Source organism: Musa acuminata, chromosome BXJ2-1 (genome assembly GCF_036884655.1).
Source record: "Musa acuminata AAA Group cultivar baxijiao chromosome BXJ2-1, Cavendish_Baxijiao_AAA, whole genome shotgun sequence".
NCBI classification, from domain to species: Eukaryota; Viridiplantae; Streptophyta; class Magnoliopsida; order Zingiberales; family Musaceae; genus Musa; species Musa acuminata.
Genome location: NC_088338.1, coordinates 28,597,874 through 28,669,962, shown reverse-complemented (window position 1 = coordinate 28,669,962; position 72,089 = coordinate 28,597,874). Strand labels below are relative to the sequence as shown.

The window sequence follows — 72,089 nt, the reverse complement described above, 5'->3', positions numbered from 1 at the left end:
GCGCATTGTAGCTAGAGCAGAAGATTGAAGACTCAGCAAAGGCGAGGAGTTACAGTGTCGATAAAGGCTTCAACGAGGACGTTGAAGGAATAAGTGGGGGAGAATGTCACGGACAAACTTTTAAACAAGGTGTTTGATGTAATGCTTATGTATGTCTGTGTCTTTTGGCATGTTCATGCCTTGTACAACATGTAGAGGGGCGACCGAAGGCTCAATAGTCTTATTTTAGTTGGGTTGGTGGCCTCTTTAGGCTTGTAAATAAAGGTTGTGTCATGTGGACACGTGTGAGAGACCTTCGGTCTATAATGGACCATTTTACCCTTTGTTGTGCCACTATTCAGAGCTTGTAAAGTCTGTTTGTAATTTGCATTGTCTATGAAGTGTTTTTCGGAAATGTTTGCTTGTGGATCCCGATTGAGGCGTTCTCTCTAACCCGTTCTTTCTTTTGGTGGTCCTAAGGGACAATGGGAGGCTTCGGGGAGGCTGACCTTTGCGGACGGACACGCAAGGGTGCCGCATGACTTAGGGGAGGCTGACCTTAGCAAGGGTACCAGCTAAGTCCGTGACAGTTAGGTATCATTAACCATCTAGCATTCCGTAAGGGGCTCAATCAGTAAACTCATTCTTCAATGAGCACCTGCATTATATCCCTAGTGTCCCTACACGAGCAGTTATGAGACCAACTACCTCCATCATATAGACGTGTATATAATACACCAGTCTATTCGTTTATCTCGATATCCCTCTAAAGTAACCTATAATCGAGATTATTTAGGGTCTATGTTTAAATGTCAATTGGTCTCATTATCGTGATCTCATCACTATCTAATTCTCATTACACAGATCCACGAACATCACAATATATGTATGCAATAAGAAATATAATGTGAAAATATATCATAATAATAATAAGCAAAAAGACTATGTGTCATGTCATACGTGTCATTATATTGAATCTCATATTTTGATGATGAAACTAATTAATAATTGTGTTTATGTTTTAATCTATGTTTTGAGTGATGTAGGATGCTTCGATCAGGATGAGACAATTAAAGCAGGAAAAATCATGTTGTGCCGGAGGAACATGTCAAACGATTGGACGTCGGGCCGGTGGATCGGTCGACGTATCGATAGAAGGCTTCGGGCCGTGGACTCGGGCATCGGGTCAAGAAGAGTGGGTATTGTGCTAAGGATATCGGGGTTACGGAGTCAACTGGCCGATTGGGCAATAGGATGCAAGAGAGGACAATGCGCCGAGTAATCGAACGAAGCGTCGAGGGACCAATGACATGTCGGACAACTTGGTTAATTGCTTAGGATTAATTATCTCGATCGAAGTTTTGTTTTACATATGCAGGATTAACTACGATGAAAGTAAGACATGCAGTAGGAGTTGCACCAGAGTCAAGACTATGATCACATTGGGAGTTCGAGAGTTCGACGGAAGTCCTAACGGTCGTCGGAGGTTCTGCGGCAACAAATCCGAGAAGTCTAGGAGCTTACCAAAGAAGCTTGTCGGAACACGCCAAGTGGATCGTCGCAAGTCCAGGAGTTTGCTAGAAGTCCGCCGGAGCATCGTCGATGGTTCGTCGGAAGTTCGCCGGAAGCTCGCCGGAAGAAGCGATTGACGCACCAGAGCAAGTTGCAGTAAATGTCTTAAGAAATATCATAGTTAGCATGTAGATTAAGTTAGGAATGGGAGGTGATCCCATTGATCCCATTAACTTAATATGGGGGCAATTGGGCCCTTGATAGACCCAAATTGGGTCGAATGGATCAACCCATTCGGACCAAAATTCCTGCCAGGCGGTGGCACCGCCCAGGAGATGGTATCCCAGGAAAGCTGGGCGGTGCAACCGCCTAGGTCAAGCGGTGGCACCGCTTGGGCTCAATCTCCGAGCGAGACCAGGCGGTGCACTCGCCCCAATCCGACGGTGGCACCGTCTAGGCTTAGTCTCCGAGCGAGACTAGGCGGTGCAACCACCCCTGTTAGGCGATGGCACCGCCCAAAGACTAAGTCTCTGAGCTGCTAGGCTGTTGTATTGCCCCAGTCAGGAGGTAGTACTGTAAGGACCCCGGAAATCCAGGACATGACATTTTTTAGCCCCAAATTCAAACCAGTCTAGGGCCTATATATACCCCACCCTTTCCTGCATAAAAGGGCACTAAAAGCTTGATCTTACTTTGTGATTTTTGTTAGGATCGGAGCGGCACTAAGAGGGGGGGGGTGAATTAGTGCAGCGATAAAGTATGATAAACTTTTGACGATTTAAACACTTTCGGAAACTTCATATGATAAAAGCAATGTTTCATTTGAAACCGTTTCGATTGCGTTTTAATTTGAAGGGATACGTAAGAAGGAGACAAAGAAGTAGAGCATCAAAGTGAAGATGGTTTGCAGTAATATAAATGACAATATGATAAACGCAAACCGATTTATAGTGGTTCGGTCATGCGACCTACATCCACTTGCGAAGCCTTCTTCGATGAGGCTCCCAACTTCCACTAGCAAATCACTTTGAAGGGGAAGGACAAATACCCCTCTTACAACCTTTTACAAGTGGTTCACTCTCTTACAAATTTTCAAAGAGAAAGAAGGAGGTGAACACTCAAGCAATTGAAAACAAAAACTTGCTAAAGACTTTGCTAAGACTTTTATCTCAATCTCTTGCTTCTCAAAGGTTGTGTTCTCTGCTGAGAATTAAGGGGTATTTATAGGCCCCAAGAGGATTTAAATTTTGGCTCCAAATTTTGAATTCTCTTGGGTTCCCGAGGCTGGCAGTGCCACCGCCGGACCTCTCGGGTGCTGGGCGGTGCCACCGCTCAGTCCAGCGGTGCCACCGCTTGGTTCTCGGGTTCTAGGCGGTGCCACCGCCTAATCTGGCGGTGCCATCGCCTACACTATTTCAACTCACTAGTTGGGCTCCAAACTTGGCCCAAACTAGTCTGAACTCGGGCCCAATTGGCCCCTACTTGAGTTATAGGATTAACACCTAATCCTAACCCTAATTAATGTGCTAACTATGAATTTAAAGACATTTTCTAAGCTATTACAAAGTTCGCAAGTCAAGACTTTTTCCGGTGAGCTTCCGGTGAACTTCCGACGGTCTTCCGACGAACTCTCGGAAACCATTCTACGGACTCCCGGCAAGCTCCTAGACTTCACGATTTGATCTTGGCGAGTTCCAATGAGCTTCTTCGGCAAGCTCCGATCTTTCTCGGTGAGCTCCGTGAACTTCCAACGAACCTTCCGGCGAGCTTCCGAAAAACCTTCGGCAAGCTCCCTACTCATTCTTGTCTAGTTCCGGTAGCATTCCCGATGAACCTTCGGACTTCGTCGAACTCTCGAACTCACAACAAATCCTTTGCGCTTGACTCCGACACTTTGTTTCGCTTTATGTCTTTATCGTTATCGTAGTTAATCCTGCACACACAAGTCAAAACTCTACTCCGATCTAGACAATTATTACAAAGCGAATTGACATTCTGTTGCCCGGCACGTCATTGGTTGGCGCTTCGTCCGATTCTTCGGTGCATCGTCCTCTCTTGCGGCTTGTTGCCCAATTAGCGGTTGACCTCCGCAACCCCGATATCCTTAGTGTAATTCTGCTCTTGGCTTGATGCCCGACGTCCGATGCCTTCTGTCGTCCAATATCCTGACGTGATCTCCTCTAGCGCAACGTCAATTCCTCCTGCGTTAACTGTCTAATCCTGATCGAGTAGACCTGCATCACTCAAAATGCAGTTAAACATCTAAACACAATCAATTAGTTTCATCATCAAAATCCGAGATTCAACAATCTCCCCCTTTTTGATGATGACAACTAATTAATGACTAACAGAGTTAACATTAACTCCCCGGAGTTTAACCAAACTCCCCCTATCAATATGCCATTGATAGAACACTTGGATTATCCCAAATCCAAGTAACATTCATCACATGTTATGAAAAACATTTAAACCATCATGCAAATATAAAATATTCAATTCAATGCATGAAGTCATCAATTTACTTCTCCCCCTATGTCATCAACAAAAAGGAGAAGTAGCTCTAGCTATTTTAAAATATATTCAAGTTTTTATAACATGAAGCTAGATTTTCATCACAACATATAAGCATAAAAGCATACCAAAATTCTTAAGTTCAATCATGGCAATTCAACACTTGAATTTTTGTGCAAGATTGCACTTTGCTTTTCTTTGCAAGTAACAATATTTATGATGTTTGATATAGCAAATTTCTTCATTACAATTATCGAGCTAGCAAATTCTTCGTTCAAGTGTGCAAGCTAGCAATAACTTTCTCCCCCTTTGTCAATATCAAAAAGAAGGAGAGGAACCAATGATTTAGACTTTTACATCAACTTTGCATCAATCAATATTTCAATCATCACATGATGCATACAAGACAATAATGCAAAGAAATCATTTCATGAAGGATATCAATGTGAAAATTCACCAAGGATCACATGATACAATCGCAAATCATGATATCATTATGCGATACATCATGAGATTGATAATTTATCATATCAATGAAAGATATCAATTGTTAAACATGATATGATAATAGTCTCAAAATTTTCAATTTGCGATACATGTGATACATTGCAATAGACTAAAAAATTTAATGCGATGCTTTTAAGGATATCAACCTATTTTTGATACAAAGCATGGTAAGAGCAATTATATTACAAGTTTTCTAAGTTTTACATTTTTTGCTTCTTTTGAGATAGCAATTCTTTGCTTCTCTTTAGATTGCAGGATTTGCAATTCATTGGTAGTGTTTATGATAGCAAGTTTTTTCAATGAAATGATCGAGCTAACAAATTTTCCTTCCTTTGAAATATGCAGGCTAGTAAACTAACTCCCCCTTTATCATTATCAAAAAGAAGGGAGAAACCAATGGCTAAAAAATTTTAATCATTATACAAGCCATATTACAAAATCATGTCATGATATCAAGAAAATTCAAGAAGGACATGATTCATTCGATAAATCTTTTTAATAGAGAAAAAGAATTATACAACCAAGGATCATGATTAAAATATATCAATATCATAGATCAAGTCATGATTCATGATTAATCATAAAGCAAATTAATTTTCAATCATCACATAAGGCATTTAAAGAATTTTTGAAACATAGGAGAATGATTAATTTAAGCATGCAATGTTTCAATCAAATTCAAGTCATTAATACCAATACTTTCATATTGTGAGTATCAATTCATGAATACCAAAAGATATTATTTGTGATTCCAATTTTGCAAGATCAAGATTATGATTTAGATAAAACTCATTCAAATCAAATCGTTAACTTGAAATTCATAATCAAGTCATCAAAATCAATTTCGAGATTCACAAAATATCATGAAATCATTAATCTCGATCAAATGGGAAAAGCATTTTTTAAGTGATTCTTTTTCATCTAAGCATGCCTTAGTCATTATATGTCAAATCAAGATAAGCATGAAAGTTCAAGAAATAAAGGCAAAATCTTATAAAACAACTCATCAAGCAAGATTTTAAACATCTATTTTCAAGCTAGAGTAAGTCAAGGATTCAATTATCTCATGTCATGAATTCCAATAGGCATATCAAATTATCAACATCACATTAAAAAGATATTTCAAAAAGACATATCGATAAGTGATTCATTTGTATAATTTCATTTTCGGAAGATTCTCCTCTTTGGTAAATAAATCTAGAAGAACAAAATGAATTAAGGGAGATATAATATGATTGAAGCATTGAACATGATTCTTATTTAAAATGTGTCTCATGTCATAAGTATGAATCAAGCATTTGTGAAATCCGAAATCATCCTCAAAATCACATTCAATAAATTCATACATGACAAGCATAGATTTATTGAAAAGTTGATAAGATAGAGGATCATATTTCGTTTTTATAAATTTCTATTCATGTGATTTGCTTCTTATAAGCATGCCTTTACCTTTAATAAAACAAGTGTCAACATTTAAGACAGAAAGGTAAATTTCGTAAAACAAATCATCAAGCATGATTCCATGATAACATCCTTTTAATATCTTGATATTCATCATCAAGTATGATTTCAAAAAATATATTTAAGAGAAATCATTAAGACCAAATACATGATACACTCATTTATTTTCAAAATATTCATCATGTTTATTTTCATGAAATTCACAAGATTGGTAAAATAAATCAATAGGATAGAAAATTCATTTCCATTTCATACAATTGATTTCATGTGAGGGTATTCAAGTCTTTTGTGAAAACATGTATCATTTTAAAATCGAAATAAAAGTTTCGTCATGAAGCCGTCAAAACCAAACACATTATAATATCACATCTATCATCAAAAGACTATCAAGAAATTCATACATAGATGTACATGCACTATGTCATCTTAATATATCATAAGAATGTCATCTTAATTTATCATAAAAATGATTAGACCAAAAACATGTTAATCTAAAATGAAAGTTTCAAATCAACATTTACTTCAAAAACTCATGCATGACAAAAAATCATTAAGATACACATGCATAGATTAATCCTAAGCATTATCACATATCATATAATTATCATCCCTAATGTTGCATATATCATTCAACATTTCAAAACATAACATGCAAGAAACCTTAGCAATATACTTCTCATGATCAATTTTTTAATTTTTCAAAGATGCTAAAAAGAAAAACATGATATAATTTTTAAAAAATATTTTTTTATTTTCTATTCCTACTATCTAAATTAAGCGCTCATAAAAAACTTCAAGTAATTTCAAAATAATTCAAGAGAGTTGAGTTACTTACCTTGTAGTCGAGGCTCGTCAAAGCTCAATTCGTCGTTTCACCTTTGGAAGTTTTTGATTCATCCTTAGTTACCTTCCTCTTCTTTGGCCTCTTCCTCCGTTCAAGTTCATTGTTTATTTTAGATTTTGTTTAATAAACTTATTAAGATTTAGTGTTCGAAGTTCAAGTTCATCATTGTCCTCATCACTTGAGTCATTGCTCAAGTGGTATTCATTTATCCGGAGTTCCAAATTCTTCCTGTTCTTTGGAAGGTGATTTTGTTCATCATGTTCATCATGTGCATTGTGCACCATTTCATATGTCATCAATGAACCAATTAGTTCTTCAAGTGGAAAAATATTTAAATCTTTTGTTTCTTATATTGTGCTTGTTTTAGGATCCTACCTTTTTAGAAGGGATCTTAAGATCTTGCTTACGAGATCAAAATTCGAAAAAGATTTACCAAGTACTCTTAGATTATTGACGACATCCGTGAAACGGGTGTACATATCGCCTATAGTCTCGCTTGGTTGCATTCCAAAAAGCTCAAAATCATACAATAAAATGTTAACTTTTGAGTCTTTAACTCTACTAGTTCCCTCGTGCGTGATTTCAAGTGTTCGCCAAATATCAAAAGTCGTTTCGCACGAAGAAATCCGATTGAACTCATTTTTGTCAAAAGCGCAAAATAAAGCATTCATAGCCTTTGCGTTTAAAGAAAAATACTTCTTCTCCAAATCCGACCATTCATTCATCGGTTTAGAGGGAAGTTGAAAACCGTTTTCAACGATATTCCATAAATCCAAATTTATAGAAATCAAGAAAATCTCATTCGAGTTTTCCAATAAGTGTAGTCCAATCCGTTAAACAACGATGGACGAAAAATCGATAAGCCCTCTTGAAAGCCATGAAGAGCCATTTCTCTCAGGTGTAAATCCGAAATGAGAAATACCGGGCTCTGATACCAATTGTTAGAATCGGAGCGACACTAAGAGGGGGGGGGTGAATTAGTGCAGCAATAAAGTACGATAAACTTTTGACGATTTAAACACTTTCGGAAACTTCGTATGATAAAAGCAACGTTTCGTTTGAAACCGTTTCAATTGCGTTTTAATTTGAAGGGATATGTAAGAAGGAGACAAAGAAGTAGAGCATCAAAGTAAAGATGGTTTGCAGTAATATAAATGACAATAAGATAAACGCAAACCGATTTATAGTGGTTCGGTTATGCGACCTACATCCACTTGCGAAGCCTTCTTCAATGAGGCTCCCAACTTCCACTAGCAAATCACTTTGAAGGGGAAGGACAAATACCCCTCTTACAACCTTTTACAAGTGGTTCACTCTCTTACAAATTTTCAAAGAGAAAGAAAGAGGTGAATGTTAGGATCAAGAGCACTAAGAGGGGGGGGGGTTTGAATTAGTGCAGCGGAAAACCTTCTACGATAAAATCACGTTCGTTCGATAAAAGTGATTTCGGTAGGAAAGCCGATTCGTAAATCACTTTAACTTTTGAATAAGAAAGATGCAGCAAAGATATAAGTGCAGTTTGCAGTTATGGTTCAAATCAGATAGTAGGCACAAACAGAAATATGATATTCGTACGAAAAAATTGATTTACGTATAAATGCAGATTCGTAAATCACTTGATTAAGCGAGATGCAGTTAAAGCAAGGATATAAAGGTAGTTTGTAGTTATGATAGAAATCAAAATGTAAACGCAAACTGAAATATGATGATCGTACGATAAAACTGATTTATGTCTAAACACCGATTCAGAAAGTGCAAAGCTTGAAACCCGATCGTATATGCGCCGAAAGCAGTAAGCTTTTGAGGAGATTTACAGTAAGAATAAGATGCTCAAAGTAAATGCAAACAGAGATTTAGAGTGGTTCGGTCAATCTTGACCTACTCCACTTTTGGCTTCCTCCACCGACGAGGTCACTGACGTCAACTAGAGGCCATCCTTCAATAGGCGAAGGCCAACCACCCTTTTACAGTTTCACTCCTTTTGACGAGCTTAGGAGACAACCCTTACAGAATTTTCTCTCTTCTCTTTAAAGATCAGAACTTGGAAGAAAAGAGGGAGAAGAACTTTTGGCCTTTACAACAATTTTGAGCTCTAAGAATCACATAATAAGATCAGGATTTCGGTGTATGTATGTTGCCTTTCAGTGCTGAATGGGTGGGATATTTATAGGCCCCAACCCAGTTTAAATTTGGAGCTCAAAACTGTCAATTCCTGGAATTCCGAGATTTGGCGGTTGCACCGCCTGGCAGAGCTCGAAGACTAAGCCTTTGGGTGGTGCCACCTCCTGTCAGGGGCGGTTGCACCTCATGCCAGAGCTCAAAGACCGAGCTCAGGCGGTGCCACCGCCTGACTAAGGCGGTTGCACCGCCCAGTCTCGCTCGGAGACTGAGCCCAAGCGGTGCCACTGCTTGGCTTGGGTGGTTCAACCTCCCGGCAAAAATCAGGGTCCGAATGGGTTGATCCATGTAACATCCCCCCATTTTTAAAAATTTAATAAAAGGTTTGTTTGTAAAAATAAGGATTATTTAATAATTATTTTATATTAAATGATATTATATTAAAAGTTTATGGCTAGGGACCTAAGAGTAAATATTAGAAGTTAGATATAATTTATGAAAGATTCAGATTTAAGTTTAAAAAATAAATAAATAGTGGACAAGTGTCACTAGCTAACCTAAGGGTGCCACTTATGTTTACTCTAAAGATGACACCTAGCCCCTTTCATGCATGCATGACACCTTGCAACTTTTGCATTAGCCAAAACCCCAAAAAAAAAAAAAAGAACTAGAAGAAATGTTAAAGAAAACAAACCTGAAGAGTTGCAGCCAACGTGAGTTTGAGAAGAGAAGAAGAAGAAGAAGAAGAAGAAGAAGAAGAGCTTGAGGTTTTTCATCAATTTTCCCACATTTGGGATTCAAATAATTTTAAGACAAGTGTTCTAACCCCATCCCATAGTTACCTTAATCTCTGTTTCCATTTTTATTCTGCAAAAATTTGAAAGATTTCAACTGAGAACCAGACCTTCTTTCGTTTTGATATAAAGCTATGAATATGTAATTTTTCGGTAATCTGACCTCTATGCAATGTTTTGGTCATAACATTTTGTAATAAACTTTGATTTAGACAAGACCTATTCCATTTGAAAGTAGACAAAAAAAATCTTTATTTTGATACTAAGATCGAATGATTAGGATTTGAAATGCCTACTAAGACTTCTGTTTAAATTAACCCTACAGATTCTACAAAACAAGGACTGAAATTTCTGACCTCTTGTTGCTTAACTACTTATAACTTTCTGCTGTGAACTCAGATTCATACAAAGTATAATTTATTCGAAGCTAGACTCAAAATGCTTTCTGTGTATTCCTGATTTGAAATTTTTGGAGTAAAATTGCTAACTGAAACATCTGCTTTCATCGACCTTATGGATTCAGTAAAATAGAGCTAATATTTTTAGACCTTTCACTATGAAGTTATCTGTAACTCTCTGTTGTAAATTTCATTTCTTGTAAAACTTGATTTGTCTAAAACTAGATTTACAAATCTTTCTAATGACACTGATTTTGTATAAATTGGAGCATAATTGGTTATCGAAATAGTTCATACAATGTTCCTATCAAATTCTGCCAGAATCAACCTTTGGTCGATTTTGGCTTTCCTTGTTTCTTCTCTTTGGAAATCGATTTCGGCAAAAACTCTTACATCAGTTAAGCTTTACATTATTACCTTAAATTCCTGTATACTTTTGTCCTTTATTTATTTGTACATCTACAGCTATCATCTAAAGATCATGTTTGCATCGTAATGATTTGGCACATGCATCCCATTGTTCCGCATTTGCTTTCGATATGTGCCTCTTCCAGTTTCATTTCATTGGACATTGAATTCACCTAACTTTCTTATTTCAATTAAGCTATATGTGATTTCTTGAAATCCTTGTATGCTCTTGCTTTTGTTTTCTTTCAAACCTGAATACATTTATGAAAGATTATGTTTGCATCGTATTGACTCGAAAGGCATATGTACATTTTGTTGTTCCGTATGTGCTTCCGATATGTCCCAATTCATTATTCATAATACCCTTTTGTACTCTGGTGTTTGTGAGATTATTTGGACCTTTGCTAGAAATGGTAAAGGGTATGTGCTTAGAGCCCGCGATGCTCTAGATTATGTTTGGTGGTCATTCAGAAATGGATGGACCATATTATGTTTGGAATCCCACTTCACCTTCTATCTATTTGATATGAAATTCAGAGCTGACCTAGCACTTGGGTATTGTGAGAGGGCTCGAGTAGGAAAGAGCTACCCGTGGATGGAGTTGAGAACTCATCACGGCGTGGAGCCACCACTGCGTTAAACCTCACATGCACTATGCTAGAGTGTGACGTTTGAGCTTCTATTTCGTATTTGTTCTTTGATATATTCTGAAATGCTTCTTATGCTTCCAAAATATTTCCATATGCCATTGATACGTTCTGAAGCATTTCATTCACCATTGATATGTTCCGAACTGTTTCATATGCCATTGATATCCAAAATGCTCCTTACGTCTTTGTTATGCCTTGAAATTATCATATGTCATCGATATGCTCCTTATGCCAGTGATATGCTCCAATTACCTTTTCTCGATTGTATGAACAAGACGTGCTTCGAACGATATGACATTATAATTCGGGGGGGGGGACGTGACAGAGTGGTATCAGAGCATGGTTTGAGGATCACTGAAATATTTGATATGTTGACGTGCAAAATATATTGAGGTCTAGTGAACTATAGTGATTGGTAGAAATTTTCTTTGATGCATTTTGGGAATCTAGGATGACGAGGACATTTAGTCCTCCTACTTCATCTGCTTTTGATTAATTAAGTACGATAAAAGGGTTGATCGGGAATATTAAATCAGAGTGGCACAATAGAAGCATGGTGAACCTAATACATTGGTAGTAGAAAAATTGATGATGCGATTGGAGAAGATATTTGATGTATGAAATTGTTCTGATGATCAAAAGAATTTCTGGAGATCAAGGACAAGAATAGCAAGGACAAGTTTACCAAAAAAAAAAAATTCAATCCTGTTTAAGATGCGAGTTAAATTATGAAATAAGTTTGTATTGTAGGTGACTGGAGCCTATTTTGCTTGTGGAAATTTGGATCATATAATAAAAGACTACACTTTAAACAAAAAGAAAGAATCACTGCCTCATAAATCATCAGCCCATGTCAGAGTGTATGTTATCACGGAATATGATTATAAAGCTTCTAAATTAGTGGTCGAAGGTACTATTCAAATTTATGAAACAATGTAAATATTTGTTTGACCATGTGTCTCATCTATGATTTGTTTCGTAATATTTTGCTTATCACATGGGTATTCAACCTAAACCACTAGATTATATGCTATATGTAAATACGGCTATTAGAGATTATTTGATAACAAACTCGATTTGGTCATCTTGTTTGATTTCTATTGGAGAACGCAAACTTCTTGTTGATTTGGTTCTCCTAGATATTTAGAGTTTTGATATTATACTAAGTATGGATTGACTATCTTCCAATCATATTAGTATAGATTGTTATACAAAATGATCACATTTTGCATACTAGATCATCCCATCTTTTATTTTGAGAGTATTGGGCATAATTTACCTACTTGCCTGATGTATTTCCAAATGACTTGCCTAGTTTACCTTCAGATAGAAAGAGTGAATTTACTATTGATTTGGTCCCTAGGACAACACCAATATCTTAGCCTCCTTATAGAATGGCACCACTCCAGCTAGAGGAATTGAAAAAGCAACTACAAGAACTATTATATAAGGGTTTCATCCGACCTAGTGTTTCACCATGGGGTGATGATTGTGAGCAAAGTTTTCAAGAGTTAAAAAGGAGATTGACTAGTGCCCCTATTCTCACTATTCCAAGTGGTGATGAGGGATTTATGGTTTATACTGATGCCTCAAGAAAGGGCCTTGGATGTGTTTTGATGCAAGAAGGGAAAGTGATTGCTTATGCTTCTAGACAACTAAAGACTTATGAACTGAATTATCCAGCTCATGATTTAGAATTGGCAGCAATTATTTTTTTTCTCTAAAGATTTGAAGGCATTACTTGAATGGGTGAACATTTGAAATCTATAATGATCACAAGAGTTTAAAGTATGTTTTTACTTAAAAAGAGTTAAACATGAGACAGCGGAGATGGATAGAACTTCTAAAGGATTATGATTGTACCATTCGTTATCACCTGGGTAAAGCTAATGTTGTAGCAGATGCCCTTAGTAGAAAATCTACAAGTTTTATGGCGACTTTGGTTGTGAAGCAATGGAAGTTATTAGAAGAGAATTATGATTCGAATGTTATGAGAAAAGGGCAAGACTCAATGATATTAATGGCCTCCATCCAAGTGCAATCTAATCTCATTCAACAAATTAAAGGAGGACAACTATGAGATTGACGCTTGATCTGCTTAAGGAATGAAGTAAAAAAGGGATTGAAAGTGAACTTTCGAGTTTCAGAGGATGGTCTATTGAGATTTAGGGATAGAATATGTGTTCCAAATGACTCAGATATCAAAAATCCAATCTTGAGGGATGGTCATAATTCAAAGTACACCATGCATCCTAGTAGCACTAAGGTGTATAGAGATCTCCAAAGTCATTATTGGTGGGAAGGCATGAAGAAGGAGATTGCAATATATGTTTCAAAGTGTTTGACTTGTCAGCAAATCAAAGCAGAACACCAAAGACCTAGAGGTTTGTTACACCCTTTAGATATTCCTGAATGGAAATGGGAATGTATTACCATGGACTTTATTTCAGGACTACCCCGAACTTCTAGAAAGCATGATGCTATTTGGGTTATCATTGATAGGTTAACGAAATCTGCACATTTCCTACCAATCAATATGACTTATTCTCTTGATAGGCTTGCAGATTTATATATAAATGAAATAGTAAGACTTCATGGTGTTCCAAAGGAGATAATCTCGGACAGAGACTCCAGATTTCTATCTAGATTTTGGAGAAGCTTACAGGAATCTATTGGCACTAAAGTCAAGTTTAGCACTGCTTATCACCCTCAAACTGATGGTCAATCAAAAAGAACCATTCAAACACTTGAGGATTTGCTTCGAGCCTATGTTATGGATTAGAAAGGAAAGATATTTCTCTTATTGAGTTCATTTACAATAATAGTTATCATTCAAGTATTCAGATGGCTCCTTATGAAGCTTTATATAGGCGAAAGTGCAGGACAGCTATATGTTAGGAAGAAATTGGCGATAGAAAGTTATTAGCACCAGAAAATGCAACTAAGAAAAAAAGGTTAAAGACTGCTCAGAGTCGTCAAAGGAGTTATGCTGATAACAGAAGACGAAATATTGAGTTTCAAATTGGGGATTTTGTATTCCTGAAGGTCTACCCTTCTAAAGGCATTGTAAGATTTGGGAAGAAAGGAAAGTTAAGCCCAAGATTTATTGGACCTTTTGAGATTCTTTAGAAGGTTGGTTTTGTCGCTTACAGGATTGCCTTGCCACCATCAGATTGCCATATCCATGATATATTTCATGTTTCAATGATAAAAAAGTATATACCTGATCCCTCTCATATCATTAAGTATGAGCCGATGATGATTGATAAAGACTTGTCTTATATGGAAGAGCCCACTCAGATTGTTGATAAAAAAAGAAAAGATCATGAGGAATCGGGTTATCCGTCTAGTTAATGTGATCTGGAGATATCATTCTGGAGAGGAAACAACTTGGGAGCTTGAGGAAGAAATCATGAAAACTTATCCTCATCTTTTCGTCAAATGAGGTATGATAAATTTAGAGGACTAAATTTTCCTTTAAGGAGGGGAGAGTGTAACATCCCCCCATTTTTAAAAATTAAGTAAAAGGTTTGTTTGTAAAAATAAGGATTATTTAATAATTATTTTATATTAAATGATATTATATTAAAAATTTATGGCTAGGGACCTAAGAGTAAATATTAGAAGTTTGATAAAATTTATGAAAGATTCAGATTTAAGTTAAAAAAATAAATAAATAGTGGACAAGTGTCACTAGCTAACCTAAGGGTGCCACTTATGTTTACTCTAAAGATGACACCTAGCCCCTTTCATGCATGCATGACACCTTGCAACTTTTGCATTAGCCAAAACCCCAAAAAAAAAAAAAGAACTAGAAAAAATGTTAAAGAAAACAAACCTGAAGAGTTGCAGCCAACGTGAGTTTGAGAAGAGAAGAGAAGAAGAAGAAGGAGAAGAAGAAGAAGAAGAAGAAGAGCTTGAGGTTTTTCATCAATTTTCCTACATTTGGGATTCAAATAATTTTTAGGCAAGTGTTCTAACACCATCCCACAATAACCTTAATCTCTGTTTTCATTTTTATTCTGCAAAAATTTGAAAGATTTCAACTGAGAACCAGACCTTCTTTCGTTTTGATATAAAGCTATGAATCTGTAATTTTTCGGTAATCTGACCTCTATGCAATGTTTCGGTCATAACATTTTGTAATAAACTCTGATTTAGACAAGACCTATTTCATTTGAAAGTAGACAAAAAAAATCTTTATTTTGATACTAAAATCGAATGATTTGGATTTTAAATGCCTACTAAGACTTCTGTTTAAATTAACCCTACAGATTCTGCAAAACAAGGACTGAAATTTCTGACCTCTTGTTGCTTAACTACTTATAACTTTCTGCTGTGAACTCAGATTCATACAAAGTATAATTTATTCGAAGCTAGACTAAAAATGCTTTCTGTGTATTCCTGATTTGAAATTTTTGGATAAAATTGCTAACTGAAACATCTGCTTTCATCGACCTTATGGATTCAGTAAAATAGAGCTAATATTTTCAGACCTTTCACTATGAAGTTATCTGTAACTCTCTGTTGTAAATTCTATTTCTTGTAAACCTTGATTTTTCTAAAACTAGATTGACAAAGCTTTCTAATGACACCTATTTTGTATAAATTGGAGCATAATTGGTTATCGAAATAGTTCATACAATGTTCCTATCAAATTCTGCCAGAATCAAGCTTTGGTCGATTTCAGCTTTCCTTGTTTCTTCTCTTTGGAAATCAATTTCGGCAAAAACTCTTACTTCAGTTAAGCTTTACATTATTACCTTAAATTCCTGTATACTTTTATCCTTTATTTATTTGTACATCTACAGCTATCATCTAAAGATCATGTTTGCATCGTAATGATTTGGCACATGCATCCCATTGTTCCGCATTTGCTTTCGATATGTGCCTCTTCCAGTTTCATTTCGTTGGATATTGAATTCACCTAACTTTCTTATTTCAATTGAGCTATATGTGATTTCTTAAAATCCTTGTATGCTCTTGCTTTTGTTTTCTTTCAAACCTGAATACATTTATGAAAGATTATGTTTGCATCGTATTGACTCGAAAGGCATATGTACATTTCGTTGTTCCGTATGTACTTCCGATATGTCCCAATTCATTATTCACAATACCCGTTTGTACTCTAGTGTTTGTGAGATTATTTGGACCTTTGCTAGAAATGGTAAAGGGTATGTGCTTAGAGCCCGCGATGCTCTAGATTATGTTTGGTGGTCATTCAGAAATGGATGGACCATATTATGTTTGGAATCCCACTTCACCTTCTATCTGTTTGATATGAAATTCAGAGCCGACCTAGCACTTGGGTATGGTGAGAGGGCTTGAGTATGAAAGGGCTACCCGTGGATGGAGTCGAGAACTCATCACGGCGTGGAGCCACCACTACGTTAAACCTCACATACACTATGCTAGAGTATGACGTTTGAGCTTCTATTTCGTATTTGTTCTTTGATATGTTCTGAAATGCGTCTTATGCTTCCGAAATATTTCCATATGCCATTGATACGTTCTGAAGCATTTCATTCACCATTGATATGTTTCGAACTGTTTCATATGCCATTGATATCCAAAATGCTCCTTACGTCTTTGTTATGCCTTGAAATTACTATATGTCATCGATATGCTCCTTATGCCAATGATATGCTCCAATTACCTTTCCTTGATTGTATGAACAAAACGTGCTTCGAACGATATTACATTGTAATTCTGCATTCAAACAAAACATGCTACTGTTTCATCTTGTATCTCTGCTTTGTATTTTGATACCTTATTTGTTTGAAACCTGTCCTCTTTGCTATGGATATGTTAGTCATTTGCTGAGCTTTATATGCTCACCCCGTTGCTATATAAATTTTTCAGGATAGCTTATCGCTCACTATAATGTGTAAATTGGGTTGAGGCAGTGGAAGACTAGAAGATTTTGGGGCAAATATTTTGTACTTGATAGGTTGATGTTGTATAAGTTCTTTTGGGTGTAATGAAATATCAATGACAAATCTAGATTGATGTATCTTGTAAATATTTGAAAAGTACCTCTTACGTTAGGATATTAGAAATGTTAAGTTTAAAACTGTGTAATGATACAAACATGTGGTACATGTTGATTTTGTAATTGTATAAATTCTCATAACTATGGATTTATGATGTGGTTATGGTTTAATTAAGTTGCCTTTGGATTTTAAGAATCATCTAGTGACATGATGTATGATTATAAACTGCACAGGTTTTGTGAATTGTAGATTGTAGAGGTGAATGATTTGAATGTTTTTCTTAGTGATCTCAAATGTGTGATTGGATCCTGGATTGTTTGTTGAATTATAATATTATCAATTTTGAGTTAGGTTCACACCTCTTGAATGAAAATTTAATTCGGGGGGGGGGGGGGGGGGGGACGTGACAATCCATTCGGCCCAATTTGGGTTTTTTAGGGGCCCAATTGCCCCAAGATTAAGTTAATAGGATCACCTCCCATTTTCAACTTAATCATTATACTAACTATGATATTTCCTAAGACATTTACTGCAACTTGCTCCGGTGCGTCAATCGCTTCTTCCGGCGAGCTTCCGGCGAACTTCCGTCGATCATCCGATGAACCCTCGGTGATGCTCCTGCGGACTTTCGGCAAACTCCTGGACTTGCGATGATCCACTTGGCGAGTTCCGACGAGCTTCTTTGGCAAGCTCATGGACTTCTCGGATTTGTTCCCACAGAACCTCCGACGACTGTCCGAACTTCCGTCGAACTCTCGAACTCCCAACGTGATCATTGTCTGCATGTCTTCCATCATAGTTAATCCTACACACTTAAAACAAAACTTCGATCAAGATAATTAATCCTAAGCAATTAACCAAGTTGTCTGGCATGTCATTGGTCCCTCGACGCTTCGTCTGATTCTTCGGCGCATTGTCCTCTCCTACAGCCTATTGCCCAATCGGCTAGTTGACTCTACAACTCTGATATCCTTGGCACAATACCCGCTCTTCTTGGCCCGATGCCTGAGTCCATGGCCCGAAGCCTTATGTCGATACGTCGACCGATCCACTGGTCCGTCGTCCAATCTTCTGACATGTTCCTCCGGCACAACATGATTTTCCTACTTTAATTGTCTCATCCTGATCGAAGCATCCTGCATTACTAAAAACACAGATTAAATCATAAACATATATCAAGTAGTTTCATCATCAAAATACAAGATTCAATAATCTCCCCCTTTTTGATGATGACAACCACTTGATGACGGAGTTAAACTTAACTCCCGGAGTTTAAACAAACTCCCCCTATCAATATGCCATATTGATAGAACCTTGAATTCAAACTGAATTCAAGTCATTGCAATATTCATCATGAATACTTGCAACACGTCATCATGAACTTATGCATAAACTTATGCATAACATCATACTTCTCCCCCTTTATCATCAACAAAAAGGAGAAGTCCAACTATTCTTGTGTTTGGAATATTAGTTTAACTTATCGCATGAAAAACATAATATCAAGTTTTATCATCATACAGTTTTGAAGCCAGAAAATTCAGCAAATGTTACATCATGCTTAGAACATTCAAGCTATCAAGTTTTAGATATGCAAGTTTTACAGCATACAAGATAGCGCTTTTAGAACATGCAAGCTAGCAATGTTACAACATTTTAGAACTTGCAAGCTAGCAATTTAGAGATGTTCAAGAAGGCAACTCTTGCTTCTTGAAATATGCAAGTTGCAAGCTAGCGAATTTTTGCTTCCTTTGCAATGTTTGAGCTCGCAATTTTACTTCCATTGCAAGGTGTAAGTTTAGCATGTTTAATTTTCTTGAGATAGCAACTATTTGCTTCTCTTTATACTACAAGCTAGCAATTTTTACGATATGCAAGTTTTACTACATACAAGCTAGCAAAAATTTCAAAAGTAAATGCAATATAGCTTTCTTGTGTAAACTTATGATTCTTGCTTCCTATTTTTTTTTTATAAGTAAAAGTAAATTGATTTTGTGTAAAGTTTCTACAAATAGCTTTGTCTATACAAGTTATAGACGAAACTAGGTAACTCATAGAGTACTCATGCGGTAGTTATGACTACACATGCTGTAGACTATAACTCTTAACTATGGCCAACAAATAAAATTTAAAGTCCATATATGCCCAGATTTCCTGTGGGTATAGCTTTTGACATCATGCCCAAGATCTTTAGCTAATAGCAAAATTAAATTTGATAAAAATATCTTATTCTCTCTGTGTAAGGTGCTCCATTTTGAGATCGTTCTCCATACATGATCTTGAGTCTCTAATAATCTCTGTCAAGAGCTGAGCATTGTTTATGTTTTGACACTCAAAGATTCTGCTAAATCTTTCCTTCCACATCCACCAAATAGCACATCTGAATATAACCTTTGTCAATTATGTAAGAGGCCCTTTTCTTGAAAAACATTGCATGAGGTCAGCTAATTCTTGATACAAGTTTGGTTGCGGCATTCTATTGAGTTCGAATCACTAGAGAATCTCCTTCCATATCCATTTAGTATAGTCACAAGCAAAATAGAGATGGTCAACAGTTTCTTCTTGTTGCATACAAAGGGAGCATCGGTTAACATGATGGATACCTCTTCTTTTCATATTGTCTATTGTAGGTAGTTTATTCAGAAGGGCCTGCCATGTACATAAGGAATGTCTCTGTGATCCCGGTCGATCCCATGTCTAACTGCTTGGGAGCCACTTGTTATTTCTTTGCCTAATTTTATTCCATGCGGATGTGGCACTAAATTTACCATTGTCATGAAGCCAAATAAGTACATATGAAGGGATGTTCCTAATTATAATAGCTGTGATAGTCGGCCAAAGTGATAACATTTCAGGAGAAATAGGAGTAGGGAGACACTAGGTACCATTAGCAATGAACTCGGAAACCTTCCAATCTTTGGGAGCTTCCGACGAACTTCGAGCTTCCGGCAAACTTCGGTCGATCATTCGATGAACCCTCGGTGATGCTCCTGTGGACTTCCGCAAACTCCTGGAGTTGCGACGATCCACTTGGCGAGTTCCGACGAGCTTCTTTGGCAAGCTCATGGACTTCTCGGATTTGTTCCCACAGAACCTCCGACGACTGTCCGAACTTCCGTCGAACTCTCGAACTCCCAACGTGATCATTGTCTTGACTCTTGCGCAACTCCTACTGCATGTCTTCCATCATAGTTAATCATGCACACTTAAAACAAAACTTTGATCGAGATAATTAATCCTAAGCAATTAACTAAGTTGTCTAGCATGTCATTGGTCCCTCGACGCTTCGTCCGATTCTTCGGCGCATCATCCTCTCCTGCAGCCTATTGCTCAATCAGCCAGTTGACTCCGCAACTCCGATATCCTTGGCACAATACCCGCTCTTCTTCGCCCGATGCCTGAGTCCACGACCCGAAGCCTTCTATCGATACGTCGACCGATCCACCGGCCCGTCGTCCAATTTTCTGACATGTTCCTCCGGCACAACATGATTTTTCTACTTTAATTGTCTCATCCTGATCGAAGTATCCTGCGTCACTCAAAATGCAGATTAAATCATAAACATATATCAAGTAGTTTCATCATCAAAATACGAGATTCAATAGTGAACACTCAAGCAATTGAAAACAAAAACTTGCTAAAGGCTTTCCTAAGACTTTTATCTCAATCTCTTTCTTCTCAAAGGTTGTATTCTCTGCTGAGAATTGTTGAATCTCGGATTTTGATGATATAATCAATTGGTGGGTTAATTGATCTAATCCATATTATTGAGTTAAGTGTGCAGGATTAACTACGATAACCAGAAAACATAAAGCAAGGATACTAGAGTCGAGCTCAATGGACGTTTAAGAGACCGAAGAATCATCGGAGATGCTGCCGGAACCATCCGAGAAGAAATCGGGAACGTGTCGGAAGTTCGCCGAAGAAATCGTCGGAGGCTCGCGGAGATCACCGAGAAGGCTCGGCTACTCGTTAAAGTCATCACAAAGATTAGGAGCTTGCAGGGAGTCCGTCGGAAGAAGTTCGTCGGAAAGCTCGCCGGAACAAGACTCGACGTTCGCGGTTGAAAATTTGCTTAGGATGTTTTTGTGTTATGTAGTTCACTTGTAATTAGGATTAGGATTAAGAGATAATCCTATATCCTGGTTAGGGGCCAACTGGGCCCAAAGTCAGATTTGGTTTGGGCTAAAATTAAGCCAAACCAATAAATCGGAGAGCCAGGTGGTGGCACCGCCTGGCTGGGCGGTGACACCTCCTTGGCTGGGCGGTTGCACCGTCCAGCACCCGAGTGCTGGGCGGTGGCATCGCCTGGCTGGGCGGTGGAACCTCCAGCACCGGGAACCCTAAGAGAATTCAAATTTTGAAACCCAAAATTTGAATCCTCTTGAGGCCTATAAATACCCCTCAAATCTCAGCTGAGGTTACAACTTTTGAGAAGCATTTTGATTGAGAGAAAAGTCTTAGAAAGTCTTAGCAAGTCTTGTTTTCAATTTGCTAGAGAGTTCTCCTCCTTCTTTCTTATTGAAAATTTGTAAGAGGTTGAGCTGCTTGTAAAAGGTTGTAAGAGGGGTGTTTACCCTTCCATTTCAAGAGACTTGCTAGTGGAAGGTGGGAGCCTCATCGAAGAGGGGCCTCGCAAGTGGAGTAGGTCATTTGACCGAACCACTCTAAAAATCGGCGTAATCTCTGGTTTTTGCTTTTTATTATTGTCATTTACATTACTGCAAATCTTCTTACTACTTTAGTTTGTATTACTCTTGCTGCGCAACTTTAAGAATACGCCTTCAAGTTAAATTTCTCAAGTTTCGTTCTTAACGTACGAAAGATTTTGATTAAAATCGAAGTTTTAATCCGCTGCACTAATTCACCCCCCCCTCTTAGTGCCGATCCGATCCTAACAAGTGGTATCAGAGCAAGGTTATCTCTCATATTTGGTTTAATACCCAAGAGAGATGGCTTACTCCGGTATGCAAGAGGGTCATTCTATTGCACGACCACTTTTGTTTAATGGGTCGGATTACACATATTGGAAGACTCGCATGAGAATCTTCCTCATTTCTATGGACTTTGAGCTTTGGTCTATTGTCGAGAATGGATTTCAAAAATCTTCTCTTCTGATGAGCGAATGGGATGAATCGGAGAAGAAGGTTTTTGCTTTAAATGCAAAGGCTATGAATGCCTTGTTTTGTGCACTAGACAAAAACGAATTTAATCGTGTTTCAATGTGTGATTCGGCTTTTGATATTTGGAGAACTCTTGAGGTCACTCATGAAGGCACTAGCCGAGTGAAAGAGTCCAAAATCAACATCCTTGTGCACTCTTACGAACTTTTCCGAATGAAACCAAGTGAGTCCATCGGAGACATGTACACCCGGTTTACGGATGTCATCAATGGACTCAAAGCTCTTGGTAAAGATTTTACTAACTTTGAACTAGTAACTAAAATCTTAAGATCCCTCCCTAAAAGTTGGGATCCAAAAGTTACGGCCATTCAAGAGGCCAAAGACCTTAAAGCATTCCCTCTTGAAGAACTCATTGGGTCTCTAATGACCTACGAAATGACATGTCAAGCTCATGACGAGCTCGAGAACCCCCTTCCAAAGAACAGGAAGGATATGGCACTCAAATCACAAGAAGACCACTTGAAAGGAACATCAAGTGATGAGGACAGTGACAATGACATTGCACTTTTGACTCAAAAATTTAAAAAATATTTAAGAAAGAACAGATTTAAAAATAATACAAAAAATAAATTTGAACAAAAGAAGGACCAAGTGATTTGCTATGAATGCAAAAAACCGGGACACTATAAGAACGATTGTCCTCAAGCCAAAAAGAGAACATCAAAGAAGAAGGCATTCAAGGCAACGTGGGATGATTCAAGCGCATCCAAAGAAGAGGAGTCCAACACCGAGCAAGTTGCTCATTACGCGCTAATGGCGTTAGGAGAAGAGGTATGTGATTTATTTAATGAAGATTTATCTTTTGAAGAACTATCTATCGCTTTTCATGAATTATTTGATGAATGTAGAACTGTTAGCAAGAAGTTAAGTATCTTAAAGAAAGAGCATGCTTTGCTACAAGATAAGTTTGATAGTCTTCAAACTCCTCCATGCTCTAAGTGTGAGCACTTAGAAGCAATAAAAAATGAAAATTTGCTTCTTAAGGAAACCTTAAACAAGTTTAAGGTTGGTAGCAAAGGATTAGATATGATCCTTGCACACAAGGGTCACATCGCAAATAGAAATAGAATTGGATTTGTAAAAGGATTACATCAAAATCCTACCACTTTCATAAAAGGACCTACATTACATGTTTCCTCTTATATGAAATGCAACTTTTGTTGCAAATCCGGACATATTGCCTACAAATGCCCATTTAGGAAAATTAGTTCACAAAAATTAATATGGGTTCCTAAAGGAACTATAAAGAATTCAATCATAAATAACAAAGTTAGTGGGTCAATTTTTGAGGCACCCAAAATCAAATGGGTACCTAAAAATCATCCTCTTTTGTAGACAAACCCACAAGCTAGGAGCAAGAGATGGTATCTCGATAGTGGATGCTCAAGACATATGACTGGAGATCCATCTCATTTCTCTATGCTCACTAGCAAAGAAGAAGGGTACGTTACCTTCGGAGACAACAACAAGGGCAAAATCATTGGCAATGGAACTATTTGTAACAAATTTAATTTTTCCATTGATGATGTCTTACTAGTTGATGGATTGAAACATAATCTCTTGAGTATTACTCAACTATGCGATAAAGGCTACATCGTTAGATTTGAATCAAATATGTGCATTATTGAAAAACCAAATCATAACATGACTATGATTGCTTTAAAACAAAATAATGTCTATACCATCAATCTTGATGAACTAAGTAATGAAATGTGCTTCTCCGTCGTAAATGATGATGCTTGGCTTTGGCATAGGAGATTAGGCCATGCAAGCATGAAAACAATATCTAAGATCTCATCTCAAGAATTAGTACGAGGAATTCCAAATATAAAGTTTATTAAGGACAAAGTATGCGATGCATGTCAACTAGGCAAACAAATAAAAACAAGCTTCAAACCAAAAAATCAAATTAGCACTACTAGACCATTACAATTGATCCATTTGGACCTATTTGGACCAATTGATACAACAAGTCTAGGTGGAAGCAAATATGCTTTTGTGATTGTGGATGACTACTCTAGATACACTTGGACCTATTTCTTAGCTCACAAAAGTGATTGCTTCAAGTGTTTCTCTAAATTTTGTAAACTCACTCAAAACGAAAAAGGCTTCATGATTTCATCAATTCGGAGTGATCACGGTGGTGAATTCCAAAACCGTGACTTTCAAAATTTTTGCGAAAGTAATGGGTACAATCACAACTTCTCAACTCCAAGAAATCCTCAACAAAATGGAGTAGTTGAAAGGAAAAATAGAAACCTACAAGAAATGGCAAGAACTATGTTGAATGAACATAGTTTACCTAAGTACTTTTGGGCCGAAGCCGTAAATACGGCTTGCTACATCATGAATAGAGTCCTAATAAGACCATCCTTATCCAAAACTCCCTATGAATTATGGAATAACAAAAAACCAAACATCTCCTATTTTAAAGTTTTTGGTTGTAAATGCTTTATTTTAAATGAAAGGGATGCTTTAGGAAAATTTGATGCTAAATCCGATGAAGGCATCTTTCTTGGTTACTCTTCCGTTTCTAAAGCTTTTCGGGTTTTTAATAAAAGAACTTTAGTAATTGAAGAGTCTATTCATGTAGTTTTTAATGAAATTTCTGATTTAAAGAAAAATAATTTTGATGATGATCTTGGTTTTGATAATTTGAATTTAAATGAACCCTCTCCTCAAAATAGCCATTTGAATGCATCTTCTTCCGAAATTTCTTTACCAAAAGAATGGAAGTATGTAGATGCTCATCCAAAAGAGCAAATTATAGGAGATACATCAAAAGGGGTTCAAACTGTTCTTCTTTCAAAAATTTCTATGCTAACGCCGCTTTCCTTTCTCGAATTGAACCTAAATGCATTGACGAAGCCTTAAAAGATGATTTTTGGATCATTGCAATGCAAGAAGAATTGAACCAATTTGAGAGGAATGAGGTATGGAAGCTTGTTCCTAGACCAAGTGACCACTTAGTCATAGGTACTAAGTGGGTCTTTAGAAACAAGCAAGATGAAAATGGTATCATGGTTAGAAACAAGGCTAGATTAGTGGCCAAAGGTTTCAACCAAGAAGAAGGTATCAATTACGAAGAAACCTTCGCTCCCGTGGCTCGATTAGAAGCCATAAGGATGCTCCTTGCCTATGCTAGTAGTAATAATTTTAAACTATTTCAAATGGATGTTAAAAGTGCTTTCTTGAATGGTTTTATTTCCGAAGAAGTATTTGTCGAACAACCTCCCGGATTTGAAAATTCTCTTCTTCCTAATCATGTATTCAAATTGACTAAAGCTCTCTATGGCTTAAAACAAGCTCCTAGAGCTTGGTATGAAAGGCTTAGTTCCTTTCTTATTTTAAATAATTTTACCAAAGGCAAGGTTGATACTACATTGTTTATTAAACATTTTGAAAATAATTTTCTTATTGTGCAAATTTATGTTGACGATATTGTGTTTGGCTCTTCGGATGAATCACTATGTGAATCATTTGCCAAATGTATGAGTCTTGAATTTGAAATGAGTTTAATGGGTGAATTAACTTTCTTTTTGGGATTACAAATCAAACAACTTAGTGATGGTATATTTCTTAACCAATCCAAATATACATTAGAATTGTTAAAACGATTTAACATGGATAATTCAAAAGCAATAAACACCCCTATTAGTACTGCGACTAAGTTAGATATGGATGAAAATGGTGAAACTTTCGATCAAAAAACATATAGGGGAATGATAGGTAGTCTACTCTACCTCACTGCGACTAGACAGGATATTATGTTTAGTGTAGGACTTTGCGCTAGGTTTCAATCTAATCCTAAATTATCTCATCTTAAGAGTGTTAAAAGAATATTTAGGTATCTTAAAGGAACTCCAAATTTAGGATTGTGGTATCCAAAATCTGAAAAATTCGATCTAATAGCTTATGCAGATGCCGATTTTGGCGGATGCAGGATAGATAGAAAAAGTACATCCGGAACATGCCAATTTTTAGGACATGCACTTGTTTCTTGGACTTCCAAGAAACAAAATTCAGTTGCACTATCTACGGCGGAAGCCGAATACATTGCTGCAAGTGCATGTTGTGCACAAGTAATTTGGATGAAAAATACATTAGAAGACTATAGAATTCACCTTGAAAATATTCCCATAAAATGCGATAATACTAGTGCCATATGCCTTACTAAAAATCCAATTCAGCATTCTAGAACTAAGCACATCGACGTTAGGCATCATTTCATACGCGATCATGTCCTTAACAATAATGTTGTTCTAGAATTCATTGACACAAAGCATCAATTAGCAGATATATTCACAAAAGCCTTGAATGAAGACCAATTTGAATTCATCCGAAGGGAATTAGGCATGCTAAATTGTCCCTAAAATGAACTTCACAAAAAAAAAAAGGACTCGTTCTTTTCCCTTCGTTTATAAATTTGAATTCTTCCTTCTTCTACAATTCAAAATGATCCATTAAAGTATAATTTATGATCTTGAGAGAAGAAACTAAACAAAAGGAAGAAAGAAATTTTTTTTCTTTCCTCCGCGTGATGCCAGCGGTGGCACCGCCAGATCCGGCGGTTGGACCGACTGGCGCTCGGGCGCCAGGCGGTGACACCGACCAGTTTGGCGGTGACACCGACCGAGTCACCCTTTTAACCCGAGGGGTTAGGGCCGGCGGTGACACCGCCCCCAACCCGAAGAAAGACCCCTCTAAAACCCTCTCCCATTCCCTCTAACCCTCATTCTACCTCTTAGAAACATTGGAGAAGGATTCTTGGTGGTCCAAGCTTTCCATCTCTCAACATAATCTCCACAAGGTAACACTTGAAATCCCTCATTTCTTTTCTCTTTCTCTTGCTTATTTTTCACAATTTCATCATCATCTTGTCTAGAAAATGGCACCAAAGAGATCAAAAGGAATAAGGATTGAAGGAGATTCATATAACCATGACCTTTTTAGATCAAAAGAGGTAGCCCTTAGCTTTCCAAAATTTGAAACACGATGTATCCATAAGGGAAAATACGTTGATTTGGATGAACTAGAGGACTTAGATCCCATTAAGTGGTTTGCTCAACTAGAAGCTCTACCTCTACTACAAATAGATGAACCAATCTATCCACGGTTAGTGAGATTGTTCTATGCCAACCTATATGAAGACAATGATAGCCTAAGCACTTACATTCTAGGAACACCCATTAGAATTTTTGACAGCACCATTTGTGAGCTAATTGGCATAACTGAAAAAGATAGGGGATGCTATTTTAAAGGTAAATGGGACGTCAAAAAAATAGGAGCAACCTATTCCGAAGCCGTGAAAACAATTTTTGCAAATCCAAACCTTGACTTCCTACCCAAGAGCTGTGAACACTTAATGCCTTTCAACTCTAAAATTCTTCATCACATTATCACAAGCATCATATTCCCGAAACAATTTCATCTTGACGAAGTAAGTCAATTAGAGATAGGAACCATGTATTGGATTATGACCAGTCAGCATAATTGTTTTGGGTACTTGATTCGCCAACACATGCAGGAAATTATGACTAAAGATACTATATTGCCATATGGGAGGTTAATCACTAGAATTCTTCATGCCTATGACATTTGCATACCACCCGATGAAGAATCTATTCAAAATGATCGATATAACATAATAAATAAAAACCTGCTAAAAAAACTTAGGTGCACTCTTAGCAATGGCATATGGGTTAGGCAGCCTAGAAGGACGGATCCAATTCCTACACCAATAGAACAACCCGAAACACCAATTCTTATAGGAAATGAATCTCCTCCTCCTAGTCCCTTTGGAGCAGCACCTTCAGCTCCTGTTTCCTCCTCTGAAGATATCATTATGGCGGAGCTATCTCAGATCAAATCACAGCAAGAACAAATTCAGAATCAACAAGTTGAAATTTTGAAGACACTACGACAGATGAATGAAAAAATAGATATCATGTATCAGCACTGTGGATTACCTCCTAAGGATTAAATTGATGTATCTTTTTATTCTGTTCTGTTTGCTTTTAAAAACAAAGTCATGGTTGTCATTGATTGTACGATAACTGATCTTTCCTTTAGATAACTACTGTCTTAATATGCATAGATGATGATGTCTTTTGGATAAACTATTTCTGGCAAATTTGAATGATGAACTTTGATAAATGCTAAACCTTTTTCTAAGATCATCAATTAGCTGGCTTGTCTCTTTTTGTTGATGACAAAGGGGGAGAAGTGATGACTTGCACCAGAACGATAGCATGACTAATATGAATTACAAAAACTTATGTGATATGAATGTCCTATATGACTTGCAAATCCTTGAAAATATCACAAGTTTGATATCATGAAATTTATATTGAAAATCTTTATCTTCTGTCGTAGCAAAATTTATATTGAAATTTATATTGTTTAATGAGGATACCGATAAAGTTCTACGATTAGAACTTATCGGGTTATGCTTGAATCCAATGGGATGGAATTCAAGTGTTTTTTATCTTCTCATAATATGGCATATAGATAGGGGGAGTTATGTTTAACTCCGTCATCAATTGATTGTCATCATCAAAAAGGGGGAGATTGTTGAATCTCGGATTTTGATGATATAATCAATTGGTGGGTTAATTGATCTAATCCATATTATTGAGTTAAGTGTGCAGGATTAACTACGATAACCAGAAAATATAAAGCAAGGATACCGGAGTCGAGCTCGATGGACGTTTAAGAGACCGAAGAATCATCGGAGATGCTGCCGAAACCATCCGAGAAGAAATCGGGAACGTGTCGGAAGTTCGCTGAAGAAATCGTCGGAGGCTCGCGGAGATCACCGAGAAGGCTCGGCTACTCGTTAAAGTCATCACAAAGATTGGGAGCTCGCAGGGAGTCCGTCGGAAGAAGTTCGTCGGAAAGCTCGCCGGAACAAGACTCGACGTTCGCGGTTGAAAATTTGCTTAGGATGTTTTTGTGTTATGTAGTTCACTTGTAATTAGGATTAGGATTAAGAGATAATCCTATATCCTGGTTAGGGGCCAACTGGGCCCAAAGTCAGATTTGGTTTGGGCTAAAATTAAGCCAAACCAATGAATCGGAGAGCCAGGCGGTGGCACCGCCTGGCTGGGCGGTGAAACCGCCCAGCACCCGAGAGCTGGGCGGTGACACCTCCTTGGCTGGGCGGTTGCACCGTCCAGCACCCGAGTGCTGGGTGGTTGCACCGTCCAGCACCCGAGTGCTGGGCGGTTGCACCGTCCAGCACCCGAGTGCTGGGCGGTGGCACCGCCTGGCTGGGCGGTGGAACCTCCAGCACCGGGAACCCTAAGAGAATTCAAATTTTGAAACCCAAAATTTGAATCCTCTTGAGGCCTATAAATACCCCTCAAATCTCAGCTGAGGTTACAACTTTTGAGAAGCATTTTGATTGAGAGAAAAGTCTTAGAAAGTCTTAGCAAGTCTTGTTTTCAATTTGCTAGAGAGTTCTCCTCCTTCTTTCTTATTGAAAATTTGTAAGAGGTTGAGCTGCTTGTAAAAGGTTGTAAGAGGGGTGTTTACCCTTCCATTTCAAGAGACTTGATTGTGGAAGGTGGGAGCCTCATCGAAGAGGGGCCTCGCAAGTGGAGTAGGTCATTTGACCGAACCACTCTAAAAATCGGCGTAATCTCTGGTTTGCTTTTTATTATTGTCATTTACATTACTGCAAATCTTCTTACTGCTTTAGTTTGTATTACTCTTGCTGCGCAACTTTAAGAATACGCCTTCAAGTTAAATTTCTCAAGTTTCGTTCTTAACGTACGAAAGATTTTGATTAAAATCGAAGTTTTAATCCGCTGCACTAATTCACCCCCCCCTCTTAGTGCCGCTCCGATCCTAACAAGAATTGAGGGGTATTTATAGGCCCCAAGAGGATTCAAATTTGGGCTCCAAATTTTGAATTCTCTTGGGTTCCCAAGGCTGGCGGTGCCATCGCCAGACCTCTCTATTGAATCTCGAATTTTGATGATGAAGTCAATTGTCATTTGTTATCTAATCCATATGTTGAGATAAGTGTGCAGGATTAACTATGATAAAAGTAAGACATGCAGCAGGAGTTGCGCCGGAGTCAAGACAATGATCATGTTGGGAGTTCGAGAGTTCGACGGAAGTTCGGACAGTCGACGGAAGTTCGACGGAACTCGCCAAGTGGATGGTCGCAAGTCCAGGAGTTTGCCGGAAGTCCATAGGAGCATCACCGAGGGTTCATCGGATGATCGACGGAAGTTCGCCGGAAGCTCGCTAGAAGAAGCGATTGACGCAACGGAGTAAGTTGCAGTAAATGTCTTAGGGAATGTCGTAGTTAGCATAATGATTAAGTTGGAAATGGGAGGTGATCCCATTAACTTAATCTTGGGGCAATTGGGCCCCTGAAAAACCCAAATTGGGCCGAATGGATCAACCCATTCGTACCCTGATTTCTGCCAAGCAGTTGAACCGCCCAAGGCAGGAGGTTGCACCGCCTGGGCTCAGTCTCCGAGCGAGACTGGGAGGTGCAACCGCTCCAGCCAGGCGGTGGCACCGCCTGGGCTCAGTCTCCGAGCGAGACTAGGCGGTGCAACCTCTCTTGAAAGGAGGTGGCACCACCTGGGCTCGGTCTCCGAGCATTGGCTGAGCGGTGCAACCGCCTCGGTCAGGAGGTTGCACCACCTGAGCTCGGTCTTCGAGCTCTAGCAGGAGGTGAAACCGCCCCTGATAGGAGGTGGCACCGCCCAGAGGCTCAGTCTTCGAGCTCTGCCAGGCGGTGCAACCGCTCCAGTCAGGAGGTGCAACCGCCTGATCTCGGAATTTCGGGAATTGACAGTTTTGAGCTCCAAATTTGAACTGGGTTGGGGCCTATAAATACCCCACCCATTCAGCACTGAAGGGATACAGAATACACTCCGAAATCTTGATCTTCTTTTGTGATTTTTAGAGCTCAAAATTGTTGTAAAGGCCAAAAGTCCTTCTCCCTCTTTTCTTCCAAGTTCTGAGCTGTAAAGAGAGGAGAGGAGAGAAAATTCTGTAAGGGTTATCTCCTAAGCCCGTCAAAAGGAGTGAAACTGTAAAAGGGTGGTTGGCCTTCGCCTATTGAAGGAAGGCCTCTAGTTGACGTCGGTGACCTCGTCGGTGGAGGAAGCTAAAAGTGGAGTAGGTCAAGATTGACCGAACCACTCTAAATCTTGGTTTGCATTTACTTTGAGCATTTTATCTTTATTGCAAACCTCCTCTAAAGCTTACTGCTTTCTGTGCATATACGATTGGGTTTCAGCTTTGCACTTTCCGAATCAACGTTTAGACGTAAATCTGTTTTTTTTCGTACGATCATCATATTTCAGTTTGCGTTTACGTTTTGATTTCTATCTTAACTGTAAACTGCCTTAATATCCTTGCTTAATCTACATCTCGCCTAATCAAGTGATTTACGAATCAGCATTTAGACATAAATCAATTTCTTCGTACGAACGTCATATTTCAGTTTACGCTCGTATACTGGTTTTCATCATAACTGCAAACTGCCTTCATAGATTGACTTTAACGTCATCTCGCTTGATCTTAAGTTAAAGTAATCTTAGAATCGGCTTTCACACCGAAATCGTTTTTATCGTTCGAACGTTTTTATCGTCGAAAGATTTTCGCTGCACTAATTCACCCCCCCCCCCCCTCTTAGTGCTCTTGATCCTAACAATTGGTATCAGAGCGGGGTTAACTCTCAAATGGATTAAAACCCAAGAGAGATGGCATACGTCGGAAACCAAGAGGGCCACTCTATTACATGTCCACCCATGTTCAATGGGACGGATTACACCTATTGGAAGACCCGAATGAGGATCTTTCTTATTTCTATGGATTTTGAACTTTGGAATCTTGTCGAAAATGGATTTTCGAAGTCTTCTCTTCTAATGATCGATTGGAATGAATTAGAGAAGAAGGCTTTCGCTCTTAATGCAAAGGCTATGAATGCCTTATTTTGTGCACTTGATAAAAACGAGTTCAACCGTGTTTCGGTTTGTGAAACCGCATTTGATATTTGGCACACACTCGAAGTGACTCACGAAGGCACAAGTAGAGTGAAAGAGTCAAAAATCAACCTTTTGTTACACTCTTTCGAACTTTTCCATATGAAACCGAGTGAGACTATTGGCGACATGTTTACCCGTTTCACGGATGTCGTCAACGGTCTAAAAGGACTCGAAAAAAGTTTTTCGGATTTTGAGCTCGTAAATATGATTCTAAGATCCCTTCCTAAGAGTTGGGATCCTAAAGTCATTGCTATTCAAGAGGTGAAAGATCTAAACAACTTCCCTCTTGAAGAACTAATCGGGTCATTAATGACCTATGAGATGACTTGCAAAGCTCATGAAGAGCAAGAAGACATCCTTCCAAAGAACAGGAAGGATATGTCCCTTAAAATTTCAGAAGACCACTTGAGAGAAAACTAAAGTGATGAGGACTGTGACGATGACTTGGCACTTCTAACAAGAAAATTTTAAAAATTCATTAAAAGAAACAAGTTTAAGAATGAAACAAAAAATAAATTTGAACCCAAGAAGGACCAAGTTATTTGCTATGAGTGCAAGAAGCTGGGACACTACAAGAGTGATTGTCCCCAAGTCAAGAAGAGAACATCAAAGAAGAAGGCGCTCAAAGCAACATGGGATGACTCGAGCGCGTCTGAAGAAGAGGAGTCCAACACCGAGCAAGTTGCTCATTATGCCTTAATGGCCATCGGAGAGGAGGTAACAAATTTAATAGATGCAGATTTATCATTTGATGAATTATTAAATGCCTTCCATGACTTATTTGATGAATGCAAGATTATTAGTAGAAAATATAAATTGCTAAAAAAGGAGCATGATAGTCTTACTTGTAATTTTGATAAGTTAAAAACTAAATATCATGATAATTTAAGTTCATGCACAAAATGCCATGATCTAGAAACTCTCCAAAAGAAAAACTTGCTACTTAAGGACATCTTGAAGAAATTCGAGGTTGGTAGCAAGTTATTGAACATGATCTTTGCAAACAAGGGTTACGTTCCCAAAATAAGTGGAATCAGATTTGTGAGAAGTCCTCACCAAAATCCAACCACCTTCATAAAAGGCCCCATCTTACATGTTCGACACCAAAGCAAATGCAACTTTTGTTGCAAACTTGGACACAAAACGCATAATTGTCCATTCAAGAAAATTAGTCCCAACAAATTAATTTGGGTTCCTAAAGGAACCATGATAAATTCTATGCAACATGATAAACAATGTAGATCTATTTTTGAGGCACCCAAAAGCAAATGGGTACCTAAAAATCATCCTTTCTTGTAGAAACCTATACCATCGCAAGCTAGGAGCAAGAGATGGTACCTTGATAGTGGATGCTCAAGGCATATGACCGGAGATCCATCTCAATTCTCTAAGCTTACTAGCACAAACGAAGGCTATGTCACCTTCGAAGACAATAACAAGGGTAAAATCATTGGCAAAGGAACCATAGGTAACAAATCCAACTTCTTTATCAAAGATGTTTTGTTAGTTGATGGTTTAAAACATAACCTCTTGAGCATTAGTCAATTATGTGATAAAGGATATATTGTCAGATTCGAGTCTAATGCTTGCATCATTGAAAAACCACACAAAAACACGTCCATGATTGCATTAAAACAAAATAAAGTATACACTATTGACATCAATGAGTTGTGTAACTAAATGTGTTTTTCGGTTTTGAATGAGGATGCTTTGCTATGGCATAGAAGATTAGGTCATGCTAGCATGAAACTAATCACTCAAATATCATCTAAAGAACTTGTAAGAGGTATTCCTCATATCAAGTTCAACAAAGATAATGTATGTGATGCTTGCTAATTAGGTAAACAAATTAAGGGCAGTTTCAAATCTAAGAATCAAATAAGCACCTCTAGGCCCTTACAATTGATCCATATGGACTTGTTCGGACCAATCTCTACATCAAGCCCAGGAGGTAGTAAATACGCCTTCGTCATTATGGATGACTATAGTAGATACACATGGACTTACTTCTTAAAATAGAAAAATGAATGCTTTAGATATTTTACCAAGTTTTGTAAACTGGTTCAGAATGAGAAGGGTTCTATGATTTCGTCAATTAGAAGTGATCACGGTGGTGAATTTCAAAACCATGATTTTCAAGAATTTTGTGAACTCAATGGATACAACCATAATTTCTCTACTTCTAGAAATCCTCAATAAAATGGAGTAGTAGAAAGAAAAAATCGAAATTTACAAGAAATGGCAAGAACCATGTTGAATGAACATAGCCTACCCAAATATTTTTGGGCCGAAGCCGTAAATACTGCATGCTATATTTTGAATAGAGTTCTAGTAAGACCCTTACTCACCAAAACTGCCTATGACTTATGGAACAACAAAAAACCCAATGTTTCTATTTTAAAGTCTTTGTGTGTAAGTGTTTTATCTTGAATGAAAAAGATAACTTAGGAAAATTTGATGCTAAATCCGATGAAGGAATCTTTCTTGGTTATTCTTCGGTTTCTAAAGCTTTTCGTATCTTCAATAAAAGAACTTTAATTATTGAAGAATCCATTCATGTTGTCTTCAATGAGATTTCCGAAATCAGGAAAAACGATTTTGATGATGATGTTAATTTTGATTCCTTGAATTTAAATAAAACCCCATCTCCAACTAGCAACTTGGATGCATCCACTTCCGAAACATCCTACCCAAGGATTGGAAGTATGTAGATGCTCATCCTAAGGAGCTAATCCTAGGAGACACATCAAAGGGGGTTCAAACACGTTCTTCTCTTAAAAATTTTTATTCCAACGCCGCTTTTCTCTCCCAAATTGAACCCAAATATATTGACGAAGCAATGAAAGATGATTCATGGTTTATCGCAATGCAAGATGAATTAAATCAATTTGAGAGGAATGAGGTGTGGAAGCTTGTTCCTAGACCAAATGACCATTTAGTTATTGGTACTAAATGGGTTTTTAGAAACAAGCAAGATGAATATGGTATCGTGGTTAGAAACAAGGCTAGATTAGTGGCCAAAGGTTTCAACCAAGAAGAAGGTATCGATTATGAAGAAACCTTCGCTCCTGTGGCTCGATTAGAAGCCATAAGGATGCTCCTTGCCTACGCTAGTAGTAATAATTTTAAGTTGTTTCAAATGGATGTTAAAAGCGCTTTTCTAAATGGTTTTATTTCCGAAGAAGTCTATGTTGAACAACCTCCTGGATTTGAAAATAATAGCCACCCTAATCATGTGTTTAGATTAACCAAAGCTCTCTATGGTTTAAAACAAGCTCCGAGGGCTTGGTATAAGAGACTTAGTTCTTTTCTTATTGAAAATAATTTCATAAAAGGCAAGGTTGATACTACATTGTTCATCAAGAATTTTGAAAATAATTTTCTCATTGTTCAGATTTATGTTGATGATATTATCTTTGGTTCTACGAATGAATCTCTTTGTGAATCTTTTGCTAAAACTATGAGTCTTGAATTTGAAATGAGTTTAATGGGAGAATTAACATTCTTCTTAGGTTTACAAATCAAACAACTAAGCAATGACATCTTTATCAGTCAAACTAAATATGCTATGAATTTACTGAAAAAGTTTAATATGAATAACTCAAAAGCTATTAACACTCCTATGAGCACCTCCACTAAGTTAGAAATTGATGAAAGTGGAGAAAGCTTCGATCAAAAAACTTATAGGGGTATGATAGGAAGTTTACTTTACCTCACTACAACTAGACCAGATATCATGTTCAGTGTAGGACTTTGTGCTAGATTTCAGTCAAACCCTAAGATATCTCATCTCAAAGTAGTTAAAAGAATACTTAGATATCTTAATGGTACCACAAATATAGGATTATGGTACCCAAAATCAAAGAATCTTGAGTTAATTGCTTATGCTGATGCAGACTTTGCTGGCTGTAGACTAGATAGAAAAAGCACATCAGGAACATGTCAATTTTTAGGACATGCTCTTGTTTCCTGGTCATCTAAGAAACAAAACTCGGTTGCACTTTCAACAACCGAAGCTGAATATATTGCAGCAAGTGCATGCTGTGCACAAGTTGTATGGATGAAAAACACCTTAGAAGATTATAAAATTCATCTTAAAAATATTCCTATTAAATGTGATAACACAAGTGCAATATGCTTAACGAAAAATCCTATACAACACTCAAGAACAAAACATATTGATATTAGACATCACTTTATATGAGATCATGTTACTAATCATGATGTAATCATAGACTTCATTGATACTAAACATCAACTAGCTGATATTTTTACAAAACCTCTAAGTGAAGAACAATTTGATTTCATAAGAAGAGAGTTAGGAATGTTGATGTGTCCGAGTACATAAACTAGTTAAAATTATCTTTCGGACTTTATTGAATGATCAAATCACTTGACTACCATTACATGCCTAAATAACATATTGGAAATTATGTGTTGAATACAAAAATTTCCATAACATAAGCATGTTTTATCTTCGTGATTGTATTTGAAAATCTGTAGCATAGTCTTGTCCGAATGCATGAAAGTGTTCATTTCATGTGTGAATTCGCTTAACAATTGGTATCCTAAAAATCAGATTTTCTCATACACTTATATGTAAAAAATATTTTTCTGAAATGGATTTGATGAAATGATTCCTGCTTATGAATTCCATCTTGAAATATGAATGATAGTGCTTTTACTTGCAAAGATTTGCTTCACATACATATCTTGATACCTGAACCATGATTGGTTTTAACTTCACTTAGTGTAAACTCACAAATAGCTGGTATCACAAATGGCCTTCCTCCTTCATGCAAAAAGATTATAGCAAATAAAAAAGAAGAAGTATTCAATGTGATCTACATATCATGCTTGTATAATTGATTTCCTATCACTTACTATTGAAAAATAACATGAACCGAGTAAAGGCATGAACAATTATTACACTGAAGCTTAAAATTTGCTTATATTGTTCTCCTGGTATCACAATTACCATGCTTTTTGTTGATGACAAAGGGGGAGAAATATATGAGTATTAATGTCATGCTTGAATCACCAAGAGACGCCATGATTGCTATAATTTGCATTATGCCTTGTTTGCATCATGTCACGATATCAAACAAAAAACTTACATCGTAATTTTACGTATTGATATCTTACCATGTGATAATTGCTAAAACATCATTTGAAATGTGTGCATCATGTAATGATATCAAAATCTTACTTCGCAGTTTTACATGTTGATATCTTACAATATGATGAATTGCTACTATTACCATCATTCAAACTTGAAATGTAAAATTTGAAAATGAATGTCAAGCCTTGACATCATCTTCAGAGAGATACATCATGATGGGAATCATGATGGGAGTATTGATAGGTTTAAATAATTTTAACTTATCAATATGTCTCTTGAATTCAAAGGTTTTGAATTCAAGAAAGACTTATCTCAAGTATGGCATATAGACAGGGGGAGTTAAGGTTAACTCCATTATCAATTGATTATCATCATCAAAAAGCGGGAGATTATTGAATCTCGGATTTTGATGAGGAAGTCAATTGTCATTTGTTATATAATCCATATGTTGAGATAAGTGTGCAGGATTAACTACGATAGAAGTAAGACATGCAGCAGGAGTTGCGCCGGAGTCAAGACAATGATCACGTTGGGAGTTCAAGAGTTCGACAGAAGTTCGGACAGTCGTCAGAGGTTCTGCAGGAACAAATCCGAGAAGTCCATGAGCTTATCAAAGAAGCTCGTCGGAACTCGCCAAGTGGATCGTCGCAAGTCCAGGAGTTTGCCGGAAGTCCGCAGGAGCATCACCGAGGGTTCATCAGATGATCGACGGAAGTTCGCCGGAAGAAGCGATTGACGCACCGGAGCAAGTTGCAGTAAACGTCTTAGGGAATGTCGTACTTAGCACAATGATTAAGTTGGAAATGGGAGGTGATCCCATTAACTTAATCTTGGGGCAATTAGGCCCCTGAAAAACCAAAATTGGGTCGAATGGATCAACCCATTCGGACCCTGATTTCTGCCAGGCGATTGAACCGCCCAAGGCAGGAGGTTGCACCGCCTGGGCTCAGTCTCCGAGCGCGACTGGGAGGTGCAACCGCTCCAGCCAGGCGGTGGCACCGCTTGGGCTCAGTCTCCGAGTGAGACTGGGCGGTGCAACCTCCCCTGACAGGAGGTGGCACTACCTGGGCTCGATCTCCGAGCACTGGCTGAGCGGTGCAACCGCCTCAGTCAGGAGGTTGCACCGCCTGAGTTCGGTCTTTGAGCTTTGGTAGGAGGTGCAACCGCCCCTGATAGGAGGTGGCACCGCCCAGAGGCTCAGTCTTCGAGCTCTGCCAGGCGGTGCAACCGCTCCAGTCAGGAGGTGCAACTGCCTGATCCCGGAATTTCGGGAATTGACAATTTTGAGCTCCAAATTTGAACTGGGTTGGGGCCTATAAATACCCCACCCATTCAGCACTGAAGGGATACAGAATACACTCCGAAATCTTGATCTTGTTCTGTGATTTTTAGAGCTCAAAATTGTTGTAAAGGCCAAAAGTCCTTCTCCCTCTTTTCTTCCAAGTTCTGAGCTGTAAAGAGAGGAGAGGAGAGAAAATTCTGTAAGGGTTGTCTCCTAAGCCCGTCAAAAGGAGTGAAACTGTAAAAGGGTGGTTGGCCTTCGCCTATTGAAGGAAGGCCTCTAGTTGACGTCGGTGACCTCATTGGTGGAGGAAGCCAAAAGTGGAGTAAGTCAAGATTGACCGAACCACTCTAAATCTCGGTTTGCATTTACTTTGAGCATTTTATCTTTACTGCAAACCTCCTCTAAAGCTTAATGCTTTCTGCACATATACTATTGGGTTTCAACTTTGCACTATCCGAATCAACGTTTAGACGTAAATCTATTTTTTTTCGTACGATCATCATATTTCAGTTTACGTTTACGTTTTGATTTCTATCTTAACTGCAAACTGCCTTAATATCCTTGCTTAATCTGCATCTCGCCTAATCAAGTGATTTACGAATAAGCATTTAGACGTAAATCAGTTTCTTCGTACGAACGTCATATTTCAGTTTACGCTTGTATGCTGGTTTTCATCATAACTGCAAACTACCTTCATAGATTGACTTTAACGTCATCTCGCTTGATCTTAAGTTAAAGTAATCTTAGAATCGACTTTCACACCGAAATCATTTTTATCATTCGAACGTTTTTATCGTCGAAAGATTTCCGCTGCACTAATTCACCCCCCCCCCCTCTTAGTGCTCTTGATCCTAACACTCTCGGGTGCTGGGCAGTGCCACCGCTTGGTTCTCGGGTTCTAGGCGGTGCCACCGCCTAATCTAGCAGTGCCACCACCTAATATGGTGGTGCCACCACCTAACCTGGCGGTGCCACCACCTACACTATTTCAGCTCACTGGTTGGGCTCCAAACTTGGCTCAAACCAGTCCGAACTCGGGCTGGCCCCTACATGAGTTATAGGATTAACACCTAATCCTAACCCTTGCAGATTGGATATCAATAAGATAGGGGCTCTGTTAGAACCCTTGCATATTCTAAACTTGGGGTTGATCTCTTTAGGGGATCAGCCTCCTTGAAACTCTATAGGGGTTCCTCCCTCCAAGTTGCTGCTCAAAGGCTGCAGAAAAGTTTCATCTATTGCTTATGAAAAGAGGAGGAATACATGACTATTTATAAGGCTTCTAAACCCTAACTCCTAATAAGACTCCTACTCAAGACTCCTACTTCTAACCAACTCCTAATAGGACTCCTATTCCTTTACAACTCCTTATTCTTCTCTAAGAAACAACCTCCTAACCCTAGCCGGCCTCTTTACCTCTTTAATAGGGGTGGTCTTAAGTAGGTTTTACATGAATGTCCCTCTCAATTAGGGCTCTCCAAGCTAGAGTCCTAACAGACCCGCCCTCTTCAAATCAGCCTTGTCCTCGAATCTGATGATTCATGAATTCTGGGAATTTGATCTTCAAGTCATCATAGTTCTCCCAAGTGACATCTTCTATTGGTAGGTTCACCCACTGTATTAGCACTTCATTAGTGGGTCGTTGTCGTCGAGTCACGATCCGTCGATCAATAATGGCACTTGGCTGGGTCTGGAGTTCTCCTTGGGTAGTCTTATTTGGTGGGTGGCTTTGGGCTATCTCCAAACACCTATTTATAACTTTCGTCTGGACTGTTGAATCTCGTATTTTGATGATGAAACTACTTGATATATGTTTATGATTTAATCTGCGTTTTGAGTGACACAGGATGCCTCGATCAGGATGAGACAATTAAAGCAGGAAAATCATGTTGTGCCGGAGGGAGAGGTGAGAACCGGGTACGAGTGGCTCCCCGAGGTGAGAACCGGGTATGAGTGGCTCCCCGGGTACGAGCAGGAAAATCAACATGTCAGAAGATTGGACGTCGGGCCGGTGGATCGGTCGACGTATCGACAGAAGGCTTCGGGCAAAGAAGAGCGGCTATTGTGCCAAGGATATCGGAGTTGCGGAGCCAATTGGCCGATTGGGCAATAGGCCGCAGGAAAGGACGATGCGCCGAAGAATCGGACGAAGCGTCGAGGGACCAATGACATGCCGGACAACTTGGTTAATTGCTTAGGATTAATTGTCTCGATCGAAGTTTTGTTTACATGTGTAGGATTAACTACGATGGAAGAAAGACATGCAATAGGAGTTGCGCCGGAGTCAAGACAATGATCACGTTGGGAGTTCGAGAGTTCGACGAAAGTTCGGACAGTCGTCGGAGATTCTACGGGAACAAATCCGAGAAGTCCATAAGCTTGCCAAAGAAGCTCGTCGGAACTCGCCAAGTGGATCGTCGCAAGTCTAGAAGTTTGCCGGAAGTTCGCAAGAGCATCACCGAGGGTTCATCGGATGATCGACGGAAGTTCGCCGGAAACTCGCTAGAAGAAGCGATTGACGCACCGGAGCAAGCTGCAGAAATTATCTTAGGATTTATCGTAGTTAGCACAATGATTAAGTTGGAAATAGGAGGTGATCCCATTAGCTTAATCTTGGGGCAATTGGGCCCCTGAAAAACCCAAATTGGGCCGAATGGATCTACCCATTCGGACCCTGATTGCTGTGGGAGGTGCAACCGCCCAAGCCAGGAGGTAGCACCGCTTGGGCTAAGTCTCCCAGGGAGACTGGGCGGTGCAACCGCCCCAGCCAGGAGGTAGCACCGCCTGGGCTCAGTCTCCGAGCGAGACTAGGCGGTGCAACCTCTCCTGACAAGAGGTAGCACCGCCTGAGCTCAGTCTTCGAGCTCTGGCAGGCGGTGCAACCGCCCCAATCAGGAGGTGCAACCGCCTGATCCCGGAATTCCAAGAATTGACAGTTTTGAGCTCCAAATTTGAACTGGGTTGGGGCCTATAAATACCCCACCCATTCAGCACTGAAAGAGAACAACTTACACCGAAAACTTGATCTTTTTCTGTGATTCTTAGAGCTCAAAATTGTTGTAAAGGCCAAAAGTTCTCCTCCCTCTGTTCTTCAAAGTTTTGAGTTGTAAAGAGAGGAGAGAAAATCTCTGTAAGGGTTATCTCCTAAGCCCGTCAAAAGGAGTGAAACTATAAAAGGGTGGTTGGCCTTCGCCTATTGAAGGAAGGCCTCTAGTTGACGTCGGTGACCTCGTCGGTGGAGGAAGCCAAAAGTGGAGTAGGTCAAGATTGACCGAACCACTCTAAATCTTGGTTTGCATTTATTTTGAGCATTTTATCTTTACTGCAAACCTCCTAAATAGCTACTGCCTTCTGCGCTTTTACGAACGAGTTTCTAAGTTCAAAGCTTTCCGAATCTGCATTTAGATGTAAATCGGCTTTTTCGTACGATCATTACATTTCAGTTTACGTTTACGTTTTGATTTCAATCATAACTACAAACTGCCTTCTGCGCATTTATAAAACGTATCTCAAAGTTCAGTATCTTCAAAATTGGCATTTAGACGTAAACCGATTTTATCGTACGAACGTCGCATTTCAGTTTGCGCTTGCATTCTGATTTTCATCATAAACTGCAAACTGCCTTCGTAGATTTACTTTAACGTCATCTTGCTTAATCTTAAGTTAAAGTAATCTTAGAATCGGCTTTTACATCGAAATCATTTTTATCAAACGAACGCAGCTTTCGATTTTAATAGTGAAAGATTTCCGCTGCACTAATTCAGCCCCCCCCCCCCCCCCCCCCCTCTTAGTGCTCTTGATCCTAACATGGACATCGGTTTGTGGGTGATATGCCATACTCCTTTTCAATTTAATACCCTACATATGGAATAACTTTGTCCAAAATCTGCTTGTGAAGATGCAAGTAGAATTTGTCACAAGCATAATGCATCCCTTATAGTGTAATTCTTTTGAGTTCCAATTGTAATGAGCCACATGTTAGGATCGGAGCGGCACTAAGAGGGGGGGGTGAATTAGTGCAGCGGTAAAGTACGATAAACTTTTGACGATTTAAACACTTTCGGAAACTTCGTACGATAAAAGCAACGTTTCGTTTAAAACCGTTTCGATTGCATTTTAACTTGAAGGGATATGTAAGAAGGAGACAAAGAAGTAGAGCATCAAAGTGAAGATGGTTTGCAGTAATATAAATGACAATAAGATAAACGCAAACCGATTTATAGTGGTTCGGTCATGCGACCTACATCCACTTGCGAAGCCTTCTTCGGTGAGGCTCCCAACTTCCATTAGCAAATCACTTTGAAGGGGAAGGACAAATACCCCTCTTACAACCTTTTACAAGTGGTTCACTCTCTTACAAATTTTCAAAGAGAAAGAAGGAGGTGAACACTCAAGCAATTGAAAACAAAAACTTGCTAAAGACTTTGCTAAGACTTTTATCTCAATCTCTTGCTTCTCAAAGGTTGTATTCTCTGCTGAGAATTGAGGGGTATTTATAGGCCCCAAGAGGATTCAAATTTGGGCTCCAAATTTTGAATTCTCTTGGGTTCCCGAGGCTGGCGGTGCCACCGCTTGGTTCTTGGGTTCTAGGCGGTGCCACCGCCTAATCTAGTGGTGCCACCGCCTACACTATTTCAGCTCACTGGTTGAGCTCCAAACTTGGCCCAAACCAGTCCGAACTCGGGCCCAATTGGCCCCTACTTAAGTTATAGGATTAAAACCTAATCCTAACCCTAATTAACATACTAACTACGAATTTAAAGATATTTTCTAAGCTATTACAAAGTCCGCAAGTCAAGACTTTTTCCGGCGAGCTCCAATGAGCTTCTTCGGCAAGCTTCGATCTTTCTCGGCGAGCTCCGCGAACTTCCAACGAACCTTCCGGCGAGCTTCCAAAAAACCCTTCGGCAAGCTCCCTACTCATTCTCGGCTAGTTCCGGCAACATTCCCGATGAACCTTCGGACTTCCGTCGAACTCTCGAACTCGCAACAAATCCTTCGCGCTTGACTCCGACACTTTGTTTCGCTTGTCTTCATCGTTATCGTAGTTAATCCTGCACACACAAGTCAAAACTCTACTCCGATCTAGACAATTATTACAAAGCGAATTGACATTCTGTTGCCCGGCACGTCATTGGTTGGCGCTTCATCCGATTCTTCGGCGCATCGTCCCCTCTTGTGGCTTGTTGCCCAATTGGTGGTTGACCTTCGTAACCCCGATATCCTTGGCGCAATTCCACTCTTGGCCCGATGCCCGACCTCCGAAGCCTTCTGCCGTCCAATATCCTGACGTGATCTCCTCCAACGCAACGTCAATTCCTCTTGCATTAACTGTCTAATCCTAATCGAGTAGACCTACATCACTCAAAATGCAGTTAAACATCTAAACACAATCAATTAGTTTCATCATCAAAATCCGAGATTCAACAATTTTTAGAGCTCAAAAGTGTTGTAAAGGCTAGAAGTTCTCCTCCCTCTTTTCTTCCAAGTTTTGATCTTTCAAGAGATGAGAGAAATTCTGTAAGGGTTGTCTCCTAAGCCCGTCAAAAGGAGTGAAACTGTAAAAGGGTGGTTGGCCTTCGCCTATTGAAGGAAGGCCTCTAGTGGACGTCGGTGACCTCATCGGAGGAGGAAGCCAAAAGTGGATGTAGGTCAAGATTGACTGAACCACTCTAAATCTCAGTTTGCATTTACTTTATGTTCTCTATCTTAACTGCAAACTACCTCCATAGCTTTACTTTAACTGCAGTTCGCCTAATCTAAGTTAAAGCAATTTTTGAATCAGCTTTTATACCGAAATCGCTTTTATCGTACGAACATCGTTTTAAATCTTCGAAAGTTTTCCGCTGCACTAATTCACCCCCTCCCCCCCCCTCTTAGTGCTCTTGATCCTAACACATCACTCACGTGATTGGCTTGCAGGGCACCTATAACTAGTAGAGTAGTCTCTTGGTAGTCTAAGTTAGATAATTATATTACTATATCAACCATAGAAGCAAAATATATAGCAATTACTAAAGATTTCAAGGAAACTTTATGGATGAAAAAATTTCTATAAGAATTAGGTTTAAAATATGAAGGATTCATATTTAGTGTGACAATCAAAGTGTCATTTAGCTCTCGAAGAATTTAACATACATTTATATAAGATATCACTAGATTATAAAATAATTGTACTTAGAAAATGTGCATATTAATAAAATTGGATCAAACATGTTGATAAGGTCTTTGCCTAAGAAGAAACTTGAAGCATATAGGCGAATAGTGGGTTTAGTATAACCCATCATATAAGCTGGAGGGGGGAAATTATTGGGTCCAACCCATAGGTGGGCTTGGATTGAATGATTTAGGCATTGAGCCCAAATCTAATTTATTAAAAAATAAATGAGAGAAGTGGAGACATGCGTGGCATGAGGCATGCAAATGGTACTGTAGAAATAGTGGAGACATAGAAAAAGAACAGAGAGGAGAGAGAAAGTTAGGGTTTTAAAGCTTTTACTAGATGCTCAAGCGGTTAAACTTTATCGATTTTGATCCAAATTTTATGTGGAAAATCCTTGCAACAAGCTCTATAATCTTAACGATGTCAATCTATGATTTGTTCTCTCTAAAATACTTTTTTGATATACCTACTTGGTGAGACCTAAACTTTTCTTTTTATAAAATGATGATATATTATTATTGAATCAAAATCTATATTTTTGATGTTACTAAGATCCTTTAATTATTCTAAAGAAGATTTATTGTAAAACTATTATCATTATTCGTGATAGTAGAGGTTTGAAGTGGACTACAGTCCCATGATTTTTTTCGCATTGGGTCTTCCACATACAAATTTGGTATCTCATTTTATGATTGATTTATTGTTTTATTATTTTTACTACTTTGGGTAATATTTATTTCTTAGTAATAAGTTGATATTTTGATGAGAAACCCATTTTGATAAAAAAACAAACATTATTTCGCTATAATAATTTTTTCCAACACCTCGTTCATCTTTTTGAATGTTCACGTGGGACACAAAATCACATGCAAAATCACATCTGACTTGTGCTGATGGGAGGACCTGAAATTTTCCTTCTTACTCGCTATTTCTAATTCAAATGATTTCAGGAGTCTTTAGATATATAACACGTCTCATCGCAAGTATTGATTGATTGAATCCTCCAAACGAGCAAGGGCAATTGCTTCAGTTTTTGGCCTAAATGAATGCAGTTTTCAACTCTTGCAGTCTGAATAACAAGTCTAAAATAGTGTATCTTATTTCTGATACCTTGTTTAACATGAACACCATCAGTAACGAAGACCTGTTCCTATTTTATGTAGCAAAACAGAAGTTTCCTTCAACTATGATTTGTTCTTTTCGAGTTCATCATTCCTCCCTTCACAGTTCCAGCAGAAGTCAGATGTGATTTTGCGTCGCGTGTGAACCTCCAAAAAGATGGCACGAGGTCGAGACTTGGAATTCTATATTGCCCACCACATACAAAGATTTAGTCAAGTTTACATGTTTTCTTGTGATGATAAAGATGACCCAGTGAGCACGAATGAGCATTAAGTATTGTACACCTGTATGCAGCTACTAGTTCATTTTGTTATAGATCTATCTACCACAATTGAAACATTTATTCCCTAAGAATGATTGAATCTTTGTGGTCTAAAGTGATTTTTATTTGATTTTTTATTCTAATAAAACAATACTTTTCATCAAATTATATTCCTTATATTAAAGAAATTTCACGCACATGAGTTTTCTTTTGAAACATCAGATCCCATCCGGGAGAAGAGAAACCAGGAAAGAGCCATCTAATGGTTTGTCAACTCTTTATCTTTTGACCATTCAAAGAGCCGGTTGCTCATCATTGACATTTTCCCTCATCAATGCAGAAGACGATAAGCTCGACTCCGAACTCTTCACATTCTTTTTTTCTCAGTAGAGTAAACAACTTTAAGAGCAATAAACATAACAAGAGTGGTTGGGTGGAGTTATGAATGGATCAAAGAGGTGACACGGAAGAATAGCTTGTCAGGGCCCTCTACAACAACTCCACCACTGACCTCACAATAATATATAGCAACTCCTCTTGAGCAATTCAAAGAACATGAATTGTTCTTAGCTACTACGATGACCAAAGAGATGGTCAGAAGTCCAATTCCAATATTTATTGAGAATGTATTACCAACAAGAGCTTCTTGCATGATGTTAAGAGACTTAAATGGATCACAAAATAGTTTGGCGTTCAAGACAACTCCAAGATCTCGGCAGGCTACTTGCCATTGCAAACTTCCATCTTCGTGATTGATTCTTCAACCTTCGACTCCAAGTTCTGGGTTGACTCTGCTGGCCTTCTGATATGGAAATTGGGCTCTCGACGTTGTTGGTGATACTTACAGGTCTCCTTCATCTTGGTTCCGGCGACACAGATCCTAATGATGGTGAGTTCTTAACCTGCTGCAGCGTCTGCTGTCGTATGATCTGAAATGGCTTTCTGGTTATTGTTGGACATGGACAAGAACTAAAGGTTCTCCTTGATGGTAAGAATTATTGATTGTCTTAATGTGCAGCTGCTGTTCTGCGATCTATGCTGAATCAATGGGAAAATGCTCCACCAACCTGGGGGCAGTCGGATGATCCCTGTGGCACGCCATGGGAAGGAGTTTCTTGCGACAGCACCAGGGTGACCGCGCTGTGAGTCTGCCACAAATCTCTCCTCGGTCTTTATTTCTTTTCGATCTGCTCAACTTTGATGCTCTTTGCAGGAGACTGTCGACGATGGGCATCAAAGGTACATTAAACGGCGACGTAGGCCAGCTCACCCAATTGCAGTCTCTGTAAGCTGTCTTCTCCTTCAGCACTCGGAATATTTCTATTCTTTGGATGCCATTCATCTCTGTGACTTTAAGACCTAACTCAAAATTCAACACAGTCTAATCTGACGAAAATTATGTGCAGGGACTTGTCATACAACGGAGGTCTCAGCGGTCCACTCTCTGCAAGTATCGGAAATCTGAAGCAGCTTACCACTTTGTGAGTACAACTCTGGATTGCATACTTGCAGGAAGCTAAGTTTCTATTGACTCGTTCATCCAATTGGCTGAAAGTTTTATGTTCTTCTTATCATCAGCATCTTGGCTGGCTGTAGCTTCAGTGGCAGCATCCCACAGGAATTAGGCAATCTGAAGCTGCTCTCCTTCTTGTAAGCGCTTTTGTTGATTGGTAGTGCAAAGTTCCATCATTGTTCTTCAGATCATAAACAGAGAGTCGATCGAAATTTCCAGGGCTCTGAATTCGAACAAGTTTAGCGGTCGGATTCCTGCTTCGTTGGGTCTCCTATCTAACCTGTATTGGCTAGACCTAGCAGACAACCAGTTGACTGGATCTCTCCCTATATCAACGAACTCCACTCCGGGTCTGGACCTTCTTGTCGGCACGAAGCACTTGTAAGAAACTCGCTTTAAGCGAACCAAAAGAGAGTCATCAATCACACTTCTTGCTATATGTCATACAAGTTACTTTCTTCATGATTGCAGCCATTTCAACAAGAACCAGTTATCAGGAGAAATTCCAGAACAACTATTCAGCTCCCAGATGACGCTAATACACATGTGAGTAGGTTTACACAGTTTCTGCACTTCCCTTCATATCTCCTTCATATGATTGAAATCATGTTATCTGTCAGACTCTTCGACTCGAATCAATTTACTGGTTCAATTCCAACCTCGCTGGGACTGGTGAAATCGCTGGAGGTTCTGTAAGTAACATTTCAATTGGATGATTTATCTATCTTTTAGAGGGTTGACATTTCCTGTAACTTCAAGTTTCTTCTTGTGACAGTCGGCTCGACAATAACAATTTGGGAGGTCTAGTTCCATCCAATATCAACAATCTCACGAGCATCAACGAACTGTAAGTGAAGCAGATATCTTCGAAGCCAAAGCTGATTGCTGAAGAACTGATACCACTGTTTCGCTTTCTTACAGGAACTTGGCGAACAATGAGCTAACAGGATCGCTGCCGGATCTGACAGGAATGAACAACCTCAATTACGTGTAAATTACCATTTCTTAGCTCCACTTCTGACCAACGAAGCTTTCTCATCTTATTCCTAGCATGATGTGTGGCAATGTGGTGAAATGGAATGCAGGGATCTGAGCAACAACTCCTTCAGTCCTTCAGAAGCTCCAGGGTGGTTTACAACAATAGAATCGCTCACCGCCTTGTGAGTCTCCTTTGCACGTTCTTGATTTGCTGATGTGCTCTTGTTCAGTAGCAAGTCAACTGACCTAAAACAATGTTGGTTCATTTCCAGAGTCATTGAATCTGGGGGTCTTTTAGGCCAAATTCCAGAGGGGTTGTTCAGCTTGCCTCAATTGCAACAAGTGTGGGTATTCTAACTAGTCCTAGTGAGCATGATTCTTGCATCCACCTTTTATATTATGTATCTGATCACCTTATACATCTAACAGGTTACTAGATAATAATCAATTCAATGGTACACTGAACATGAGCAGCATCGTTGGCTCCCAACTACAGCTCGTAAGTTTCACCAACAACTCCATCACTGGTATCGTGTCAGCATCCAGTTACAGTAACACTCTGATGTGAGTTCATTTCGTCATGCAACCTTTCTTCATGGATTCATCTGCATGACTTACGTCTTCCTTCTGCTGCTTGGAAACGGCAGGCTTTATGGAAATCCGGTGTGCAATTCTTCACCTGTAAACACCGCAGTCTACTGCCTCCTCCAGCAACAGCAGAAAAAGCCATATACAACCAGTTTAGCCACATGCGGTTCTATTTCATGCCCCCAAGACCAGAAGCTTGACCCTCGGAGTTGTTCTTGTGCCCATCCATATGAAGGGTCGATGGTCTTTAGAGCGCCGTACTTCCGAGATCTCACGAATGCCACATTGTTCCAACAACTAGAGAAGAGTCTGTGGACTAATTTGAGCCTCGCTCCAAGTTCAGTATACATATCCGATCTCCACTTCAACAGTGATAATTATCTTGAGTTGAACTTGGCTCTGTTCCCGTCGAATGGAATGTACTTCAACAGATCAGAAGTTCTAAGAATTGGGTTTGATCTAAGCAACCAAACCTATAAACCTCCTACCATATTTGGACCATATTATTTCCTGGCACTCCCATACACCTTCTCAGGTATGGATCCATTTGTTTCAGGGTAAAGTTGAACGGGCTTTCCTGTAGATGACTGAACTGACGAAACTTCCTGATGAACATAGGTGGGACTAGTGGAAAGACAACCATAAGCACAGGCGTTATTGCTGGGATAGCTGCTGGTTGCATTGTTCTTGTAATTGGACTTGTTTGTGTTGGGATCTATGCTTTACTTCAAAAGAAAAAGGCTAATAGAGCTTCGATACAAAGCACACCTTTTGGTATGTTTCCCTGCACGAGATACGTTATCCTTCAAGAAACAGTAAAAGAATTTGAGTTTTTTTTTCTTGTCGTGAACAAGATGATGGTATGCACTACAACCCGTAATCCAACTCTGATGATTTCTGGACTTTGCAGCTACATGGGGATCCGGTGGCAAAGATGATGGCAGCGCACCTCAACTCAAGGGAACGAGATGGTTTCCTTTCGACGAGATCAAGAAGTGCACCAACAATTTCTCAGACGCTAATGAAATCGGCTCCGGAGGTTACGGAAAGGTACATCAGCTTGTAGTAATCTACCAGGATTCACTCCAGACCTACTGAAATGAAGAATGGAGGTGGAAAGAAGAACACATTGAAGCAAAGGAAAAGAAATCTAGCTTGTTGATGAACTTTGTGAATTCTCTATCTTCAGGTCTACAGAGGAATCCTTTCGAGTGGGCAGATGGTTGCAATCAAGAGAGCGCAGCAAGGATCCATGCAAGGAGCACTGGAGTTCAAGACAGAGATTGAGCTGCTTTCTAGGGTTCATCACAAAAATCTAGTTGACCTCGTAGGCTTTTGCTTTGAACAAGGAGAACAGATGCTGGTGTATGAATACATCCCTAATGGAACATTGAGGGAGAACTTGATAGGTCTGTGCAGTGGCCACATCTCATAGGAACCCTTCCTGACCAATAAATCTTTCTATCTCTAACATGCATGCTTTTGTTGTTGTTATGATGTGCAGGGAGAGGTGGGAGACAGTTGGACTGGAAGAAGAGACTCAAAATTGCTCTGGGCTCAGCTAGAGGGTTAGCTTATCTTCATGAATTGGCCAATCCCCCCATAATTCACAGAGATGTCAAGTCCACCAATATCCTTCTGGATGAAAGCCTCGATGCAAAGGTTGCAGATTTTGGCCTCTCAAAACTAGTATCAGACAGTAAAAAAGGACACGTTTCCACCCAAGTCAAGGGAACACTGGTGCGTTTCCATCTCTGAACGACTTCCCATTCTTCCAACAAATCGACTCTCAGATAATGGTGTTCAACGTTGCAGGGTTACCTGGATCCTGAGTATTACATGACTCAACAGCTCTCGGAGAAGAGTGATGCGTACAGCTTTGGTGTAGTCATGCTGGAGCTGATATCTGCAAGGCAACCAATAGAGAAGGGCAAGTACATAGTTCGCGAAGTTAGGATGGCGATCAACGACTACGACGAAGAGTGGTATGGCCTCAAGGAGATGGTGGATCCGGCGATGCGGAACACAGGAAATCTCAAAGGGTTTCGGAGGTTCGTGGAGTTAGCAATGAGATGTGTGGAAGAGTCAGCTGCCAACAGGCCGACGATGAACGAGGCGGTGAAGGAGATCGAGACGATTTTGCAGAGTAATGGATTTAACACACAAGCAAGCTCATCATCCTCGTCCACCACAGACTTTGGCAACTCACACGGCGCTCCTCGTCATCCTTATTCTGATCACACGCAAAGAACCGAGGAAAGCAGCGGCGCTTTCGACTATAGTGGTGGGTATTCAGCAAAAATTTTGCCCAAGTAGTGTGGAGATTTGACATTCTTTATTTTGGTTCCTCGTTCCTTTTCTGTCTCAAGGTCTATACAGATTCAGCAATGCTATATGAAACATCAATCTGCGGAGAATATTTCACTCATTATTTTGTTTTTGATTGATTTTTTCTTGGTTGGGTGTCTGAATTAGATAGGCAGTTCCAAATTAAGGATGTTGGAATTACATTGATAACAACTTTACTAACTCATGCACAGATAAGTATGTTTTCAGTCAGCCAGACAGGAAAAATTAAAGAATTCACTAGAGAGACTCTGTGAGATGAACTTGATCAGCTTGTAATATGTAAGATGCAGGCGGAAGAAAAGAAAATGTCACCTCTGTTTCCATGGTTTATTGCTCCCAAAAGATCGGAGATTGAATCGATCTTATGATCCATTTTCTTTGTTGGCTTGATCAGCTTCTGAGCTCAAGAATTCAGGTGAACTTCCAGGGAGATCTGAGCCATAAATGTGGCCCATCTTCGTTCTCTTTGTCTCCAAGTATCTCTTGTTTTCCTCGGTTATAGGGGACATCACAGGGACTCTGCCAACAACAGCCAGACCGTAACCTTTGAGTCCCATGAACTTTGCAGGGTTGTTCGTCATAAATCTCATTGTGCGCACACCAATGTCTCTCAGAATCTGCTCGGTCCAAGAGAAACATACTTAAGAAACGTAAGGAGAGAACACAGCAAAGAGGAGAAGCTTCACCTGAGCACCTATTCCGTATTCACGAGCATCCACAGCCAACCCGAGTTCCAGATTAGCCTCCACCGTGTCGTGTCCTTGATCCTGCAGATTGTACGCTCGCAGCTTGTGTCCTAGACCGATCCCTCTTCCTTCGTGGCCGCGGAGATAGACAATGACTCCTCTTCCCACCTGCTCTATTACCCGTAGTGCGAGGTCGAGCTGGTTGCCACAGTCACAGCGAGCAGATCCTAGAATGTCTCCGGTTAGGCACTCGGAGTGCACTCTCACAAGCACATTTTGTCCATCTCCGATATCACCCTGGGAACAAACGTAAGATTACTCGGTGCAGATTGAGCAAGCGATAGCAATGATGGAGTTTGGAATGCTCCGTACCTTCACAACAGCAATGTGCTCGGTTCCATCTAATTTGGACTGGTAACAGTAAGCCTGGAAAAGCCCCCATTTAGTAGGCAACCGGGAGACAGCAATCTTTTCCACCAGTTTCTCTCGCTTTCTTCTATACCTGAGACTTGTAGGAGTTAAGATCAGTTCTAACAAGACAGGCTTAGTATAGCTTCAATGGAGGAATACCTGATCAAATCACTGATTGAGATTACTGGTAAGTCGTACTCCTTGGCCAGCATGCGTAACGTAGGCAGACCTGCCATGGAACCATCCTCTGGATCAATGATGGTGGAGAGAATCGATGCAGGCCGCAATCCGGCAAAAGTCACCAGATCCACTGATGCCTCGGTATGTCCTGCTCTCTTCAGAACACCACCATTTCTATACTTGAGAGGAAACACATGACCAGGCCTTCTGAAGTCTCCTGGCTTGGAATCAGGAGAAGCAAGAGCAAGAATTGTTTCTGCTCTATCAGCAGCTGACACACCACTAGATGTTGTCCTGGCGTCCTAAGACCATTCCAAATGCAGGGTGTCAAATGCTATCAGCATTAGTTTAGTTTCTACTCAGAGCTTACCACTGTTATTGTGGCTGCTGCAGCAGACAGGTCCTTGATCTCGGTGATGGGAGACATCATAGGAATCATGAGTCGCTCCAGGTCCTCTTCCTTCATTCCGACAGATACTATTCCGGAGCCATGCTTCATCATAAAAGCAATTGCCTTGGTGTTAGCTAGAGTTGCTGCCATGATGAGATCTCCTTCGTTCTCGCCATCGTCATCGTCGTCATCTACAGCAATCACAAACTAGAGAATAATGTTTGGGTTAACTGTATGTCCTCTGTTCTTGAACTTGGTATATATTGGTGGTCAATCTGAGATCAAAACTCTATCTTGCAATAAACATGAAAACTGTCCAATACTGATTAGCATAAACTATGGGCTAATGTTCGTCAGAATAGCAGGAGACGATAGCCAATGGAACAGATCATACATACAACATATATATGATATGTGTGATCCTAACCTTTCCTTCTCGCAAAGCATTGATAGCCTGATCAATGGAGCAGAAGCCTTTCGAAGGTTGGTCGGGATCGCCCTCCGCATCGCTGACAAAGAAATCTACTGTTTCCTGAGTTATCTCCGCGTTCAGAGTGCTAAACGCACTTCTTGATCCATCCAATCCTCCAACGACGGATCCATTGTCATTTCCTTTCGGAGAACCTCCATCCAGCCATTCTGCGCCTTCTGTTCCGCTTCCACCGATGGAGCGACATCCTAACCTCGACCAGCCCTTCTTGATTAGTCCATAGCTCAGATTGTGGATACCGATGAAGGTGGGGTGGCAGCTGTGACGAACTCCAAATTGGTAAATACCAGATGGAAAGAAACAACAAGACTTGGGCGTGGTGAACAGAGAGAGGCCTACCTGGAGCTGATGATGGTTTGAGGTGAGAAGGGGAAGCTAAGCAGAAGGCAATCCATTTAGAGAAAGTTCCAAGCTGAAAGATCGATGCTTCTCCGAGTTGCTTATATACAAGTGCTGCGCTCGGCCTCTGTTCGGTAAAATTCCAGTTCATGCATTGACTTATCCGTTCATCTGGATAATGGAAGTATATCCGAGGGATAGAACAATGGCGACCTCATATTCTTGATGGTGTAAGACAAATAACGTAACCACAAATATATGCCAATTGTACATAAGCAAGTTTGAACAACTTGCAAAAAGGACACAAGGAAGATGCGTAAACCAATTAAATGATTCATCTGAGAACTGCAGGAACAAAGTGCATCCGATAATTAATTCTGAAAAGGTTCCCAAGCGGAAGTTGGAGGGATGTGATTGGTTAAAATTAACATTGAGCATGTGTTTAGTTTGGAATAATGTTATGTGATAAATACAAGGATCGTGTACTGATAACTGGTGAAGAGATTAAAGACATACACGTAATCGCTAATTGAGTATGAAAAGGAATAATACATGGTTTCTTGTGGCGGGCTGCCAGCTTCAAGGTGTAAATCCCAAACCAAGCTAAGAGCTGGAAGCCCTGTAGAAGGTCCAATGGTAAAGTTGGCTAAGAAACCTACACCAAGATACCTTACCAGAGGTGCCCTGTAGAGGCACCTCTGAAACCTACACCAAGATATTGTAAAGTTGGCTAAGAGAATCGTCAACTTTCAATATATACACCAAGATATTAACAATTTGACACATATGATAACTAATTGAGATAGGATGACTAACCATGTAATTTAAGGCGGTTTTGATAGCCAGCTACTGTCTATAATTTTGTTTTCAGAACAGTTTGATATTTAATGAAATTATTTTTCTTTTTTTTAAATAATACATGGTTTCTTTTTTAAAAATATAATACATGATTTCAGAGAAAAAGATAGAAAAAAAAATACAAAAGAGAATATGATGAGGGTGAAGGGCGCAGCTAAAATATCACTTTAATCATGTCATATCAACAGAATACTTTCATCTAAAATGAGGTTTGCTCTCATCTAAAATTAAGACTAAACACTCGAAACTCCTTTTGCCAGTAACGACCTCTCATCTCTAAGACTCTTTTTGCCGGTAACGACCACCAACTTAATAATATTAGATAGATCTTGTTAGATATATTCAAGTATAGTTTTTGCAAGAACAAAATAAAATAGGATACGAAAATTTTGGATACCAAGAAACAATTTTATTCAACTAAGTTGTGATTCACAAAACATATCTCTTTTCTTTCCCTCTTATAAATACCAACACAATAATAATAATAATACTAATAAGATTGAATCAATTTATTGATAGCAGATAAGATTTTTTTAATTATATGAAAAAATATCTCTATTTTGTTCAGGAAAATCCTCTAATCTGTTAGAGAAATTCTCCTTCTTAATCTGTATAAATAGGAGAAGGACTAATACAAATTAGCTTCTTTTGTAATGTTTATCAACTTTTTTTCTAACACGGTATCAGAGTTTTCTCCGCTTCGGTAGAGTTTTGGTGTGTCGGTGTGGAAGCCGGAAGGATTGGTGTTGACTTCCTTCCTCCACTACAGTTCCTCCCCATCCTCCCTTCCAATTGCGGTGTCTGCTTCTCTCACAAGAAAAGCAAGAACCGTAGCTCCCTCGGCCAGCAGCAGCCGACGATAACCTCTCTGCCTTGACGCAACTCGGCGGCCGCTTCCCGGCCAGCAGCACAACCTGAACCGCTGCGAGAATTCTTCACCATCGGGAAGATCTCCTTCCACCCAAGTATACTAGGAAGAACATCTTTAGAAGGACTGCTCCCTATGGATAGAAGACCAGTGATTCCAAACCTCCTCCTTCTTGTCCGGTTGGAAAGGGCGACGCTTGCGGGCTTCCTCTCCCGCCTCTCCGACTCCGTCAGTCGATCTCACCTATTAGTACTCCTACTGTGGCAGCGGTTGCTCTGCCTCACCATCATCAACTGGCCGACAGATCTCTATCGCCCGCGACTCTGTTGTGTCGCACCGCACCGCATCCAGGAACCACCAGCTCTATCCCCAAATCCTTGACCTCGCTGCCAACAACCTCGCTAGGGCTCGACCTGGCATCGCTGAGTGAGCTGCGAGTCTTGGCCAGCTGCTAACTCCGCCCGCTGCTGCAGCCACAGCGCCTCCTATATAGCAGCTGCTGCAGCAGCCACAGCCGCAGCATCACTATAGCTTCCTAGTCTGCTGCAGCTTCCGCAGCAGCCACGGCAGCTGCAACCGTAACAACAGTAGTCGCAGCCGTAGTCCAACCGTAGCATCGTTTTAGCTTCCTCATCTACTACAGCTTCCTCCAACTTCCGCACCAACAACAACAGCCACAGCCGCAACAGCAGCCACAGCCACAGCCGCAACCGCAGCAACAGCAACAGCAACAGCAGCCGCAGCCATAGCTGCAGCCGCAGCATCGCTGTAGCTTCCTCATCTACTGCAACTTTCGCACTAGCTGCAATTGCAATAGCAGCAGCCGCCACAGCGATCTACTCTTGCTCTTCTCACGAGCCTTCTCTCTTATTTCCTCAAATTCCATTCCTCTCCAAACCCTCCAATTCTCTTCGTTGCTCTTCAGCACAAAAAAATAAAGTATGGGATATCTTCATTATCTTCTTCTGATATTCCAGTTACTATGTCTGCAAGAACTCATAGTACTTCTCCTACAGGACTTATCCCCAACAATGTTGCCATATTGATCCATTTTAAGTTATCAAAGAGTAGCAACTATGCATCTTAGTAGGCTTAATTTTCTAATCTCTTATTTGGATATGAATTGCTAGGCTACGTTGACGGCTCCTTCAGCTATCCGCCAGTCATGGTTAACATCCCCGGTGAACCCAGTCTAGTACTAAATCCTGCTCACAAACTATAGCAACGTCAAGATCATCTCATCCTCCAAGCTATTCAAGCATTAGTTGCTGGATCCGTCACTTCACTAATATCTTCTTGTAGGAGCTTCACTAATATCTTCTTGTAGGACTGTTGTCGAAGCATGGTCTAAACTATAAACAACCTTGGCGAATTATTCACGTACTCACAAGCTCAGTATGCTATCCAAGCTGATAGTGACCAAACAAGAGGGAAGTACTATCACTGATTATCTATTAAATATCAAAGTTATCATCGATGATTTGACTTTGATAGGTCATACCCTATGTGACGAAGAGATCATCATTTATACTCTTAATGGTCTCAGAAACGATTACAATGAGTTAGCAACTGCAATTCGGGCACGCGACATGCCAGTATCCTTTGAAGACCTCTATAACAAGTTGATTGATTATAAAATATATTTGAAGCATGAGGATAGGCTGCTCGGACCAACTATCACAACTCAAGTCAATCATAAGTCCAAGAGGAAGGGCACTCGGTACCCTCCGAACATCTCCAAAGTTTGGCCAATACACATCTTGATCCTTTGGATCCCATGCGAAACCCCCCTTATCCTCCTAATCATACCTTCTTGCAACCTGGCACCTCCAATAATCGTCCGTCTTAGCATCCTGCCCCACCAAGCCAACAAAGATGAGTCGTCTATGTTGAATCTCGGATTTTGATGATGAAGTCAATTATAACTTGTTTGATCTAATCTATATGTTGAGAAAAGTGTGCAAGATTAACTACGATGGCAGTAAGACATAAAGCAGGTGTTGTGCCGGAGTCAAGATCGAGATCTCATTGGGAGTTCGAGAGTTCGACGGAAGTCCGGACGTTCGTCGAAAGTTCTGCGGGAACCAACCGAGAAGTCTAGGAGCTTGCCATAGAGGCTCATCGGAACTCACCAAGAAGATCATGTAAAGTCTAGGAGCTTGTCGGGAGTCCGTCGGAACATTTCTGAGAGTTCGTCGAATGTTCACTGGAAGTACGCTAGAAGCTTGCCGGAAGAGCAATTGACGCACCAGAACAAGAAGCGCTGTAAATTATGTCTTAATTATCGTAGTTAGAGAGTAAATTAAGTTAGGATTGGGAGGTAATCCCACTAACTTAATTATGGGCCAATTGGGCCCTTGACAGGACTGAATTAGGTTGAATTGAGCACTCAATTCAGCCTCTGAAAATATGGTCGGCGGTGGCACCGTTTAGAAGGCAGTGCCCCTGGTTTTCTGGGCAGTGATACCATCCAGACTGGGCGGTGGTACCACCCCTGTTCGACGGTGGTACCACCCAGAGTCAAATCAGCAGTGGTAGTACCACCCAATAACGATGGTAGTACCGTCAGTACCTCGGATTCCAGATATGTGATACTTTTTTGCTCCAAATTTGAAGCCATATAAAAACCCCACACTTTTTTGTATGAAAGGACACGAAACCTATTGGCATAATCTTGAGTTCTTGAGTCTTAAAGTGTTGTAAAAGTTAGAATTCTCCTCCTTCATCTCTTAGCCTTGTAACCATCTAAGAAAGAGGAGCGAGACTTGTAAGAGTTCATCTCCTAAACCCGAGAAAAGGAGAAAGTGCAGGAAAGAGATGTTCGGTCTTCACCTATTGAAGGAAGGCCTATAGTGGACGCCAGTGACCTCGTCGGAGGAGGAATCCGAAAGTGGATATAGGTCACATTGACCGAACCACTCTAAAACTCGGTTTGTATTTACTTTGAGCAATTTATTTTTACAGCAAACTGCCTCTCCTCCTTACTATGCTTTTACTACACCCACATACGCTTTTAAGTAACCACCTTCTGAGATCGGCTTTAATTTTATGAAAGCTTTCAAGTTCAAATTCTCTCCGAAACGAATTGGATCGAAACCATTTTTATCGGAATCAGTTTTAATCGAAATAAGTCTTTTGAAATCATGAAAGTTTTTCGCTGCATTAATTCACCCCCCCTCTTAGTGCCACTCCGATGACTAGCCAACCCAACTGGATTGTCGACTCTAGCGCCTCCCATCACATCACCGCTGATCTTCAGAATTTGTCTCTTCACAACACCTATGGCGGCGATGAAGATATCATCATTGGTGACAGTAAAGGACTTCCTATAACTCATATTGGTTCCACAATGCTTACTTCTAATAATACCACATTTATACTCGATGATGTTTTATGCGCCCCTCATATTAAACGCAACCTTATTTTTGTTTTTTAATTTTGCAAACATAACAATACTTTAATTAAATTCTTTCCTGATTCCTTTCTTGTTAAGGACTTAAGCACGGGGGCATCCTTGGTCCAAGGCCCAAAGAGAGGCAACATTTACGAATGGCCGTTAGCTCCACAAATAACCCAACCCACTGTTCATTCTTCCGTTGCGGTTGTAGTTGATGTGCGGCAACGTCGTCTTAGTCATCACTCGTCCCTTATTCAGTAGAAATTACTTTCTTATTACTCTCTTCCTATCTTTAAATCACATAGTTCTATAATGCATTGTGATGCATGCCTTAGTAATAAATGTCATCGACAACCCTTTGGCTCATCTTTCATTTCCTCATCTAAAACCATTTGAAATTATTTATACAGATGTTTGAGACCCTGCTCCAATCCTATCTTTTAATAAATTCAGATTTTATGTTATCTTTGTAGATCATTTCACTAACTACACATGGTTATATCCTCTTCACCATAAATCTGACGTATCCACCATCTTTCCCACCTTTCGAAAGTTGGTCGAAAACCACTTTCACTCTACAATCAAACAGTTTACTCTGATGGTGGCGGTGAATAGTAGAAACAATTTCCTCAACTTGTTGGCTCTACCAAACGCAAACATCGGCATATAGTAGAAACTGGGCTCACTCTTCTACATCAGGCCTCCGTGCCTTCCACCTTCAGGATAACAACCTTTCAAACTACCGTCTACCTTATTAATAGAATGCCTATGTCAGTCCTATATTACCAGTCCTCCTTTGACACACTATTTCACAAACCCCCAAACCTTCGTAAACTCAGAGTTTTCAATTATCTCCGTTATCCATGGTTACGTCCCTATGCCTCTCATAAGTTAACATCATGATCTAATCCTTACGTCTTTATAGGTTACTCTTTTAAACATAATGCTTTCCGCTGCTATAATCTTCACACTCACAAAGTCCTTATATCATGTCATGTTATTTTTGTTGAGTCTGTCTTTCCTTTCCAAAGCTGTACCTATTCTACCATACGGACCACTTCATTAACCATTCCTCACTAGAATATACCTCCGAACCAACCGGACGAGCCTCCCATGACATCCTCCCATTCCTCCCCTTATGATCCACACTATATCACTCCTCCAGTTCAACAATTGCCCATTCCCTCCATTCCTACTCCACCTCTTTCTTCTCCAAATGTTGGGGTACATAGTTCAGAAACATAACCATTATCTTTATCTCCTTCTCGGTTAAGTGACACTGACGTACCTCCACCTGACCCGGCCTATGTTAGAGCCTCCCAATCACTTATTCCGCCAACACAACCTCATGATCTCGTAGTCTCCAACCATCCTATGACCACCCGCTCCAAGAGTAGTATTTCCAAACCGCGTCAAGTCCTTAACCTCCATGCTATCATGGATTCCTCGTCCACCACAATTGAACCTACCACCTTCACTCAAGCCCAAAAATCTCCGCATTGGCGTACTGTCATATGTGAGGAATATAATGCCTTCCTCTATAACTCAACATGGGATCTAGTACCCTTTCATTATACACAAAATATCATCAGGTGTAAGTGGGTCTTTCGAATTAAGCGAAACCCAGATGGCTCTATTGCCCGATATAAGGCACGCCTTATCGCCAAAGGGTTTCATCAAAGACCTGGAGTTGATTTCACTGAGACATTTAGTCCCGTTGTTAAGCCAACTACAATCCGACTTATCCTGAGTCTGACCACCATTAAGGGTTGGCAATTACGACAATTGGATGTTAATAATGCCTTTTTACAAAGAACTCTAACTGAAGCTGTCTTTATGCAACAACCTCCTGGTTTCACTCATTCTCAGTATCCAATGTATATTTGCAAACTGCAAAAAGCTATTTATGGACTTCATCAGACCCCAAGAGCTTGGTACACAAAACTTGACTCTTTTCTGACTTCAGTTGGCTTTCTCAACTCCAAATCTGATACCTCGTCATTTCTCCAACAATATCATGGTGCCACAATATATATTTTGGTATATGTGGATGACATCATTATCACAGGTAACAACCCCATAGAAATCCAAGCGTTTATCAAACAATTGGCAGCTCGGTTCTCGCTTAAAGATCTAGGACCCTTGAACTACTTTTTGGGTGTAGAAGCAACATTCACATCTTCCGGTCTCTTTCTCTCACAAAGAAAGTATATTCAAGATTTATTATCAAAAATAAACATGCAGGACGCAAATACGGTTACAACTCCTCTCTCTACTAATAACTCTCTCAAATTGTCTGATGGAAGTCCTACTACGGAGCTGACTCAATACCGACAAGTCGTTGGCTCCTTGCAGTACTTAGTTCTCACCCGTCCAGACATCTCCTTTGTAGTCAACAAATTATCACAGTTTATGCAAAGATCGTCTACTATGCACTAGTCTGCGATCAAACGAATCCTGCGATATCTTAAGGGGACCCTCAATCATGGTCTCTTCCTTCGTAAACACTCTCCACTTCAGCTTCATGCATTTATTAATCCCGATTGGGCAAGCGACTTTGATGATAGAACATCCACATCGGGGTATATTATCTTCCTTGGAGCTAATACAATCAGTTAGAGTTCTAAGAAGCAAAAGACAATCGTACGGTCTACAACTAAAGTTGAATACCGTGCCATCGCCACTGTCACTATCGAACTTAATTGAGTCACAAATCTGCTCAAGGTACTCAACATCAACTCCACTCCTACAATATATTGTGATAATGTCGGAGCTACCTATCTATGCGCTAATCCGGTGTTCCACTCCTGCATGAAACATATTGCTATCGACTTCCATTTTGTGCAAGATCAAGTTGTCCGCCATCAACTACGTGTTTCTCATGTTCATTCGGCTGATCAGTTAGCCGACTCACTCACGAAGCCTCTCGCTCGTTAACTTTTGCATTACATCGATCCAAGATTTGTGTCCTTGATAGGAGCACTATCTTGTAGGGGCATGATAGTAGATAAGATTTCTTTAACTATATGAGAAAATCTCTCTACTCTATTGAGTGAAATCCTCCCTCATAATATGTATAAATAGGAAAGGGACATGTTAATGCAAATTAACTTCTTCTATAATATTTGTCTCTATCCCTTTTTTCTAACATTTATCACGTCAAATTGATAAACAAATTTGACCATAATATTAACCACATAAGGAAAATTAGTTACACGATACGACCAAGAGATAAACCAGAAATTTCCAAATCTAAATAGAAAAATAACTAGCTTAATATATGTGGCGTTCATACTAATATTTTCAGTGCCTAGTTTGCCATCAATCATTGAGATTTTAACAATGTAAATGAGATTAGTTAAGTTTCAGTAAGAATCAAAAGTTGACTATCTCGAAGTGCATCTAGATGAAAATATATAATCATAAATCTAAAACTAATACAACAAAAGAGTTGTGGATCCAAAATCCTAATGATGTATTCACTATAATAATTGTGTAGCTCCATACACCCAAGAGCTCCACCTGGCATTCACTCGTGTGATTTATTCATGGAAAAATATGTAGTTACAAGGAATATCCTAAGAAATGAAGACGTGGAAGCAAATAGAAACAAGGGATTATCCTCAATGAAAACGGCTCTCCAAGGATCAAATCCTAATGAGAAAAATCATTTTTCTCAACAGTTACAAGCACCAAGAAACAGAAGAGAAGCCCTAATATTACTTGGTTTCTGCTTTGTTAGAATGGAAATTATGATGGAAGCATTCACATTCACAAAATAGTAAGCCACAACGTACATATTCTTGTTATTCAGAATATGTTTCATGAACTTCCGGAGACTGCATATGACAAGGTCTTACACAATTTGTGAAATGATAACTAAAAGTAAGATCTTAATAGTCGAAGGGCCAGCCAGAATAATGCATCTGATTGATATCTTCCTGAACAGCAGTAGAACTACTCCCACCCGTCCCATTTGTGTTAGAGTTAGTGGTGATTGCAGTGCCATATGGCCCAAGAAAGGAGAAGAGATTTCTCCTGGCTTGGCTTTCTCCACCATTTTCCCTAGTAGTATAACTGTTGATGCTTGAACCATCACCAAAATACTGGTTTCTACTACGTACATGATTTCCATGACCGGAGGCTTGGGATGGCAGCCTGTGGCGACAAACTGGGCAAGAATTGTGTTGGACTAACCAAGGGATGATGCAGTCTGAGTGATATAAATGCTTACATGGCATTTCACGTGCTTCAGATCCCAACTCAAATTTGTCTTTGCAAACTGGACAGTGTGAATCACCTCGAAGATGCCTCTGGTTGATCTTCACGATGGGCATGGCATCAATTGCTGATTGCGAAGCAGGTGGTGGGCCATGGTGGTTATTCCTGCTAAGCTGTTCGATGAAGTCTTCAAATCCAGAACCAAAAAAGTAGTGCCCCAAGTTAGCACGACTCATCCCAACTCCAGTGCCACCATTAAATAGAAGTTCAGTCTCTCCGTTAGATGTATGCGAAGGAAGCTGGCCACGAAACAGCAGCCAAGGCTCGAGTCCAAATCTTGTCCCATTTCCCATGGGAACACTGGGTCTACCATGGACATCAAACTCCCTGCTGCTTCCTCCCATTCTTTGCCTTATCAATGCAGAGAAGGCATCGATAATTCCAAACTGATTGTTGCGGCGATCATTAGAGTCCACTACAAAATAATCAAATGGGTTCAGTCTGTCGTCTAGCTCATTCAGTTCTTGCACAAAGCCTCCATTACAGTTGGGGCAGGTCATGTCCCTTCCGAGTGGCTGAACTGCTCGACTGCAAACATAACACCAATGTGTATTTGCTCTTGACATTTTCCTAGCACTTCAGATCACTATGAACTTGGAAAACTGAACACTTGTTTGAGTCAGACTGTATAGACTCCTGCACCTTCCAAGGTCAAAGTCATAATAGAACAATCACATAAAATTTACATAAAAAATGCAGTGTTTTCAGCCTCTCCAATCAAGCACCCGAGCAATTGAAGGAAAAAACAATGATGGCTTACATGGGCGCATAACCTTCAGTTTGCTGGTTATATAACAAAATATATTAGAGCACCAAGGATGAACCATAAACTAGTCTCAGAGAGAGAAAGAGAGAGCACATATCATCTGTTTGAACAACATCCACTCATGATAAACTCAGAGATGTCAATGCACTATCCAAATTTACAGCATAACATGTTAAAATAAGACAAACAAGAAAATGAAAGAGATATAGCACTAAGTATGACATCCAATTGAGTGTAAGGAAATTACAGATGCATATCCATAGACAACTATATCCCTAATAAATCAGGCTACACCATGATCAGTTTCAATAGGTAGAAAATTTGCAGAAATTCTTACTGTTAATCTTTTATCAACATTGCAAGTTATCGAACGTGAGCATCTTAGTAACAAATACAGAAGCTTCAGATCCTCCTACTCCAAAGTAAACAGAGTAATCTGATCTAACACTCAGATACAGGAGAGATCCCTCAAAATTCCTATTGCAAGTGCTTCTTGATTATGAGCAAGACTCTAGGCAGACCTAACATGCACCACCGTTAGCATTATATTTGAGCTCCGAGGTTCTCATAAGCATTGGAGTATTAGCTACCACGTTGTTGTTGTCCTTGTACAATTTTCAGTGAATTTTGATTCTCGTCCAAAATTAGTAAAAATCTGTTCTTCTTTCATAACAGTGTGGAATTACTATGTTAATAACAGCAAAATCATAATGATGACGTTATAGATTAACCATCAGTTTTGTGGTTTTTTCTTATAAAATTAAAGAGGGATATAATACAGGCACAGATTTATCCCCAAACATGGAATGTCAACCACTTGTATCCTCCATCGGAATTCATCATCCAAAAGGGGAAAGCAAGAAAGATCGAGAGTATAGAATGGCGATTAGCATCTACCATCAAAACAACGTTCAGAGGAGTAAAGAGGGTTACAGTACCTTGAGGAGGAGGCGTTGAAGATAAGGTGGGAGAGAGCGCAAGGGCAAGCCTTCCCACGACAGCCAGCCTAGCAAAAGGGTGAAGCGAGGAAGGGTTTCGCAAAGGGATGATGGAAGGGAATAGAGATAAATTTGGGATAAGGCATGAGATGCAGGTGATGAGAACAGGTAGGTGATGATGGAGACCTCTGGACTGCCGCAATCACTCGCCCAACTTTGTCACACGCATTTTGAACCTTCCGAGTAAGAACGTCTCACCGTTACAGAAGAATATCTATATCATATCTGGCTTAACCAATTTTACAGTAAGGTGTCTGATGAGACGGTGCCCATTCTATGGGCCCGAAGATTGCCCATTAATGCCGCTCCTTTACTTGTACGGAAGAACGGTACCCAAAAAAAATTAAGGCTCTTTTATCAAAAAAATTCGGATGATGGGTTTTACCTATATATTTTTTTCATGGTCTATTTTATTTAAATTTTAAAAATATATTTTTTAATCAATTCGATCCTTTATATTAATCTGTCAACCTGATTCAAACCCCACCGACCTTTTATATTAATCTGTCGGATTGATCTAAAATAATAATATTTTTTTCTCATAAAATTATTCAAAATTATTTTTTATTTAAATTATCTAAATTTTTTAATTATGTATATCATTATAAATATTATTATTAAAATTTATTTAAGATTAATTTATTAATATAATTTTATAAATTATCAATCCAGACCACTATGTTGGCTACCATATCACTACAAAAATATAAATTATATTTTAAAATATCTTATAAATAATAAAATATTATTATAATTTATACCACATAAACCTATTATCTTATGCTACTTGACGAATATTAGTCAGATAAAACTTTGGGATATATATTATGAATAATATTTACTAAACTTTTTAATCTAATTATATAAAAATTGATTCAATAATAAAAATAATTATAATAATTATTAAATATAAAAACTTTAATCAACACAAAAATTTATATGATGATAATAATCATGATAAAATAAAATTATTCTTTTATGTGAAAATAAATATTATTGTATAATTTTTCTCTCGTGTATTTAATAACCACATAATTTTTCTAAAATAATAAATGAAAACTTAAATACCACAAGCAATTAAATTTGAAATACCAAATGTCAATCCAATTAAATTTTATAAATAATTTTTCATGTCATATGAAAAAACTAAAATATCCATAATTTATTTTTTCTGTTATGATATTTTATAAATTATGTAAAAGACCCAAATAGATCAATCAACCCTATTCAATTGGCTAAGAGCCACAATGAATTGAAAAATCCTAAATATGACCATCTAAATTAGGCCTCGCAGCCAACCAAATCAATTAAACCATTGAGTGGGGGTTGGTCAAAATAAGGTTCAGTTAAAATTAGGATGGACCAAAGTCCAAATCTATCAAACTAGAATTTAGCTCGATCAAAATCTAAAAATTTATCAAAATCTAAAGCCCAAATATAAACGAAACTAAATCTAGTCAAAAAGTCAAAATTCAATCAAAAGGTAACATTTAGTCAAAATTAATTTTGACCTAATTTAAGTCCAAATTGAGGTGTTGCCTCGATCACACACCTCATCATGATTATTGCGGTTGTATGTTCCTCACCGATGGCTACTATTGACCAACTAAATAGCAAACCAATTGCTACTGTCGCGTGACATCTGCGATGAGGATACTGTTAGGAATGAGTCAGCACTAAGAGGAGAGGGGGTGAATTAGTGCAGCGGATAAAAATACGTCGGTTTAAAAATCTTCTTAGAATAAAAACTGATTTCGATACATTCAGCTTAACTCGAAAGCAAAAGAAAGAGTGTAATATGAAAGTTAAGCAAGTAAGATAGTTTGCAATAAATGTAAATAGCAAAGCATAAATGAAAACCAGATTTTATAATGGTTCGGTCGTCGTGACCTACATCCACTCCATTGATTTCTCTTCTGTCGAGACCATCGGCATATCTTCCTTCAATGAGTGAAGATTAACTACCATTACAACTCGATTCTCCTTTTGACAGGTTCAGAAGAGAACCTTTACAACCCCTCTTCACTCCTCTCTTAAACAAGCCTAACACTTAGAGTTTGATAAGAGTTCACACAAGATTACAATAGCGTTTTCTTTTCTTTTTGCTTTCAGTTGTGTGTGTTAACTAGGGATGAGAGGGGTATTTATAGGCCTCAAGTTGATTCAAACTTAGAGCCTAAAAAGGTCTCATCTTGGGTTTTCCGGGTCCTGACGGTACCACTGCCTTGTCTGGTGGTACCACCACTTGGGAGATTATGACTGGCGGTACCACCGCCTAACAGTCTCGGAGACTGAGTCTAAGCGGTACCACCGCCCAGTCTAGTGGTACCACCGCTTGGGAGATTGTGACTGGTGGTACCATCGCCTGATAATCTCGGAGACTGAGTCTGAGCAGTACCACCACCCAGACCAACGGTACCATCACTTAACATAGTATCAAAGATTGTGCCACGACGATTCCACCTGTTGGGTCATTGTTTGGGCCTTCCACTTGGCCCAATATAGCCCAAACTTGGGTTCAATTGGCCCCTAACTGAGTTGACCTAATTCTAACCCAATTATGTGCTAACTATGAAATTTAAGGCATACACTAAGCTAAATTGGTCCGGTAAGTCTAGGTTTTTCCGGCGAGCTTCAGGCGATCTTCCAGCGAACTTCTGACGATCTCTCGGTAATGTTCCAGTAGACTCCCGGTAAGCTCCTAGACTTCACGATGATCTTCTTGGCGAGTTCCGATAAGCTTCTCTGGCAAGCTCCTGGACTTCTCGGTCAATTCCGATAGAACTTCTGATGAACGTTCGGACTTTCGACTAACTCTCGAACTCCTAATGAAATCTCGTTCTTGACTCCGGGACTTCATTTTACTTTATGCCTTATTATTATAGTTAATCCTGCATACTTAAAATCTACTTCAATCTAGACAATTATTACAAGGCTTAAATCAAATATTGTCCGACATGTCATTGGTTCATCGAGGCTTCGTCTGATTCTTCGGCGCATCGTCCTCTCTTGCGGCCTATTACCCAATCGACCAGTTGACCTCCGTAACTCCGATTTCCTTGGAGTAATTTTTACTCTTTTGGCCCGATGCTCGAACCCATAGCCCGAAGCCTTCTACCGATACGTCGACCGATCTTTCGGCTCAACGTCCAATCTTCTAACATGTTTCATTCCGGACCAACATGATTTTTCTTGCCTTAATTGTCTCTCCCTGATCGAAGCTTCTTGCGTCACTCAAAACGCATATCAAATCATAAACACTATCAATTGGTTTCATCATCAAAATTCGAGATTCAACAATCTCCCCCTTTTTGATGATGATAACCAATTGTTGACGGAGTTTAAACAAACTCCCAGTGTAACATCCCATTAGTCCCACATCGGAAGTGGGCAATGAGTATGATTGGCTTATATGGGCTTGATAAGTATACTATATTAACTCCCGTTTAAGCATTTTGGTCTATGGTTGAAGGACCAAAATGAAGTTATTGGCTAGTTGGCTTATTAGACCAATATATCATTTGATCATCATTATAACTTCTCCCTTTTTGTTATCAACAAAAAGGAGAAGTACAACTATACAAGCTTTGGTTATAAAATTTTAAATCATTGTATAATTTCAAGTTTTACATCATGCAAGCTAGCAAGTTTTTTGTAAAATTTTTATACCTTTTGATATATGCAAGATAGTAAGTTTTTGTATCTACTTGAAACATGCTAGCATTTTTGTGTTTCTAACAATTCTTTCTCCATGAAATTTGCAAGCTAGTAAATTTAGTAAGTTTTACATAATTTTGGAACATTCAAGCTAACAAATTTTACACATATGAAAGTTCACAAAATTTTTACATCTCTTTTGAGAAATGTAATTTTTTGCTTCATTTGCAAAGCGCAATCTAACAAAATTTTACATCATTTTACAACATGCAAGCTAGCAATTTGGCAAGTGTTACTTCTCTTTGACTAGCAAATCTTTCTCTTTTAAGATGTGCACACTAGCAATTCTTTCTCCCCTTTTGACATTGGCAAAAAGAAGAAAATAATAAAATAATGATGTAATTTATTTCCCTTTATATCAATCTTGAGATTATAACAAAGATAAAGTATCATTCTTATTTCAATATACCATAATTGAGATAAATCTTGAATTCAAATTGAATTCAAGTCAAAGCAATTTTAATAATGATTCACATCGTATGCAATACATTATATATATTATCATAAGTATTTCATGCATCATTCCAAATCATAAATATTTTATATCATGATGCTATCAATTTATCAAATTACATTACATCCTACCATGCATGATCATAAGTTCTCATTTGTATACATCAACATAATATCATGAGTATTGCATAATTTCATATCATCACATGAAGGATAACAAAAAAAAATTGGTGATGAGATATATTTCATGAATACAAGGAATTATAAAAATCATATCATGAAAGACAAGATCATGTGAATACCAAAAGACATGATTCATATAGTAAATCTCCTCTTTAAATAAAATATCAAGAAAAAATCGTAAGAGTACAAAGAAAAGATATTGATTAAAAAATCTCAAGTAATTCCAAGAAATTAAGATCATGATTTAAATAAAACTCATTCAAATTCAAATCATCAAATCATCAAAATCATTTTCAAGAGATTCAAAATCACATAAGTTGATTTATCAATCTATTCAAATGCTAGCGATTTTCTTTCTCCCCCTTTTTCTTACTGTAAACAAGAAAGATGAATTTTTAATGGTGCAATTTATTTCTTTCTTCCATCAATGATCTAAGCATCATATAAATACAAAGGTAATCATATAAAAATCATGACATGAAAGATAAAAGATCAAGAAAGATCAATTCGTAAATGATTCATCTTGACAAATATCCTTTTTAGTAAATAACAAAAAGAAATCTTAGGAGATTAAATAGTCAATGATCTTCAAAGGTAATCTTATGTTATAAAATCTGAGAAATCAAGAGAGAAACCATGATTCATTTGGATAAATCTCAATAAGAAGATACAAGAACACATAATAAGAGATCTTGATTCATAAACGATTTGAAGTTATAAATCCGAGAAGTCAAGATCATAATTTCGATAAAACCCATTAAATTCAAATCATCAAAATTAATTTCATGGTTCAAAAAATTCATAACATAAATAGATTCATTAATAAGGATATCTAAGTTGAAATCTTGATAAGATAGAGATTGAGAAATTTTCTGGAAATGTATTCCCTTTTTATTTCATACAAACATGCCTTTGCTAAAAAAAACATGTATCAACGTTTAGGATCGAAAAATAAATTTCGTCAAAAAAACCATCAAGACCAAAAAGTTATAACACATTAAACATAAGGCTTTTTCAAACAAGAGATTTGATTCATCAATTTTTTTTTGTAAGTCTTTGATTCATCATTTTAATTTCAATGATGATATATTTTCTTTTTATGTGTTTCATATAAGTATGCTCAAGTTTTTCGTATGAAAACCATACATCATGTTTAAAATAGAAAAGTAATACATAATCATCATGCATAATTAAATCATTAAATTATCAAATATGATTTCATTAAACATAAAGTATTTTATTTTAACATTTTGTTCCTTTATCATAAAACATGTAATTGTCATGAAATATATATATATATATATATATATATATATATATATATATATATATATATATAAAACTAATCATAAAAGGCACTAAGTAATTTCATGGTAAGGAAAAGGATATTCGATTGAGTCGCTTACCTTGTTGACAAAAGCCGTCAAAGCATAGTTCACTACCTTGCCCTTGTTGGTTTGCTCCTCGTCTTCGGATGCACTTGTTTCGTCCCAAGTCATTTTGAGTGCTCTCTTCTTCTTTGGCAACTTCTTTTTAAGTTTATTTTTATTTTTTAATTCTTGTTTAATGAACTTTTTAAGTTTTATAGTAAGAAGTTCAAGTTCATCATCACTTGAGCTTTCGCTCGAGTGATCTTCATTTGTTCTAAGTATCAAATCCTTCCTGTTCTTTGGAAGATTATTCTCATATTTATTTTGTGTCATACAACTCATTTCATAGGTCATTAAAGACCCGATAAGTTCTTCGAGATGATAAGTATTCAAATCATTGGCCTCTTGAATGGTCGTTACTTTAGGATTCCAAGTTTTAGAAAGATCATAAAACTTTATTAACAAGTTCAAGATTCAAAAAATATTTGCCAAGATCTTTTAAGCCATTGATGACATCCATAAAACAGGTGTATATGTCAATAATGGTTTTGCATAGCTTCATTCAAAATAGTTCAAAATCATGCATCAAAAGATTTATCTTAGAATCCTTTACTCTACTAGTGCCTTCATGTGTGATTTTAAATATATGCCAAATATCGAAAGTCGTTTCGCAAGTAGAAACCCGATTGAATTCATTTTTGTCTAAGGCGCAAAATAGAGCATTCATAGCTCTAGCATTTAAAGAGAAAGTCTTCTTCTCCAACTCATTCCAATCGTTCATTGGAAGAGAAGATTTTGAAAATCAAATTCAACTATATTCCATAAATTGAGATTCAAAGAAAGCATAAAAACTTTTATTCGAGTTTTCCAATATGTGTAGTCTATCCCATTGAACATGGGAGGACGAATGATAGAAAAGCCCTACTGAAAGCCAAAATGAGTCAT

The 72,089-nt window shown here is 38.8% G+C and overlaps 3 protein-coding genes across 6 annotated transcripts; 1 reads left to right on the top strand and 2 right to left on the bottom strand.

Annotated features, from left to right (window-relative positions):
- The first annotated feature begins 46,910 nt into the window (after positions 1 to 46,910).
- Positions 46,911 to 51,847, top strand: LOC135599085 (leucine-rich repeat receptor protein kinase HPCA1-like). The gene is made up of 19 exons (XM_065093814.1): positions 46,911 to 47,217; positions 47,347 to 47,470; positions 47,542 to 47,613; positions 47,735 to 47,809; positions 47,907 to 47,978; positions 48,061 to 48,222; positions 48,313 to 48,387; positions 48,462 to 48,533; positions 48,617 to 48,688; positions 48,763 to 48,831; positions 48,927 to 49,001; positions 49,092 to 49,163; positions 49,249 to 49,383; positions 49,467 to 49,942; positions 50,026 to 50,181; positions 50,318 to 50,457; positions 50,597 to 50,816; positions 50,912 to 51,147; positions 51,223 to 51,847. Exons 1-19 carry the CDS (start codon positions 47,136 to 47,138, stop codon positions 51,721 to 51,723), a joined length of 2,886 nt encoding a protein of 961 aa, XP_064949886.1. The 5' UTR covers positions 46,911 to 47,135; the 3' UTR covers positions 51,724 to 51,847.
- A 43-nt stretch (positions 51,848 to 51,890) lies between these two features.
- LOC135599086 (probable monofunctional riboflavin biosynthesis protein RIBA 3, chloroplastic) lies at positions 51,891 to 54,426 on the bottom strand. Of its 3 annotated transcripts, none has more exons than XM_065093815.1 (7): positions 54,254 to 54,425; positions 53,852 to 54,173; positions 53,404 to 53,631; positions 53,013 to 53,335; positions 52,815 to 52,944; positions 52,443 to 52,739; positions 51,891 to 52,373 (listed from the first exon to the last, which is right to left on the bottom strand). In XM_065093815.1, the coding sequence occupies exons 1-7, from the start codon at positions 54,307 to 54,309 to the stop codon at positions 52,119 to 52,121; spliced, it is 1,611 nt and encodes a 536-aa protein (XP_064949887.1). In that variant the 5' UTR covers positions 54,310 to 54,425; the 3' UTR covers positions 51,891 to 52,118. The 3 variants fall into 3 exon arrangements, with proteins under 3 accessions (XP_064949887.1, XP_064949889.1, XP_064949888.1); XM_065093817.1 differs by having other exon boundaries at positions 51,982 to 52,275; positions 54,254 to 54,426; XM_065093816.1 differs by having other exon boundaries at positions 51,982 to 52,373; positions 52,451 to 52,739; positions 54,254 to 54,426.
- An 8,732-nt stretch (positions 54,427 to 63,158) lies between these two features.
- LOC135599084 (probable E3 ubiquitin-protein ligase RHC1A) lies at positions 63,159 to 65,587 on the bottom strand. Of its 2 annotated transcripts, none has more exons than XM_065093813.1 (2): positions 65,362 to 65,587; positions 63,159 to 64,299 (listed from the first exon to the last, which is right to left on the bottom strand). In XM_065093813.1, exon 2 carries the CDS (start codon positions 64,221 to 64,223, stop codon positions 63,270 to 63,272), a length of 954 nt encoding a protein of 317 aa, XP_064949885.1. In that variant the 5' UTR covers positions 64,224 to 64,299; positions 65,362 to 65,587; the 3' UTR covers positions 63,159 to 63,269. The 2 variants fall into 2 exon arrangements, with proteins under 2 accessions (XP_064949885.1, XP_064949884.1); XM_065093812.1 differs by having other exon boundaries at positions 63,159 to 64,293; positions 65,362 to 65,586.
- Between the last annotated feature and the right edge of the window lie 6,502 nt (positions 65,588 to 72,089).

Excerpts from the sequence above, each read along its gene's own strand:
- LOC135599086 (XM_065093815.1), bottom strand. The coding sequence starts at position 54,309 with ATGGATTGCCTTCTGCTTAGCTTCCCCTTCTCACCTCAAACCATCATC. Across the intron at positions 54,174-54,253 it reads CAAACCATCATCAGCTCCAG|CTGCCACCCCACCTTCATCG; the intron begins GTAGGCCTCTCT and ends AGTTCGTCACAG. Across the intron at positions 53,336-53,403 it reads CAGCAGCCACAATAACAGTG|GACGCCAGGACAACATCTAG; the intron begins GTAAGCTCTGAG and ends GAATGGTCTTAG.
- LOC135599085 (XM_065093814.1), top strand. The coding sequence starts at position 47,136 with ATGGAAATTGGGCTCTCGACGTTGTTGGTGATACTTACAGGTCTCCTT. Across the intron at positions 48,534-48,616 it reads GTGAAATCGCTGGAGGTTCT|TCGGCTCGACAATAACAATT; the intron begins GTAAGTAACATT and ends TTCTTGTGACAG. Across the intron at positions 49,384-49,466 it reads AGTTACAGTAACACTCTGAT|GCTTTATGGAAATCCGGTGT; the intron begins GTGAGTTCATTT and ends TGGAAACGGCAG.
- LOC135599084 (XM_065093813.1), bottom strand. The coding sequence starts at position 64,223 with ATGTCAAGAGCAAATACACATTGGTGTTATGTTTGCAGTCGAGCAGTT.